This window comes from Capricornis sumatraensis, chromosome 16 (genome assembly GCF_032405125.1).
Source record: "Capricornis sumatraensis isolate serow.1 chromosome 16, serow.2, whole genome shotgun sequence".
Taxonomy (NCBI): Eukaryota; Metazoa; Chordata; class Mammalia; order Artiodactyla; family Bovidae; genus Capricornis; species Capricornis sumatraensis.
This window is the reverse complement of record NC_091084.1, coordinates 50,461,344-50,533,432: the sequence shown is the minus strand read 5'-3', so window position 1 is coordinate 50,533,432 and position 72,089 is coordinate 50,461,344. Positions and strand designations below refer to the sequence as shown.

The 72,089-nt window shown below is 38.3% G+C and overlaps 4 protein-coding genes and 2 pseudogenes across 4 annotated transcripts; 1 reads left to right on the top strand and 5 right to left on the bottom strand.

The window, feature by feature from the left end:
* The window catches only part of LOC138092178 (olfactory receptor 51V1-like), an 11,288-nt pseudogene extending 434 nt beyond the window's left edge, over positions 1–10,854 (bottom strand).
* A 4,378-nt stretch (positions 10,855–15,232) lies between these two features.
* On the bottom strand, positions 15,233–16,192 carry LOC138092176 (olfactory receptor 51G2-like). The gene has a single exon (XM_068988019.1). It carries the CDS (start codon positions 16,190–16,192, stop codon positions 15,233–15,235), a length of 960 nt encoding a protein of 319 aa, XP_068844120.1.
* Positions 16,193–24,359: 8,167 nt separating this feature from the next.
* Positions 24,360–25,307, bottom strand: LOC138093237 (olfactory receptor 51G1-like). The gene has a single exon (XM_068989361.1). It carries the CDS (start codon positions 25,305–25,307, stop codon positions 24,360–24,362), a length of 948 nt encoding a protein of 315 aa, XP_068845462.1.
* A 15,550-nt stretch (positions 25,308–40,857) lies between these two features.
* Positions 40,858–41,805, bottom strand: LOC138092175 (olfactory receptor 51G1-like). The gene has a single exon (XM_068988018.1). The coding sequence runs from the start codon at positions 41,803–41,805 to the stop codon at positions 40,858–40,860; it is 948 nt and encodes a 315-aa protein (XP_068844119.1).
* Positions 41,806–52,931: 11,126 nt separating this feature from the next.
* On the bottom strand, positions 52,932–53,901 carry LOC138092174 (olfactory receptor 51G2-like; annotated as a pseudogene).
* Positions 53,902–69,138: 15,237 nt separating this feature from the next.
* LOC138092335 (olfactory receptor 51H1-like) lies at positions 69,139–70,095 on the top strand. The gene has a single exon (XM_068988113.1). It carries the CDS (start codon positions 69,139–69,141, stop codon positions 70,093–70,095), a length of 957 nt encoding a protein of 318 aa, XP_068844214.1.
* The last annotated feature ends 1,994 nt before the right edge of the window (positions 70,096–72,089 follow it).

The window sequence follows — 72,089 nt, the reverse complement described above, 5'->3', positions numbered from 1 at the left end:
AAGAACTTCAAATGAATGATGATGGGAAGAATGGACAAAGCACTTCTCATCAAAATAGTCAGCATAAAGTGAATGACCCTTCTATTATTCAAGATTGATGTATATCTAAGAGGATTGCAAATTTCTATAAAGCAATCAAAGGCCATGGCAAGAAGGACTCCAGACTCTGTCAGAAAGTCCATGAACAAAATAAGTTTGGGCAATGCAGGCATCCAGGCCAGTCTCCTGGCTGAGCCCCCAAAGGATCCCCAGCACTGTGTGCACTGTGGTTAGCCCCATGCACAGGTCAGTGAGGGCCAGCATGGCCAGGAAGTAGAACATGGACTCATGCAGGCTCCTCTCAGTACAGATCACATGCAGCACCAGGCAGTTTCTGAGGAAAACCACAGCATAGATCAAGGGAAAGGGAACAGAAAACCAGGGACAGTACTGCTCTAGGCCAGGGAGCCCTGCAAGAATGAATATCGAGGAGTTAATAATGAAAGCAAAGAAGCAGACATGAATGTTTGAAGGTTATTTCCAAACTAAGATAAATGTTTGTTTACAGTTTTGTTTAAACTGTCTGTTGCCTTTGAGAACAGTCAGATATAACAGAGCTACTTGGAATGTAGCACAGGTAAAGCTAATTGTAGATCTCCAGAGAAACTGTATACTATAGAAGGAACTCCAGCACAGGATGACTTCACAGGGAACTTCCTTGGTATTAGTCTCAGGAGTTATAGAAAGTGAAGTCAAAGTGAAGTTGCTCAGTTGTGTCCGACTCTTTGCGACCCCATGGACTGTAGCCTACCACACTCCTCTGTCCATGGGATTTTCCAGGCAAGAGTACTGGAGTTGGTTGCCATTTCCTTCTCCAGAGGATCTTCCCAACCCAGGGATCGAACCCAGGTCTCCCACATTGTAGGCAGATGCTTTACTGTCTGAGCCATCAGGAAAGTCAGAGGTTATAGAAGCAAATCAAAGTCCTGACTGTTTAAACAAACTCAATTTATGGAAAAACTTCATTCCCTTTCAGTCTCTCTGAGCCACTGGCAGCACACACACCACACCAGGCTGCAGTGACTACAGTTATTTAGAGCATTGTGTTGTCCTGCTCTGCTGTTCCTCAGAGGCATCTGCACACTCTCATCCCTAGTCCTTGAGCCCAGGCAGTCAGAATGCTCAGGTTTATGAGGAAGGAACGTAGAGGTCTGATTGTGTGAGTGGAGTGAACCCAGGCTCCTGGGAGACCACTGTTCTCTCGGGTGGATGATGCAAGTGAGAGATTCTGTGTGGTCTCTTCCAAGCTAATATTTAATATTTCCCAGGATTGTGAGGGATGGGTGGAATAACAGCATTTTCCCCAGAGTTCACAAGTCTTTTCTAGTCTTAGAGAAAGACTCACTGCACTAAGGAGAAGGCAAGACACGACCATTCAATGGGATAATAGAGTCTCAGAATTCTGAAGAATTTTTACCTTCATTTCAGTCTGAAATCAACACAAATGTTTACAGAGGCTAATTTCTCCTAAATTTTACTTTCAGTTTTCACTGAATTCCTCAGTAAAAATTTCTTTCTTTTCTGAATCCCTGTGAAAGTAAAAGCCACTCAGTCATTTCCGACTCTTTGTGACCCCATGGACTGAATTCTCCAGGCCAGAATACTGGAGTGGGTAGCCTTTCCCTTCTCCAGAGGATCTTCCCAAACCAGAGATCAAACCCAGGTCTCCTGCATTGCAGGCAGATTCTTTACCAGCTGAGCCTCACTGAGAAATGTATTTCCTGTCTGACAGAAATAATATAAAGAGCCTGTATAAAAAATATTTTTTAAAATGCTGTAAAACATGCCATATTTTAAATCATTCACTTATTTATTGGTTCTACATAGTTAATTATGCATTTACATGTAAAATACTTAAATATTTCTCTTCTTTGTATGTGTAATTATTGGCAAATACTAGGTATGAAAACTTTGATAACTATTTTTATTTAAATTTATTTTTTTTCCTCGGAGACATATTCACTTAGCCTTTTTTATGGAAAAAAATTCAAGTATAGCATAAAAAATATTTTTCTCAATATATTTGAGAACAAGTTTGCTATCTGATATTTCATAACTCCCAAATTCTGTAGTGTATTTTTTCTGCAAACAAAGATATCCTCCTAGGTAACTATATAATCATCAAATAATGAAATTGACATTGGCAATTTAGTACCATGGAATTTTAAGAACCCATGCAACTTTTTTCAATTGCACCCTTAGGGTAATTTATAATAAAAACAACAATAACAAAAGAAATTCAGAATCATCTGTGACATTAATAAGCCTGTCTTGAGACTCTTGCCAGTGGCTCTTGTTCAGTTTAGTAGCTCAGATCTGTCTGGATCTTTGTGACCCCATGAACTGCAGCATGCCAGGCCTCCCTGTCCATCACCAACTCCTGGAGCTTGCTCAAACTCATGTCCATCTCTGGACATAGCTGGTCTTTTATTTTCAAATTTCTAAGCAGAGATTTGTATAAGTGTTAAAACATAACTCTTCAAGTGTGAGTTTAAACTCAGACTAAAATATCTTAGAATTAAAATGAAGCTTTTAGACCTTTGACATTCACCAGTATCTTATTAATGAGGTTCGAATAACTGTGAAAAGATAAGAACTTGTCAAGGAATCATGTCATGTGAGCTTCATTGTACACCACAATTTGGGACCAGAACCACTATCCTCCATTCTTCCTTATTTTTTCTCCTCTGGACCTCAAGGCTCTCTTAGCAGCCATTCATATATCTTCTACTCTGGACTTCTTCTTCCCAGAACCCAGTAGAAAATTATGCTGTTTTAAAGTATTTCTCAACCCCTCTTCAACAAAAACCAAGTCAGAAACTTTCTAGAAAACTCAAATGATCAAATAGCTGGTAAGGACAATTGAATTTTGAAGATACACAAAATTCAACATTCAGAATCTGGGGGCTTTTGTTGTTGTTACTCATTAGTTTTGTTTTCTTCAGCCACTGACTTAGAGTTGAAAGTTGTAGTGAAAACTAAAGTGTCTGGTGATACATATTCTTGTATTCAACTGCTTTCCAATAATATTCCCCTGATGTATACTGCTACTCTTCTGAAGATAGCTATATACAGGTGTAATCTTTCAAAGCTGTATTTCACTTTACTGTAAAATCGTACTTTTATCTGTAAGATCCCCTCAACTCTGTAAAACTGGGATATCAAATTTTATTATGCCTGGTTTCCAGATAAATATATGGCATCTTCGAGAAGGGAAGATAATAACTTGCCTGAATCCTCTTATTTATAATGATAAAGAGTGAATGCAGGACTGGCACACAGTTTTTGCTGATTTTGTCAGTCAATTTCTGAGTGTTTTAGCATGTGGTAAATATATAAATAATAAAGGAAAAGGGAAAAACAGGGTAAGTACTATGCTGTGGTAAAGACAACTTTTAGAGTATTTAGAGGCCTGTGTGTGTGCTTAGTCACTCAGTTGTGTCTGACTCTTTGCAACCTAATGGATTGCAGCCCATCAGTCTCCTCTGTCCATGGATATTCTCCAGGCAAGAATACTGGAGTGGGTTGCCATGCCCTCCTCCAGGGGATCCTCCCATCTCTGGGATATAACCCTGGTCTCCCACATTGCAGGCAGATTCTTTATCATCTGAGCCACCAGGGAAGCCCATTTAGAGGTCCAGTATGTCTTCCATCAGTGTAGCTGCAAAAGTTAAAGTCTCCCTTGAAATCTTGATTTTTAAAAAATTTCCAATATGAGGCAGCTTCAGGTGTTCCCTGATCTGCAATCAAACAGTCTTAAAACCAAACTTTTGTTTAAATATATTTTTAAGAAAGTAATAACTGTTAAATACCATTATTTATAGGTGTTCACATTATGGCTGTCTTTAAGATAGATAACATTGTTGCTACAGTGATGTGTCTTGAACAAGATAGATGCAAATAGAGCTAAATATTATGAAGAAAATGTGTCTTGATAGAAGACCTACAACATGATAATGTTTTACATTAAGTGTTCTGGGGATAATTCCCAAGGAAGAAACAGCTGGAATAAGATCAGAATGATAGTAAGAAAGCTGCTATTTGAATGTGTGAGTGTGTGTGTGACTATGAGTAAATTGCCTGTGCTTGTGTGTGTGTCTCTCTGTGTGAATGTGTTTATGTGTTTGTGTGTATAGAATGGGGGTGGGTGAATAGATAAGCATCAAGCAAAGTAAAGGACCTACCCAGTGTAGCTGAGAGATAAAAATCTTCTATAGCTGGTATACGGTTGCCAGCAAGGAAAGTGGTAGATAGAATCCAAATCCTAAGCAATCGCCAAGAAAAATTGATTCATCTTTAATGCCTGAATTCTGCATCAGCACCTACTACTTGGGGCTTCTCACGTGACTCACTGGTAAAGAATCTGTCTACCAACGCAGGAGACACAGGTTTGATCCCTGGGTTGAGAAGATCCTCTAGAGAAGGTAATAGCAACCCACTCCAGTATTCTTGCCTGGAAAATCCCATGAACAGAGGAGTCTGAGAGGCTATAGACCATGGAGTCACAAAGATTCAGACATGACTTAGCAATTAAGTATGCACACATTCTTAATATCTGTGCAGTTTGATCCTTACAGATAATACTCTTTATGTAGTGAAATACATTATTGCTCTCTAAATGACAATTAAATTGAGTCAAGGAGCATAGGGAAAGGCTAAGAGTTGAGACAAGGCTTGTTACCCCAACATAATGTAGAAAAACTCTCTCCACAAAGCTAAGTTTTGAGACAAGATGGTAGAGAATCTGGCTGCAATACAGGAGACCATGGTTCAATTCCTGGGATGGGAAGATTCCCTAGAGAAGGGAAAGGCTACCCACTCCAATATTCTGACCTGGAGAATTCCAAGGACTAAATAGTCCATGGAGTCGCAAAAAGTCGGACATGACTGAGCAACTTTCACTCACTATGGGTGAAATAGATAGCTAGGGGGAAGCAGCTGTATAGCACAGTGAGCTCAGCATGCTGCTCTTTGATGATCTAGAGGAGTTGAATGCAGGGATGGGAGGGAGGTTCAAGAGCGAGGGGATATATGTATACAGCTGATTTGTTGTACAGCAGAAACTAACACGACACTGTAAAGCAATTATACTCCAATAAATTTTTTAAATATATATAATTATATTTTTAATTCCTTTGGCTATATACCTAGAAGTGAGATTACTGGATCATATGATAGTTCTAGTTTTAATTTTTAAGGAATTTCTATATTGTTTTCCATAATGGCTACACTAATTTACATTCCCACCCATAGTGTACACAGTTCCCATTTTCTCTACTCTTTAGCCATTTCTTTCTTTATAATAACCATTTTAATCAGTGTGAGGTGATATCTTATTGTAGTTGTGGTTTGCATTTCCCTGATGATTAGCTGATTTCAGTGGTCCATCCCATTTTCTCATATCATCAGTGGGAAATTTTAAATTTCTATTTTCCTAATTTTTAATGCCTTTCTCAATTTAGAAAAAAAAAAAAAAAAGCCATCTTATAGCCACTGTATATATGGCCAAACCTGGAACAAGTCAGAAAATACAAGTCAGAAATCAAAATTGGGTTTTGATTATCTTGGATAAATTTATTATCCTAAAGTTATATTTAAGATGGTTGGATGGCATCACTGACTTGATGGACATGAGTTTGAACAAGCTCCAGGAGTTGGTGACAGACAGGGAAGGCTGGCATGCTGCAATTCATGGGGTCGTAAAGAGTTGGACGTGACTGAGTGACTGAACTAAGTTATATCACCTTCCTATTGAGAGAATTAAGGAAGGAGAGAATAATCTTAGGCATCAGTACCCCTCATGCCCATGCACAATGTTACTCAATGCATACTTTCCTCAGTGTGAATTAGATCTTCTACCTTAATGGAGTGCCAGTTAATACTCAGGTGTATCAGCAGATCTGAAGATAAGCTACAACAAAATAGTCATGCAAAACTATGCAGAGAAAAGGAATGATATATCATTGAATGTGTATGTGTATGGGAGAGGGGAGGAAGGACCTGGCTTAACTTCCATCCTTTATTTCTTTTCTGGTCAGACATTCTATTACTCAGCTAGTCAGGCTGCATCTCTGCTGTTATCTTTCACAGACTGCCTTTGTGTAATTAAACTAATAGGTTGCTTAATTTTGATTTATCTATATTTTTATTATTTTCAACCAAAATTCTAAAGCAATAGACCTCATTCCCAGGTCATCCACAATATCTGTTTTTACTTCATAAACTTAGACATGTTATAGATATAAAATAAAGATAAACTTGTATCTCTGGGAAAGGGAAGGGAAGGCCAACCATTGTGAAATATACCCATAGGCCTCTCCATAACACATCATTTCAAGGGAAAAGACTGCCAGAAATTTATCACAATTTGGGGAAGAGAATTCTTCTCCTCTCCAGCTCCTGCAATCTTCCTACGTCATCTAAAGGTCATGGTTGAGTAGATTGAGGATGTGCAGTCAGGGAAGGACAAGGGAGCCTGATGAGGGCAAAACCAAAACATAAATCCTTGTGAAGGTCACACCTTGGTTCATGTCCTTGATTGAATTTATTTCTAAGCATTTTATTATTTTCATATGGGATTAAAGTAGAATTACCTTCCTAGGTTCCTCTTCAAACTTTTGTTGCTGGTATATTGAGACACAACTGATTTTTTAGTGTTATCTTATGCTTGCTACTTTGCAGAAAGTATTAGCTCTAGTAGCTTTCTTGTGGATTCTTTTTTCTCTATTTAGAATTATGTTGTCTGTGGATTAATATAGCTTTACTTCTTCCTTTCCAATTAAGATGCTTTACTCCTTTTTATTTTCTAATTTTCCTGGCAAGAATTTCTAGTACAGTGTTGAGAAGCTGTAATGAAAATGGGCATTCTAGTCTTATTCTTGATCTTAGGTGGAAAGCTTTCAGCATTTCATAGAGTATGATGTTAGCTATTCTTGTTTTTCAGTTGCTAAGTTATGTCCAACTCTTTGCAACCCTATCAACTGCAGCACACCAGGCTTCTCCATCACTATCTCCCTGAGTTTTTCCAAACTCATGTCCATTGAGTCAGTGATGCCATCTGACATCTATCCTCTGTTGCCCCATTCTCCTCTTACCCTCAGTTTTTCCCAGCATCAGGGTCTTTTCCAATGAGTCAGTTCTTCGCATCAGGTGGCCAAAGTATTGGAGCTTCAACTTTAGCACCAGTTCTTCCAGTGAATACTCAGGGTTGATTTCTTTAGGATTCACTGGTTTGATCTCCTTGCTGTCCAAGGGACTCTCAAGAATCTTCTCCAGTGCCACAGTTCAAAAGCATCAATTATTCAGCACCCAGCCTTCTTTATGGTCTTACTCTTACATTCATACATGACTGCTGGAAAAACCATAGTTTTGACTATGCAGATCTTTGTCAGAAAAGTGATGTCTCTGCTTTTTAAAATATTGTCTAGGTTTGATATAGCTATTCTTCCAAGGAGCAAGCATCTTTTAATTTGGGGGCTGCAGCTTCCCTCATAGCTCAGTTAGTAAAAAATCTGCCTACTATGCAGGAGACCTGGGTTTCATTCATGGGTTGGGAAGATCCCCTGGAGAAGGAATGGCAACCCATTACAGTATTCTTGCCTGGAGAATCCCATGGACAAAGAAGCCTGGCAGGCTACAGTCCATGGGTTTGCAAGAGTCAGACATGACTTATCAACTAAACCAGTCACTATATGCATTGATTTTGGAGAGTAAGAAAACAAAATCTGACACTATTTCCAAATTTTCCATGGTGGACAGTGACAACTCGATGGTAGATGTGCCCCAGGGTAGCCAGTGACTTCTGGGCAGTGGATCGGTTTGAAGATGGCCAATGGCAGAGGTGAGGCCGGGGTGGCCTCTGTTCCTGGGCATCATCCAGCCTTCTCTGGGCCCCCTTCCCAGCCATTCCAGAAGGGCCTTTACCTTGACCCCTGGTCACACATTGACCAGCTCCTGATGGCAAGTGAAAGTTTAAATGCTCAGTGAGGACCAGCAGTGGGACAGCCAGGGTGCCAGGCATGTCATCCAGCTATGCTGAGCAACTGAAGGGCATGTCCCTGCTAGTTAAGGCCTGAAAAAATGTGGTCCACTGGAGAAGGAAATGGAAAACCACCTCAGTATTCATGCCTTGAGAACCCCATGAGCAGTATGAAAGGGCAAAAAGATATGACAGTGAAAAATGAAGCCCCAGTTCCGTAGGTGCCAAGTATTCTACTAGGGTAGAGTGGAGAAATAGCTGCAGAAAGAATGAATAGACTGAGCTAAAGCAGAAATGACACCCAGTTGTGGTTGTATCTGGTAGTGAAAGTCCAATGCTATAAGAGCAATATTACATAGAAACCTGGAATATAAGGTCCATGAATCAAGGTAAATGGGATGTAGTCAGACAGAAGATGGCAAGAATGAACATTGACATTTTAGGAATCAGTGAACCAAAATGGACAGGAATTGGAGAATTTGATTCAGATGACCATTATATCTACTACTGTGGGGGAAGAGTCCCTTAGAAGGAATGGACTGGCCCTCATACTCAAAAGAGTCTGAAATGCAGTACTTGGGTGTAATCTCAAAAATGGCAGAATGATCTTGGTTTGTTTCTCATGCAATCCATTCAACATGATAGTAATCCAAGTCTGTTCCCAACCTCTAATGCTGAAGAAGCAGAAGCTGAATGACTCTATGAAGACCTACAAGACCTTCTAGAACCAACAGCAAAAAAGGATGTCATTTCATCATAGGGGAATGGAATACAGAAGTAGGAAGTCAAAAGATATAATTGGAATAACAGAGAAGTTTGGCTTTGAAGTATAAAATTAATTAGGGCAAAGGCTAACAGAGTTTTGCCAAGAGAACAAGCTGGTCATAGCAAACACCTTCTTCCAACAACACAAGAGACAACTGTACACATGGATATCACCAGATGGTCAGTACTGAAATCAGATTGATTATATTCTTTGCAGCCGAAGATGGAGAAGCTCTATATAGTCAACAAAAACAAGACCAGGAGCGGACTGTGGCTCAAATCATCAGCTCCTTATTGCAAAATGCAGGCTCAAATTAAAGCATGTAGGGAAATCCCCTAGGCCATTCTGTTATGAACTAAATCAAATCCCTTAATTATACAGTGGTGGTGACAAATAATAGATTCAAAGAACTAGATCTGTTAGACAGAGTGCCTGAAGAACTAAGGACAGAGGTTCATAACGTACAGGAGGTGATGACCAAAATCATCCCCAAGGAAAATAAGTACAAGAAGGAAATGTGATTGTCTGAGAAGGCCTTACAGATAACTGACAAAAGAAGAGAAGTGAAAGGCAAAGGAAAAAGAGAAAGATACACCCAGCTGAATGCAGAGTTCCAGAGAACAGCAAGCCTTCATAAGTAGGTGCACAGTATTCTACTAGGGCAGAGTGGAGAAACAGCTGCATGAAGAATGAAAAGCCTGAGCCAAAGCGGAAACGACATCCAATTGTGGTTGTATTTGGGTGTCTTCTTAGGTGACTAGTGCAAAGAAATAGAGGAAAACAGCAGAACGGGAAAGACTAGATATCTCTTTGAGAAAACTGGAGTTACCTAGGGAATATTTCATATAAAGAGAGGCACAGTAAAGGACAAAAATGGCAAGGACCTAACAGAAGCAGAAGAGATTTAGATTAAGTGGCAACAATGCACAGAAGAACTGTACAAAAAAATCTGTTAATGATGTTGGCTATAGGTTTTTCATAGATAGTGAAGGTCAGAGAAGCCTGCCACGCTGCAGTTCATGGGATCGCAAAGAGCTGAACACTACTTATCGACTGAAAAACAATAATAACACCAACAGGTTTTTCATAGATGACCTTTAGTATGTTGAAAAAAATCCCTCTATCCTTAGTTTTGTGAAAAGTGATAAATGTCACTTTCATAAAAGTTTTGGTTTTGTCAAGGTATTTTTTGGTATCAATTGAGGTGAGCACAGGTGATTTGTTGTTGTTGTTATGTTGTACTTACATAATTATGTTACACTGATTTTCTTATGTTGAGCCACCCTTTTATTCCTCAGATAAATAATATTTAGTCACAGTGTGCAATCTTTTTTAATATACTGTTGGCTTCAGATTGTATTTTGTTAAGGATTCTTGTATCTATGTTCATAAGGTTTCTAATTTTTTTGTAATGTTTTGTCTGGCTTTATTAAATGAGTTAAGACGTGTTTCCTCTTCTAATTTTTGAAAGCATTTGAGAGAATTTGGCAAAATAATTTTTAAAAACATTGAATTCATTCAAATTTACCTCATTACAAATCCCAGTTATGCCATGTTCTAACGATGCATTCAGTAACCAGATATGTCTGAGCTTATATTGCTTACCTAAAATTAAAAAAAAAAAAATTAACATATGACAAATATGAGATATTTATAAAGTATTCAGTACATTTTCTATATTTCTTTAATTGCCTAATAATTGATGATTAGAGTTTTATCGGATAATTCACGTGACAGGCAGTTCTGAGAGATACCAGTCATTCTTTATTTTTTCAACAATTAACTTGTTCATTTTTCATATTCCAATCATGGGGAATATAGCAAAGATGTTATCTCCATTAGATAGTCTGCAGCAGTTCTCTTCCATGTAAGTAACTAAAAACAAGTTTTTTTTTTAAAATTTATGTTAAATGTTTTCTCTGTCCATTTAAGCACAATTGGGGGTAATTAGGACGTAGCTCAGCCAGCCAGGGCTCCACGTCTGGAATCGTGTCTCTCTTAAGGACCTGGCCCTGCAGCTGCTGCACAAGAGGATCCAGGTGGGATCCGTAGAAGACGCCGTGACAGCCATGGAGCTCTACCGGCTGGTGGAGGTGCAGTGGGGGCAGCATGTGGCCAGTAGTCTCCAGGCGCCCCCTGAGGACAGAGAGCCCGACGGCAGCACGGACTTGGAGCAGTACATGCAGGACCAGTACTGGCCGGAGGACCCGGCTCAGGGCACCAGCGGAGACACGGGGGAGGCACTGGGCCAAACGGAGTGAGGGAGGAGAAGCTCCCCTGGGGAGCGGGGACCGGGAGAATGCCTGGGGCAGGACGCTTGGCTGCCCCCAGGGTCTGGAGTCAGGACCGCCTGCCCACAGCACAGCCCTCCCCTCTCCAGGGCTGCTGTCAGCCCCTCCTCCCCAGCTTCTGTGGTTGCTAATGGCACTTTATGGACGCCATGAAAATGACAGGTGGGCTAGAACCCAGCGGAAGTAGGGAATGCGCCAACAGATGACATCAGGCCGCCCCCACCCTCATGCTTTGCTCTCTAAAGGGATCAGGTCTCCCTCCTTGGGGGTGGTGAGTGGGGGTGTCAATATTCTAGAGCTCCCTTATCTCCACCCAGTGACTTGGGGCAAAGTGTTCCTCCTGTTGTCACCAGCTACCTCTTCCTCCAGAGTCACTTTCTAGAGAATAAATATGCCCTGAGGCTATACAGTTAAGGACGGTAAAGTGTCTGTCTACAATGCAGGAGACCCAGGTTCCATCCCTGGTTTGGGAAGATCCCCTGGAGAAAGAAATGGCAGCCCACTCCAGTATTCTTGCCTGGAAAATCCCATGGACAGCAGAGCCTGGTAGGCTATTGTCCATGGGCTCACAGAGTTGGACACAACTGAGCAACTTCACTTTCACAGGACATAGCAAATTCCTAGTTGAGGTTTAAAATATAGCTTCTTAATTTTTCCAACAAACATGTATATTTTACAATCATCTTATATACCTTCTTTCTTCCTTCATATAGTTATTATTCTCAAACTTCTAATAGTTTATGAATAAGAATAACCAATGGATCTTACAAGATGAAATTTCAGACCTGCCCTGTGCCTGTGGCACCTGGAGAAAAGGAAAAGCATAAAAAATTTGCAGAGAAAATATTTTGTATATTGGGAAGATAGAGAGTTTGTCTCATACTGAGGAGAGATAAATGTTACCCTCTGTCGAGGGCTCTCCTACAGCTCCTTCTTACTCTCTTCCTTTATACAATTTCCTACAAAGAGTGCTCTGTGTCACAGCTTCCTAAAGGACAACTCAAAACACATTGGCTAATTCCTTACAGTTTAGCTTGGGCAGCTCTTGTCAATGTGTCTTGAGTTCCCTTTGCTCCTTTGATCTTGCATTTGGAAATCCTGAGAATATATACTACATCTTATTCCACCTGGAGAGAACTGACTAAAATTTTTTTTGCAAAAGTATGTTTGAAGGGAATCTAAATATCTGTACCATATACACCTGCTGTTTTTGTTATATAGATGTGGGTATATAATGAATACTTTGCATACTCTAGTAAATCAGTTGCATGCATGCTGTCATAGCCAACTCTTTGCAACCCCATGGACTGCAGTCCACCAGGTTTTTAAACCCATGGGATTTTCCAGGCAAGAATGCTGGAGTGGATTGCCATTTCCTACTCCAGGAGATCTTCCCAACACAGGGATGGAACCCATGTCTCTTGCACCTCTTGGATTGGCAGGCAGATTCTTTACCACTGTGCCACCTGGGAAGCCTGAGTACATCAATTCAGTTCAGTTTAGCTCAGTTGCTCAGTTGTCTGCAACCCATTGCGACCTCATGGACTGCAGCACACCAGGCTTCCAATCCATCACCAACTCCCAGAGCTTGCTCAAACTTATGTCCATCAAGTTGGGGATACATCTAACCATCTCATCCTCTGTCCTTCCCTTCTTCTCCTGCCTTCAATCTTTCCTAGCATCAGGGTCTTTTCTACTGAGTCAGTTCTTCACATCAGGTGGCCAAAGTATTGGAGCTTCAGCTTCAGCATCAATCCTTTGAAAGAATATTCAGGACTGATTTCCTTTAGGATTGACTGGTTGGATCTCCTTGCAGTCCAAGGGACTCTCAAGAGTCTTCTGTAACACCACAGTTCAAAAACATCAATTCTTAGGTGTTCAGCTTTCTTTATGGTCCAACTCTCACATCCATACATAACTACTGGATAAACCATAGCTTAGGCTATATGGACCTTTGTTGCCAAAGTAATGCTTCTGCTTTTTAATATGCTGTCTATGCTGGTCATAACTTTTCTTCCAAGGAGCAAGTGTCTTTTAATTTCCTGGCTGTAGTCACCATCTGCAGTGATTTTAGAGCCCAAGAAAGTAAAGTCTGTCACTGTTTCCATTGTTTCCCCATCTATTTGCCACGAATTGGGATCAGATGCCATGATCTTCATTTTTTGAATGTTGAGTTTTAACCCAGCGTTTTGCTCTGGTTTTTCACTTTCATTGAAAGGCTCTTTAGTTCCTCTTCACTTTCTGCCATAAGGATGGTATCATCTGCATATCTGAGGTTATTGATATTTCTCCCAGCAATCTTGATTGCAGCTTGTGCTTCATCCAGCCTGGCATTTCACATGATATACTCTGCATATAAGTTAAATAAACAAGGTGACAATATAGAGCTTTGAAGTACTCCTTTCCCAATTTGGAACCAGTCTGTTGTTTCATATCTGGTTCTAATTGTTTCTTCTTGACCTACATACAGGTTTCTCAGGAGGCAGGTAAGGTGGTTTAGTATTCTCATCTCTCTAAGAATTTTCCACAGTTTGCTGTGATCCACACTGCTTTAGTGTAGTCAGTGAAGCTAAAGTAGATATTTTCCTGGAATTCTCTTGCTTTTTCTGCAATCCAATGAATGTTGACAACTTGATATCTGGTTCCTCTGCCCTTTCTAAATCCAGCTTGAACATCTGGGAGTTCTTGGTTCACGTACTGTTGAAGCCTGGGTTGGAGAATTATGAGCATTACTTTGCTAGCATGCGAGATGAGTGCAATGGTGCAATAGTTTGAACATTATTTGTCATTGCCATTCTTTGGGATTGGAATAAAAACTTATCTTTTCCAGTCCTTTGGCAACTGCTGAGTTTTCCAAATTTTCTGGCATATTGAGTGCAGTGAGTGTACAGTGTACATAAATTGCAGAATGACTATTATCATGGTATATCATAAAAAATGGCAAAATAATACCACTTCTCAGGTAAATCTCACTTCTCTGCTTCCCATTTTCAGTTCAAATAGTGACTAATAAGCTGAAATTTCACAGTTCATGACATGAAAATACCTTTATTATTAGAAGATTTGCAGTTATAATTAGCAACAATTTGAACCATGAATGTTCTCCAGGTCTCCCTCATTCCCTAATTTATTGATCATAAAAAACTAGTTTCTGAGAATTTTTTTTTCATGATTAAGAGGATATTTACCTATTAGATCATTAATGAGGTCCTAAAAGTGGCAAAAAACACTTCAGGGTAAAGTGCCCGTAGCAATATTTATCATATAACCATTACTATGAATACTTTTGCTTTAAAAATGTTTGATGAAAGCTTAATTTATAAAAATTATATGTTATGAGCCTTCTGAAGGAATAATCTACTTGCTTTCATTCTCATTATTCAAAAAGTGGTGTTATAACTCTGGCCAAACATATTTGCTGTTTAAAAGCAGAATATTGAAACCATCTTTGAAATTAATATTGAGAAATAGAGGGAAACAGCAAAATCCTGAAATGCCCTAAAAGGGAAACTAAGAAGTACTCCTATGCTTGATTTTTCACGTATCTAGAATTACATTTATTGCCTTATGAATACTTCATTATTGCCAGTCTTCCTCAAAAATATAACTCAGGCATTCATTTATCCTTTAATTCAATAAATACAGCCAAACACCTAATAAATAGAAAGTGCTATGTTAAAGAAAGGGGATGCAATTGTCAACAATAAATGAATTCATTCCCTCATGAAGATTATATTTAATAGAGATTTTCCAAAATACTTCTAATATCACTGAATTCCAAACATACCAATAACCCTATGTGCGCCAAATTCTCCTAAACTCCCAGGAAAGCTTTTTTTAATGTCCTTTTTTTTTTTTTTTGATACATTTGTAAAGTTTGCAAGTAATTCTTTACAGTCCCTTTTCCATTTAGAATGGCAATTCTCCCCTTGAGCCTTAAATTTTATGAACTTTTCTTCTAAAACAGAGGCTGAACTTTGTTTAATGAAAAACAAGTCACTGGTGTGGTTATTTCTTCCCATGACTGAGAACTTTCTGTGGAAGTCGTTGTGTGTCTCATCCTTGTCTTCTCCTCATTATGGGACTTACTTTATGTTCAGTGGCTCATTAGAAAACTATGATGGAGTCTTGCATGCTTTTTCCCTCTCTACCAAAGACTTAACAGTCCTGAGCATCTCTGATGTTGGCCCCATCTGAGCGGAAGAGGTGCAGCATCCTCAGTCGGATCTGCCTGGTCTTAATGGCATAAACCACTGGGTTGAGCACTGGAGGTGTGAGAAAGTGCAGATAAGAGAGCAGCACTTGGCTGGAAGGGGAAGCTCGTCTGCCAAATCTGTGGATCATGGACAGGCCAATCATAGGTGTGTAGAAGAGCAGCACAGCACAGATGTGGGAGACACAAGTGTTGAGGGCTTTGAGGCGCTCGGCCTTGGATGCAGTGGACAACACTGTCTGGAGGATGAGCCCATAGGACAGGACAATGAGCACAGAGTCCACCCCCAGTGTGGACAGCACGACAAAGAGACCGTAGACGCTGTTGATGTGGGTGTCAGCGCAGGCCAGCTTCATGACGTCTGGGTGCAGGCAGTAGGAGTGGGACAGCAGGCGAGTCCTGCAGTAAGGCAGCTGCTTCAGCATGATGGGGGCTGGGATGTGGAGACCGATGCTGCGTACCACAATGGCCAGGCCCAGCCTGGCAATCCTGGGACTCGTGAGCATGGTACCATAGTGCAGAGGCTTGCTGATGGCTACAAAACGGTCAAAAGCCATGGCCAGCAGCACAGAGGACTCCATGATTGAGAAGGTGTGGATGAAGAAGAGCTGGGCCAGACACACATCCAGGGCCACCTCCCTGACTCCCAGCATGTAGATGGAGAGCATGGTGGGCAGGGTGGAGGCAGACAGCCCCAGGTCGGTCATAGCCAACATGGACAGGAAGTAGTACATGGGCTGGTGCAGGGAGGGCTCTGACCTCACCACCCACAGGATCAGGCTGTTTCCTGCCAGAGCAGCCACATACATGGCACACAGAGGAATGGAGAGCCACCTGTGCACAGCTTCAAGGCCTGGCAGACCTGTGAGGAAGAAGGAGGTGCCAGTGTGGTTGGAGTCTGCCATGGTGACCTGAGGGGTGGAACTCCAAAAGCACAATCACATGTCCTAGAATTAAGAGATTACTGGGTCAGAACCGGTTCTATAAATTAATACATTGAAAAGAGTCCCCAAAATGATTCTGTGATAATTGCAGCCTTTTAATTTTTCTAAGTATTCCTCCTAGTTCATAGATCAGAAACCCTTAAAAAAACAAAAGTGAGTTTGAATTATTAGAAGAAATCATGCATATGTAATAAGATTGGCTCTGGAGCCACATAACAAAATTTAACCCTAAATCAGGGTTTGAATCATGGTTCTTAAAAGGGAGTCAGACCATATTGATTCTAACTCTACATTATACATACTGGGAAATTAAATCCAGGATCCAGTGTAGTCAGTGTGTCTGATCTAAAAGCAGAGTTCAGTTTTCCTCACTCCTTGTCAGGATCTCCTTCACATACTTTTCAGGAAGTACTTCTTTAATAAGGTGAACAGGAGAATTTTGCAGAGAGATACTTTCATACATACTAAAACATGGTTTCCTTTAACACATTAACACACCCATGTGAACACACAAATGAAGCCTTTCTACATGCAATCTAAAATGCCAAGTTATGGACATTTATCCAAATATGATTCATTGTCTAATGCCTATGATTCACTGTCTTCTATGCATAAGTATAATATATAAATAGAATGATTCCTAACTCATTGCATATTGAGCAGGCACTTTAAAGATCATCAGTAACTATTCAGCATTATATTCATGAAATTATAGGAACTAGAAAAATACATTTGTTTGCCAAGAAATCAGAATTTAGCTCCACTTAAAAAGTAATTTCTGGAGGAGGACAAAAATCTGAGAGTAGATCTTTTGTTTTCTCTGTGTTCTCTCCCTTGAATTTTGGCCACTGTGTCACTCCATGCCATCTTAACCACCTTTCTATACTTTGCCCATTATGAGTTCCTTTTTGAGAATACAGTGAAAGAGAACTCAATTAGAAAGTTTTTTCACTTTCCTTCCTAATCATAAACAAAGGAAGATTACTGCAGTTTTCCAGAAATACAAAACATTAAAGAATCACAATGAAAAGGGTAATTTAATTTTGAGCAATCTTACTAAATCTTATACTCAGATGCTTTTTTTTCAGATGGTATTGGTATTTTTCCTTTATCACACTTCATTTTATATGCCAGGAGAAATATAATCCAGTATTACTCTCTCTTTGAAAAGGTCTGCATATTTGTGAATTCTTTCACTTTTTCTTCTTCAGGTTAAAAATATGTAGTTCATTACCTTTTTATTTCATTTAAAGTACTTTACAGAACATTTTCATATATACCATTTTAAAGCAATTCAAACTTTAGAATGTAGCAAATCAGTTTTTCCAGACAAAGCAACTTAATCATGAAGAATTCAAATACTTAACTTTCCTAAGTTTACATAGATAATAAAAGGAGGGAGGCTTTCCTCATGGCTCAGGGGTAAAGAGTCCATCTGCCAATGCAGGGGACACGGGTTTGATTCCTGGTCCAGGAAGTTGCCACATGCTGCAGAGCAACTAGGTCCGTGCACCACAACTCCTGAGCCTGTACTCTAGAGACCAGGAGTCACAATTATTGAGCCCACATACTGCAACTACTGAAGCCAGCCTGCTCTAGAGCCCATGCTCTACAGCAAGAGAAGCTGCTGTGGTGAGAAGCCTGCACACTGCAGCTGGAGAGTAGCCCCAGTTTGCTGCAACTAGAGAAAGCCCATGCAGCAACAAAGGCCCAACGCAGCCATAAAGGAATAAATAGAATTATTTTAAAAATAAATAAGTGAAAGGAGGATCCAGGACTGGAAGTGATTCTTTCTGATTCAGTGCTTTTTACCCTGAATATTGTTGCTTGGAAGACAAATGCCAGTCAAACAGACTTGAGGTACTCACAAACCTTATCTTCAAATCAAAGTAAACTAAAAACTCTCATGAATTCCTGTTTTTTTAAAGTTCCTTCATAATGGCCCCTTCAGGTTTGTCTATTGTAATCTACTTTCTTACCACCAGATGAGATGCCTTCATTTTCAGTCAGTAAATAAACTGTCTGAGGCAATGTTCAAGATTCAGGAAATAGAATGATGAAAAAAAATAATAAAATCTCAATAAAAAGAGATGCATGAGTCAATATTATTTCAAATATGTGAAGAAAATAAAACAACGTGGAAAGAGAAGGGGGTGTTACTTTAGACTGCCAGATTAGGTTGTTTTCTGAGGAGGGGACAATTGAAGAAAGCAGAAGGATGAAAAGGAACAAAAAAGTTGGAGATTTTTGTGTATGTGATTAAGTGGTTGGATTGTTGTTGTTGTTGTTCAGTCACTCAGTCATGTCCTACTCTTTGTGACCCCGTGGATTGCAGCATGCCAGTGTTTCCTGTCCTATACAGATGTATCAAGGAATACCTTATGTTACTAGCACACAGTTTAACTAGGAGGTAGATATCTACGATAGATGTAATTGCAACAGAAATAAGAGAGTTAGGTGAATCTTCTAGAACCAATACCATCACTTAAGAAAACTGTATTCCATTTGCTGGGACTTCAGTGATCAGGGTGGTATTATCTTCTGTGCTGAATATATAGCAAATGGCTCTGAAAGTGTGGACCCTGGGTTAGCGGTATCATCTGCATGAGAAACTGTAATAAGTAAAAATTATTAGGTCCCACCCAAGTCTACTGAATGATGGTTTCTCAGGAAGAAGCCCAGAATTAAGGTGCTTTAACCAATTCTCCAGGTAATTCTGATGCAAACTGAAGTCTGAGAGTCACTGTGGGACATTCTTAGAAATAGTATTGCTTAGTAAACAGATGAGTGCAGTGCTCTTGAAGTCCCACTAAAACAAAAAAGTGGGGGAAAATCAAAAGGCATGAGTTAAGAGAAAAGGAACACTCAGACAAAGAAAGAAACCTTGCATCTTAGGGCTAAACTCTGAGATGGGATCAAAAAAGACGGTCACAATCTCAGAGTGTTTTAGTAGGATGTACCAAATGAGTTTACCATAGATCATTATAGATTAAAGAAACATGTAGAGATTATAATAAATAAGGATACTGTTTAAAAAAAAATTTTTTCAGGACTTCCCGGATGGTTCACTAGGTAAAGAATCTGTTTGAAAAGTATCACATTGTTAATAAGGTAATCTGTCCACTAAATTCTGTTGCTGTAGGAACGTGGACATGCTTTTTTATCCTTTTTACATACAGATTTATGAAATTTCTAGTCAGTTACTGAATTCTCATCCTATCTTCACCCCGGGGTTTCTTCAAAGTTAGAGAAGAATCTTTAACATTTCTTTAACAGACTGAAAGACCCTTTGCTTTACTCACAGGTTTTACATGTATAGGTAAAAGTACAATGAGTGCCTCTAAAAGAAGCAGATTCAGGGTGCCTGGCATTATTTCACTTACTTAGTCTTTGCGAAAATGGAGCTCTGAAAGAAGACATTGAGATGCACATATATGTAGTGTGTATTGTTACTTTTTATGTTTTGTACTAAATTGACTGCCTAGAAGAGGGAAAGTTTTGTTTGTGTGTGTGTGTATTTATGTGTATGTGATGGTTTTTCTTGTTTTAATTTTTTAAAAATGTATTTGCTAAGTGAAGGGATTTCATTGTAAGAAGCAGAATAATATGGTTGAAAAGTCTGGATACTTGCCTCTGGTTCAGGCTCCAGCAATAAAACACTAAATAAATAAACAAACAAAGCAACTTCAATAAAACTTGGACTTAACAAGAGCTGTTTCCATAAGAGTTAAGGATGCACTGTGAGCTTCTTCCTTATAGGAATTCCTCCTTTTGTTTTGTCCACAGATTTCCAACTAGGAGAAAACCTGTGGCATCAAGGTACAAAGTGGGAAGCCACACTGGATTTTCTAACACCAATATTTACTTTCTTCTGCAGGCACATTAAAGTGAAAATCTTGCTCAGTCATGTCTGACTCTTTGTAACCCCATGGCCTATACAGTTCATGGAATTCTCCAGGCCAGAATACTGAAGTTGGTAGCCTTTCCCTTCTCCAGGGCACTTTCCCATCCCAGGGACTGGGTCTGCAGCATCATAGGCAGATTCTTTACCAGCTGAGCCACAGGGAATGACCATAGAATCATTAGGCACGTTAGAATTCAGATCAACAGCATTGAGAGAGAATATTCTGTCATGATAGTAATAGGGAATAATCAGAGAATAGACTTCGTGTTCATAAAGGATTCTCCTCTCACACTGTATACACACACTCACATATACTATGCTAATTTCACTTCTCCCATCATCTAAAGAATGGAAACGGGTGAATTGTACTAATTCTCATAGTGTGTCAATCTGATAGTTTTACTTGAAGATAAACTAAGACAGTGGATAGAAGAGTTCCTAGTAGCCTATAAAATATTTAGAAAGTAAATAATAACTGTGAATATTGTCCATCCTTTAACTTAGAAAATTTACTTACCATATTCAAAATCCAAGGCACTTTTTCAACGCTGATTCTTCAGAGACTTAGACAAAATTCCAATTAATCTTGATCACTTTAGGCTTATCAGTTCACACCTTTTGTTCACTTCCATCTTGCAAGGAGAAATAAACCATCTTTTCAAACTCTCTTCACAAACCAGCAATCCCCATACCATTCTGTTCCTTAAACTTTTCCTCACTTTAGCTTATTTCCCTTAAGGAGCATAGAATCCATCTGCCTAGAAATTCAGGTACACACATATCAGGCTGTATTTAAGACAGTGGGGGCTTTTGAAAATAAGTCACCAGCTCCTACTTGCCATTTAATTAGTTCTATCTGTTATGACAACACTTTTGAGAGATTCTTTAGAAAACCTATCCAATAGCTCTTGATAGTATCTGAAGATGAAGAGCCCTTTTCTTCCTCTATATCTTCAACATAATATCCTTTTCCAGGGTCTTAATTCAAAACATATTAACAAGTCCTTAAACTAGCACTAATAAGGAAACTTGGCAAATTGGGTATTTTCCTTCTTTCCACTCCAAATCCCATAGACTGTTTACTTACCCAGAAGGAGATAAGATCTGAGAACATTTCCCACCCCTCTCCTGGGTACATTCCTGAATTTTCTCCCTGGATGAACACTCTAGGCTTTGGGGAAGCAATTGCTTTTAACCATGTCACTGCCAAACAAGTTTTGTACTGGGCCAAAGACTCTGTTGTGATTGGAAGTTCTTTGGACCTGCCAACGCTGAATTTTTCAGTTACTGTGTCCCTGATTATTCCAATTAAAAAGCAATTGGTCTTTTCGAGAGTACAAGCTTCAACATCAGAAAGGCCTGAGTTGAAAAAGTCTTTACTGGTAATTGTCTAAGATGTGCAGGCTCTTTTGGGCCTCATTTCTCATGTCCCTAAAATATAACATTACTATTACTGGGAAGTAACAGATATATGATTAACATCAATGGCCCTAGGGTTAAACTGTCTAGGACTGAATCTCAACTCTGTCGCTTAATAGCTCAAAATATTTGGGTATGTCATTTAATCTCTCATTGACTCAGTTTCCTTATCCATGAAATTGGAATAGTGAAAAGAGCTAATTCACCGTATTTCTGAGGATTAAACCAGGTACTCCATTAAAATATTTAAGACAATGCTTGTTGTTATTCAAATATTTGAATAATTATCTATTTTAATATGATTATTATTTTATAATACTATAGTGAGTTTTTAATATAATAATATATACAAATCACTAGTAAGTTATTTTAAAAGCACATAATAAACATGAAATAAATTATATGATAACGATGGTCATACAAATGCAGCAAAGAAACTTTCTATTGTTGCCACAGAAATTTTAAAGTTCAATAAAATGAAAGACTTTCCAACTTTGAGGACATGTCAATTTAACATGAGTTAAATAGAAATTAGAAATTTAGCCACAGCATTGAAAACCAAGACAATTAATGCTACTATGAAATAATGTTTTATAAAGTTCTTTGTTTCACAGTATAGGCAAAATAAAATGAAAGCTTAATTTTTGTAAACACACTTACTTGTCAAATCCCTGAGTATGAATGCAGAAAAATAGAGAGGCTTGAAAAATTTTCCACTTCAATTTCCACCTTCATGTTATATGTCATAAAGAAATAGTGGATATTAAACATATTCCAACTAATAAATAAATAACTCTAACTCTGGGCAAGATATGTAAAATATATCAAACCTTGAAAAACAAGCAGGAAGATCTTTGATTTCTTGTGATAAAGGAACCAAGATGTGAAATTCATATCCATCTGGGCTTTCTGCCTGACTGTGTTTTACAAGCTCAGACAGGGAAATTGAATGCAAATTTACAGCAGTTCTCTTCCTAGTGGAGGAAAGTATTAGCCTGTGAGTGACAGACTTACTTGACCTAATGTTACCTAGTGTTACCAAATCCAAGCTCCCTCTGCATACCACATATGAAAGTGAAAGTTGTTCAGTCTTGTCCAACTCTTTGGGACCCCATGGACTATACAGTCAGTCCATGGAATTATCTGGGCCAGATTACTAGAGTGAGTAGCCTTTCCCTTCTCCAGAAGATCTTCCCAACCCAGAGATGAACCAACGTCTCCTGCATTGCAGATCGATTCTTTACCAGCTGAGCCACAAGGGAAGCCCAAGAATACTGAAGTGGGTAGCCTGTTCCTTCTCCAGGGGCTCTTTCCAACCCAGGGATCGAACCAGGGTATCCTGCATTGCAGGCGGATTTTTTACCAACTAAGCTATGAGGGAATCTCAGCACATGAGAAATCAATAAATCCGAGAGACTAGGTGTTGAAGCAAGGAATACGACCTTATATAGGAAGCTAGCTGCTGTAGAAGATGGCAGACTACTGTCTAAAAATAACATCTTATTGGGGTCTGGATGCCAGATTCTTTAATATAACACAGATGTGGGGGGAGGGGAAGGTGAGGAAGTAAAAGGAGAAGGTCATTGATCTCACAAATATCTCCTGGAATGGCCAGTCTCAGGGAAGTGATGTGTTAATTTCTTCCTTCCTGTAGATATCTGCATGTGGACAGGGTCCTGAACAAAGGAATTTTGGTTTAACATTCATAGAGGGGCAGGGTTCCCTATGGTAGGCCATTATGTATAGACAATATCATTTTAGTGAACAAAAGCAATGGTAAGCAAAGATTAAAATGAAAGAAACAGATACAATATACAGTCAAAATTTGCTCTTCTCTATGTCACTAGTACAGATTATGTTTGTAATAGAGCAGCTCTATCAAAGAAGTTAACTCAAGATTTACTTTTGAAAGAAAGAAACCGTGACACCAGAGCAAATCAGTTTCTCTAGCTTTGACTTGTCTATGAAGGCCTAGTCAGTTCTCATGAAAATGGCCTTGCAGGATGACAACTTTGCTTACTCCTTAAAATCCTCCTTAAAATTCAGAGAAAATTCAGTTGTACATGGTATTCAACATTCAAAGATAGTTTATGAAGACTCAGAATACCCCATGTCTTTATTAGAAAGTGAGGAGCAGTGCTTTCATTACATTCAGAGGGCTGAAGAATATTGGAGTATGTATTTGCTTTTCATACCTCATGAAGCTTAAAGAAACACTGATCTGCATAATATTCACATTTTAATACATTTCATCTTATTATGATAATTAATGTATTATTTCTTCAAAATGCACTTCAATTTTTTGAAATATTCTACTTGGTTTACATGAACCAGTGTAACTCACATCTCGAGTTAGTATGCAAATCAAAAGAAAAACATATTTTGATTTCACATATTTGTCAAATTTTCAGACAGTACAACAAAGCAAAGCTCTCTAGCTTAATTTTGTATGGTTCTAGGTTTTTAGTTGGAAGGCATCATTAGATGTCATTTTGGAATCCTACTCTTCTAATTTGCTTGCTTTTACATGAAAATGATATTCTCAGGAGGCTGTCGGTTTCCTCTGCAATAATCTGAGTAGTCTGCAGACAGATAATGACTTCAAATAAGAAACATATTTGTTGGTTAGTTTGTTTTTTGTTAAGCAGGCACTGTTAAGCAGGCTGGAAAAAAACCATAATGTATTTTGGTCAGTGTTTCTGACTAATTAATTGAAAGATTGTATGAAAAGTACTCTCTGCCTCCTCTCTGAGAAATCTTCAGTCAGCAGGCTGGTAATCATAACTAGGATTTCAACCCTGAGGCTCAGAGTTTACTGGGTTGGAGCATCTTCAGAATGCGTGCTCGAATCTCTTTGGTTTTGACAGTGTAGACAACTGGGTTGAGCATTGGAGGTACAAGAAAGTGTAAATAGGAAAGAAGCATGTATATCTGAGGTGGCAGCTTCTTTTTCCCAAAGCGATGGATCACAGACAAGCTGACCAGTGGTGTATAAAATAACAGTACAGCACAAATATGGGAAATGCAAGTATTGAGGGCTTTCAGTCGTCCAGCATTGGAAGCAATGTTCAATACTGTCTTCAAAATCATCACATAGGAGAGGAGAATGAGGACCGCATCCACACCCAATGTGGAGAGCATCACAAAGAGCCCAAGGCCACTGTTCACAACTGTGCTGGAACTGGCCAGCCTCAGAACATCAGGGTGAACACAGTAGGAATGTGACAGTGCATTCACAGGTGGGAACTGCAGTCTTCCAAGGAGTACAGGCAGGGGCAGGTGGAGGGCAGCACTACGGGTCACACTGGCCAGCCCAATGGCCCCGATGCGCTTGGCTGTCAGGATGGTGGCATAGCGTAAGGGCGCTCGGATAGCCACGCAGCGGTCAAAAGCCATGGCCAACAGCACAGCTGACTCAATTACTGAGCATGTGTGGATGAAGAAGAGCTGTACAAAGCAGGTTGCAGCTCCCACCTTCCTCTGGCCCAAGAGAAAAACAGCTGCCATGGAAGGCAGTGTGGAAACTGTGAGGCCCAGGTCAGCCACTGAGAGCATGGAGAGGAAGAGGTACATGGGAGTGTGGAGGCTGGGAACAGACTTGACCATGTGCAGTATGGTGGTGTTGCCCAGCAAAGAGAGAACATAGATGAAGCAGACAGGAACAGCTGTCCAGCAGTGAGCAGCCTCCAGTCCCGGGAAATCCATCAGTATGAAGAAGAAACTGCTGGCATTATTGTTGATAGGAATTGCCATAACTCTGAGAGAATTTTTCCCTTTAAAAATTGTGGAAGCAATAAAATATTATTCTTTCATAGCATTTTCTATCATCTTATCCCATATGGTACCCCTGGCCCATGCCTACAGTAATACTGCTCTGGTCACAATACTGAGTCATATTCCTGCAAAAATTTCCCTATGACAGGATTGCCTAGTCTCAGGGTTCTAATGCCTGATCTTCTGAGGTGGAAGTGATGTAATAGTATTGGAAATAAAGTTCTCAATAAATGTAATGCACTTGAGTCATCCCTGAACCACCCACCCACCCTCCTGGTCTGGGAGGCAAAAAATTGTCTTCCGGGCAAACCATCCTTGATGCCATAAAGGTTGTTCACCTCTGCCTGGGGAATAATGCTGTGCTCTCTTCTTTGTGGTTTGTCCTAGTTATCAGGATCAAATTTGGCCCTTCACATATAGAAAATTCCTTCCTCATATGAAGATGTTTCAAGGTATAAAAACTGCAAAGGGGAACTCTGTATTGAGAGCACAGTCCATGTGCCTAAACTAAAACAGTTTTTATAATATAATAGGGTTGTAAGGAAACCAAGATTCAGATAATTGTATCTAATGAATGCAGGGGTTAGGAAATAATGTATATAAAAATGTTAATATGAACTCTGAACTCCTGATATTACCAGATATATATTTTGCTTTGACAGTCAGGACATCAAAAGTAACATCTGTGACAGGAAGACACCAAGAAGGGTTTGAGCTTGATGTGTTTGTTTACTGGACTCAAGTCTCTTCTCAATCCTACTTCTAGCTCTCTAAAAATATCTGAATAGCTGGTACAGACAGGTGAGAAGAAGAAGTTGAAGACTCGATAGTATTTGTTGTTGGAGATACAATATATTCTCAGTGGTCTTACACAATTACTGAGTTCCTGCTATGTACTCAATTTAAGTCATATACTGATATATGATATGTAATTGTGTTTTTGAAGGTCCTGTAACCCAGGGGTCACCAGAGAACACGTTCACAAATTAGTTCACAAACTAGGGCACTGACTATGAGACAGATAAAGAATCCCAACTGTGAATCTGCATCCTGCTTTCCATGACTCACCTTCTTAATGATTCTGGGTCCCTTGAGGACAATGATTAAAGAAAGGACCAAAGTGAAAAATCTGAATGTATGGAGTTCTAAAGAAACTTTGTTGACATTGAATGGTGAGTCTCTTTGTTGGCATCCTCTTGGGCAGTCATGAATGTGGCAGTTATGACCAGTTTTTGTGACCCCATGGACTGTAGCCCACATAGCTCCTCTGTCCAGGCAAGAATAGCCATTCCTTTCTCCAGGGAATCTTCCCCACCCAGGAATTGAACCCAAGTCTCCTTCATTGCCAGCAGATTCTTCACTGTCTGAGCTGCCAGGGAAGCCCTAACTAATCTTCATGATATTCTAATTCTTTTTCATAAACTGACTGTAATGTTGCCAGATAAAGTAATAAAAGACACCTACAATCCCCATTCCACATGTTATCTGTTAGTCTAAAGAGAAACTCAAGAAGAATTTCCGTAGAGGGTGAGCAAGAATTTCTGTGGAGGGTGAGCAACAATGGTCAGAACCAAAACAAGTTGGGTAATTTAATAGTAAATATCGGCAGCAATTATAGCACAAGTAGTGAAGGAGGCAGTGACAGCTTTTCACTTTCATGCATTGGAGAAGGAAATGGCAACCCACTCCAGTGTTCTTACCTGAAGAATCCCAGGGACAGGGGAGCCTGGTGGGCTGCTGTCTATGGGGTCGCACGGAGTCAGTCACGACTGAAGTGACTTAGTAGCAGCAGTAGCAGCAGTGAAGAAGGATGAAGAATATGAAGAAGAAGAAGAAGAAAAAGAAGGAAAAGGAGAAGAGCCATCTGTAAAGACAGCAAAAAGCAGAAGCAGGACTATCATATTTGAGATGGATCTCTGATCCAAAGAAGAATACTGGAATTTTATGTGAGAACACTAATTTGAGATGTGAGGGCAGATGAGTCCTAGGAATCATCTATATTGTTCCAAAAAAAAACTCTCTGAGTTGTAGTTCCAGAGGGAGAGGTGGGCAATGAGTATTCTTTGTATCCATCAAACTGCCCCTAACAAATTACATTTATACACTGTTAATCACAGTATATTTTCAACAGAGAGGAAAAACACCCCCCTCAAAATGTAATAAAATGAAATTCCTGTAAGTATATATAATAAAAGTTAAAAAAAAACACCCTGAAATTCATCGTTATTATTTGTGGAGAATATTTTATTCAGGCTTCCATAACCTCTTATAAATATTAAAAACTGTTCAACAAAATGTCGTAACCAGTTTATAATGATGAGACAGATAAGGATGAAACTGTAGTGTGAATACAATATAGGTTTCCCAGGTGGCTCAGTGCTAAAGAAACTGCCTGCAAAACAGGAGATGTGGGTTTGATCCTTGAATCAGAAGATCCCTTGGAGAAGGAAATGCCAATCCGCTCCAGTACTTTTGTCTGGGAATTCCCATGGACAGAGGAGCCTGGCAGGCTACAGAACAGGGGGTCACAAAAAGTCAGACACGATTTAGAGACTACAATAACAACAATATCAAATGAATAAAATAGATTTTGTAACATTGCTAAAAGGAATGGAAAATTATATGTCTCAGAAAGCAAATTCATTTTATTGTGATACTTAAGTAATTATGGAAATGTACCTTCCTGTATTGGTTCTGATGCATGAAGGAGAAGGGGTCCAAGCCCTCACTAAATAACTGACTCTAGATTTTCCCTGTGTTGAAATATTCCAGTCTGTATTATTGTCCGATAAAATGAGACAGCTGGATATTTCCTTCTCTCCCATAGCCTTAAAGGATTTTTGAATATTAACATTTAGTAAGGACCAACTATACATTTCTGACACATGTATACATAGAGAAGAGACACACATTACAAAATGTCTGGATTTGTTCACAAAGAAATGCTAAAATGACAGGAGATAACACAGAATGGAAGAGAACACCTCTGGACAATGGCCAGAGCTTCCAGCGTAAGGCAATACTTGCTTCTCTCTGGATAATGTTTCCCTCAATAGTTTCACCTTTAACTGTCTCATTGTTATAAAGTGGTTATGACATTTTGTTGAACATTTTCTAATATTTATAGGAGATTATGGAAATATGAATTTTAAAATTCTTTTTTCAAAAATGTACAACTTTCTGAGAAACATTTCTATGTTGTCCAGATGCTAGGGGGCTCTGTGGCCATACAGATCTTTAAAGGTGTTAATGCTGCTTTAGAACACTAAGTTGCACAGAGTCCTGGAGTTACTTGCACTGACTTGAGGAATGCTATATAAACTAAATCATTTCAGTTCTTCAAAGTATAAATACACAACTATTATGCTTTTAAAAAATCTTATAGATTTAATATTATCAGTCCCTTCTACCATTCGTTTTCAGACTGTTTCTTCATTGTAAGAGCTTCACTGGTAAATACTTGCTATCACCTCTGTTACAATGCAGTGTGAGAAACTGTATTTCCAGTTTTTATTCTCTCCCTTTCTTCCTTCCCTGCTTCCCAGCCTTCTTGCCTTTCTTTCTGTTTTCATTATTTCTTTCTTTTCTTTCTTACATTAATTATTATCAATTATCTAATGTATGTTTTACATAAATGAAATTTATCTTGCAGTTAATCTTTAAAAAATTGACTGATTTTTGGATGGGAAAGAGGAGTCAGAGATGGTTTCCCAAAACTATACAATGTATCATATAAGAGGATAAGAGATACTAGATACCTCCAACAAATGTCCACCCTGCCTCAGGAATTCTCACAGTCAAGTTTGCAACCAGATCTAGCATAGCTCATGACTTCTCTTGACTTCCATCCCAAGTATACAAACAGCGTGCTTTGCATTAAACTCGCCCAAGGTGTTTCTATCACTCACCAGACTGCGAGGCAGGGACACAACCTCTGCGGATCATGGTGCAGCTGGAGCCTCCTGAGGCTCCCTGTCTTGATCATAATACCAAGTGAGCAGGTTTATAAAGCACTGGTTCTGGCTCTCCCTGGAGGCTTATATCCAGTCCCTAAGGTATAGGGTCTCAGAGAAGCATCAGGTGTGCATATACCAGACAGAGCTGCCCATTGCTAATTTTTGCGGATCTTTGCCAGATCTCCAAATGATCTATGGTATAAGCTTAGAACACACAACCAGTTCTGCTTCAGGCTTCCTTTCTTCTGTTTCCAGCCTAAGCTCTTCTTAAGTCCATAGAGATCAAAATCATCACACTGATCATAGCTATTCTGTCCCCAGAAACATCTTGCATTGTATTTAGATACCAGGGCATACAATCCTTTATATCCTCCAGTTCAGTTCAGTCACTTAGTCGTGTCTGATTCTTCGCGACCCTGTGAATAGACCAGGCAGCACACCAGGCTTCCCTGTCCATCACCAACACCCAGAATTTAATTTACCCAAACTCATTTCCACCAAGTCAGTGATGCCATCCAGCCATCTCATCCTCTGTCGTCCCCTTCTCCTCCCCAATCCCTCCCAGCATCAGGGCCTTTTCCAATGAGTCAGTTCTTGGCATCAGGTGGCCAAAGTATTGGAGTTTCAGCTTCAGCATCAGTCCTTTTAATTAACATGCAGGACTGATCTCCTTTAGGATGGACTGGTTAGACCTCCATGCAGTCCAAGGGACTCTCAAGAGTCTTCTCCAACACCACAGTTCAAAAGCATCAATTCTTTGGCACTCAGCTTTCTTCACAGTCCAACTCTCACATCCATACATGACCACTGGAAAAACCATAGCCTTGACTAGCCAGACCTTGTAGGCAATGTAACGTCTCTGCTTTTGAATATGTTCTATAGATTGGTCATAACTTTCCTTCCAAGGAGTAAGCGTCTTTTAATTTCATGGCTGCAGTCACCATCTGCAGTGATTTTGGAGCCCAAAAATATAAAGTCAGCCACTGCTTCCACTGTTTCCCCATCTATTTCCCATGAAGTGATGGGACCGGAATGCCATGATCTTCATTTTCTGAATGTTGAGCTTTAGGCCAACTTTTTCACTCTCTGCTTCCACTTTCATCAAGAGGCTTTTTAGTTCCTCTTCACTTTCTGCCATAAGGGTGGTGTCATCTGCATATCTGAGGTTATTGATATTTCTCCCAGCAATCTTGATTCCAGCTTGTGCTTCTTCCAGTCCAGCGTTTCTCAGGATGTACTCTTTATAGAAGTTAAATAAGCAGGGTGACAATATACAGTACTCCTTTTCCTATTTGGAACCAGTCTGTTATTCCATGTCCAGTTCTAACTGTTGCTTCCTGACATACCTATAGGTTTCTCAAGAGGCAGGTTAGGTGGTCTGGTATTCTCATCTCTTTCAGAATTTTCCACAGTTAATTGTGATCCACACAGTCAAAGGCTTTGGCATAGTCAATAAAGCAGAAATAGATATATCCTCCAACTCTTCTCCAAATCCAGAGGATGGTCTCCTTAAGTTGTAAATATCTTGGTTGTAAATATATTGAGAGTTGAATCTCTAGAGCGTTATTTCCACGAGTGATAATGTTAATAGATTCCCTCCAAGATAAATTGGTTTTGCACAGATTGATCTTTGTTACAATAATTTCTTTGTATTGTCTCTTCACCCCCTTCCTGTCCCTGGGATGAATTTGGGATTGAGGAGGGCAACATTTGTACTCAGTGACTGGCCAGAAAATGCAGTGAGCAGAATTTTCCAGAGAGACCAGTGAATAACCCAAATAGAGAGGTGCTGGAAGAGCTGAGAAAGCACAGATATCTAAGAAGTCAGCAGTTGATAGTATCAAATATTGACCAGAGGTCCAGGAATGAGGAGACAGGATTTGAACTAGGTTATTTGATTTGGTATTAATAATTTAGAATTCATTGGGGACCTTTGCCCAAGCAGTTTCAATGTAGAAATAAAGACAAAATTTGATTGCAAATGGAGTTGATAAAATGATTTTTACTTCAGTTTAAATACAAATAAACTATGCTGTTTCGGGATGCACACTTATATAATCACAATAAAAAGAAAAATAATGAACTGAACACTATAAAAGTCAGAATAGCGATTTAATGTGGTGACAGTTGTAAGGTTATGTTCAGGAAAGACTGAAGAGGAAATTTGGGTTTTATTTCTTTATTTAGGTGATATTTATGTGGATGTCCAATTTGACAAAATTTTGTTAAATTGTTCATTTATTTCCATGAAGGTTTTAAACTCCAACAAAATGTATTTTAAAATAATTTGAGAAGAATAAGACTATTAAGACCTTTTATGCATTTCTTTTCAAGTAGCTTAATTTTGAGCCAGAGCGAAAATTTAGGTTAAGTACTGAGTGATAGCCATATCTGATGGAGAGTCTTAATAATGTATTTTAAAACTGTTGCTGAGCAGCTAGTGGAAAAGCAGTCACCGGAGATAATTATTTCTAGTTAAAGAAGCACAGGATACTCATGCTTGGTAAGGTAGATGTGTTCATTTCCTATTGTTGCTAAATCAAATCACCACAAACTCATGGCTTAAAATAGCACAACGTTTCTCTCTGGAAATTAAAACATCCAAAATGAATCTTCCTGGGCTAAAACCAAGGTATCTGCTGGACAAGTTCTTTCTGAAGGATATGGAGAGGAATCTGTTGTCTTGCCTTTCTCAGAACCAAGCAGATGTTTGCATTCCTTGGCATTAGAGGAATGAGATGGCCTCATTCCTCTACCTTCAAAGCCATCAATACAGTGTCTTCTCTTCTGACAGCCTGCCTCCCCTTTACAAAAATCTTGTGGTTGCCTCAGGTCCACTCAGAAAGTTCATGTTGATGTCCTCATCTCAAAATCCTTAGTTTAATTACATCTGCAAAGTTCCTTTTTGCCACATAAGGTAATATATTCATTCACAGGTTAAATGTAGGGATATTTGATGAGCCAGAATTCAGCCTACTGTTTGAGGAGAAAAAACATAGAGTGAAAGTAAAAATTTGGTTGAAACACCAGAATATAGGTTAAAAAGAATTTTATGCACTGGATGCAGTAAATCAGACAGAGAAGGAGAAATATCATATTTGTTCAGTCATTCAATCATGCTTGACTCTTTGTGATCCCATGAACTGTAGCATTTCAGGTTTCCTTGTCCTTCACTATCTCCCAGAGCTTGCTCAAACTCATGTCCATCAAATTGGTGATGTCATCCAACCATCTTGTCCTCCGTCATCACCTTCTCCTCCTGCCTTCAATCTTTCCCAACATCAGGGTCTTTTCCAATGAGTAGACTCTTCCCATCAGGTGGCCAAAGTATTGAAGCTTCAGCTTCAGCATCAGTATTTCCAGTGAATATTCAGGATCGATTTCCTTTAGGATTGACTGGTTTGATTCACTTACAGTTCAAGGGTCTGTCAAGAGTTTTCTCCAACAGAACAGTTGAAAAGCATCCTATTCTTTGGTGCTCATCTTTCTTTTTGGTCCAAATCTCAACTCTCATCATATGACATCCTTTATATGTGGAATCTAAAAGGAATTGATGCAATTGAACTTACAAAAGAGAAAGGGACTCAAAGACTTAGAGAATGAATTTATGGTTGCCAGGGGGAAGGATGAGAGGAAGGGATAATCAGGGAGTTTGGGATGGACAGGTACACAGTACTGTATTTAAAATGGATAACCAACAAGGACCTACTGTATAGCGCAGGGAGCTCTGCTCAATGTTATGTAGCAGCTTGGATGAGACGGGAGTCTAGGGGAGAATGGATACATGTATATATACGGCTGAGTCCCTTTGCTGCTCACCTGAAACTGTCACAACATTATTTGTAATTGGCTATACCCCAATACAAAACAAAAAGGTAAAAATAATTTAAAAAGGAATTTTATGCTGCCATATGAGAATTAAAGTCAAGAGATGATATGAGAGTCTGATATATATAAGGGTAGCTGCTGCTGCTGCTGCTAAGTCACTTCAGTCATGTCCGACTCTGTGTGACCCCATAGATGGCAGCCCACCAGGCTCCCCCATCCCTGGGATTCTCCAGGCAAGAACACTGGAGTGGGTTGCCATTTCCTTCTCCAATATAGGAAAGTGAGAATTGAAAGTGAAGTCGCTCAGTTGTGTCCGACTCTTTGCGACACCATGGACTGTAGCCTACCAGGCTCCTCTGTCCATGGGATTTTCCAGGCAAGTGTACTGGAGTGGGGTGCCATTGCCTGCTCCCATAAGGGTAGCAGGTATAATTAAATTTCTCCATAAGTTTCCATGCAGATATTGTGTTTGAGTCTGAGGATATTAAGGAAATGAAAGAATATGTAGAGTTCTAGAAGCTATTCTATCCTACTAAATGTAATATTTGGAGTAAAAAAAGGCAAGAGTAACTGGAAGAGCTAAATCTCTGGAGCTCTTTCTTATATTCTGAACAACAAACAAAAGCTCACAACTATGAAAATGAATATATTCAAGTTTCATATAATAATATTGGCAAATCTCAAAGACAATAATGTTAAAAAATTTGGTGACTTTTATGAAAAACATTTTAAACATGTTATGATGCTTTTGAACTGTGGTGTTGGAGAAGACTCTTGAGAGTCCCTTGGGCTGCAAGGAGATCCAACCAGTCCATTCTGAAGGAGATTAGCCCTGGGATTTCTTTGGAAGGAATGATGCTAAAGCTGAAACTCCAGTACTTTGGCCACCTCATGCGAAGAGTTGACTCATTGGAAAAGACTCTGATGCTGGGAGGGATTGGGGGCAAGAGAAGAAGGGGACGACAGAGGATGAGATGGCTGGATGGCATCACCGACTCGATGGACATGAGTCTGAGTGAACTCCGGGAGTTGGTGATGGACAGGGAGGCCTGGCGTGCTGCCATTCATGGGGTTGCAAAGAGTCAGACATGACTGAGCGATTGAACTGAACTGATATACCATGTGTATGCTTATTATATATACAATGCATATGCTTATTATATACACATACATATTAATTAAATATAGTCTTTCTAGGTGACTCAGACATTGAAGAACTTGCCTTTTTATACAAGAGACCTGGATTCAATCCCCACGTTGGGAAGATCCCCTAGAGAAGGAAATGGCAACCCACTCCAGTATTCTTGCCAGGAGAATCCCATGAATAGAGGATTCTGGCAGGATATAGTCCATGGGGTCACAAAGAGTCAGTTGGAGATGACTGAATGATTAATACTTTCACTTTCACTGAGAAAGGGAAAAATAATCAGCAAACTGAAATTTGTATGGTTACTTTTGGGAACTGAGTTGGAGGTTTGATTCAGCAAGGAATCTTTCCCTTTATTGTAACTCTTTTTATTTTAAAAGTTTGCATTCAATTGTGGCAAAAAATTATAATTCAGAAGAATCAAATCGAAAAATATATGTAGGTTTGTTGCATCATTTTCTGCATTTTTCCATGCTTGAAATATTTTCTAATAATAATATGTAAACAAGAGAAAAAGAGGATTGGATTGAGGGCAAAATTGAACATCTCAGATAATATTAAAATAAATACATTTCAAAGTAATGATAGTTTGATATTCTTTGAATACAGGAGATTACAATTTTTCTTTGATATTGGAAAGAAGAATTTGATGGCATATCTAGATACAGACTTTTTAATGCAAGTGAAAGTGAAGAGTTGCTAACATTTGATATTAAACTGTGGATTATGAAAAAAGTCATCAAGAGTTTCAAATATATACATTTAAGGCACCAAATGGCCAAATAAATTTAATATTATTAATTTGTAGCTATTACAATATGAAAGAATCTAGTGTTACTCTTAATTAGAATTAAAACATACAGGTGTTAAGAGTAGAAAATATAAAGATATTTAAAATGGTTCCAAAGTTGAGAAATGCAAAATATAAAAAAACAAGAAAGAAAGGATACTGATGGAGCTTTTTTAGGAGTATGTGTGATCCAGAGTGAATATGAAAGATGAAAAAAACTGGGACCAGAGAAAAGGGTAAAGTCCAGATGCTATGAAGTCAAGGAGTGAACGCGCTTGAAAGATAGAATATAATAACAAAAATTGATATACTGGATTTGAGGATTATACTCATTTTTAATGATGATGATATTTTACTTGTAATCAAAATACTGAGAATAATGAGTTTTGTAATACATTGGTGACATTGCAAATTTTAAGCAAAGTGGAAAAATAAAAAAATTAGGGATTGCATAAGTTATTTAAATTGGAAAGTATAATTACTTATGAAATTATATATTAATTCAAAAATTTGGGAGGATTTCTTTGGATTACATTTTAAGATGGACTCGTGACCAAACCCAAATCCCAAGTGTTGCATTATAAATGTAGACTTTGAGTCAGTTTTTTACAAAAATGTGAAAGAAGATAGTCAAATGGTGTGAGTAACTAACAAGGGAATTTTATCTACCTTTTAACTAAGACCTAAATTATTTTGGAAGATTATTTGAATTTAATTTATTTTCTCACTATAAGTCAGATATAGTCTCTCTATCTTCATATTCAAAACATTTCAACTTAGAATTTCACATTTTTAAGTGCTTTAAGTATACAGTTCAGTGATAATAAGTATATTCCCAATGTGAACTAATAAATTTCCATATTCTAAATTTAATATAAATTGGATCATATTGTTGAAACTAAGTTTGTGTGCCTGATGCACAGTGAGACCAAGAAAACTGCAGCACCAGAGCCTGGAGCAAAGTCATTAGCCAAGTAGGCACCAACTTTGAAGTTGGGAAACACACAGACCAGGGTCTCCTGCATTGCATGTGGATTCTTTACCAACTGAGCCCATGGGAAACACAGGCTTATCTCAAATCCATTTTGCTGGCTGGCCCAGGACCAAAATTTTTAAAGGCAAAAAGAGTAGGGGAGAGGGTCTTAAGATACGTGTTCAGCTTATGGACCTTCTGGTTGGTTGGTGGTGTTGCAACACCATGCTCTTTCTGGAATATCAATCATTAACTTCTGGTTCCAATCATGCTCCCAGAGGTCAACATGTAGTCACATCTTCCACCTGCAGGGGGAGCAGGTCTGGGTCAAGAATAATCAAGTGGGTTGCCATTTCCTTCTCCAGGGGATCTTCCAGACCCAGGGATGGAACCTGTGTCTCCTGCATTGGCAGGCAGATTCTTTACTGCTGAGCCACTAAGGAAGCCTTGGTTTCTATAGAACTGCTCAAATGTGTGCATCAGATTGTTATCTGTATCCCTTCAGAAGGAACTAGGAGTCCTGTGACTATTGTCCTAATCAGTAACTGCTTGAGTCTTCTAATCCAAGAAGGCCTAAGAGACTGAAATCTTTTATTTTTCTTTCTTTCTTTTTTCTTTCTGTAAACAGGAAATGGAGCCATTTTGTTTTGTTTTTATCCAAGAGGGCTCCCTCAGGGTCTTGCTCAGTTTCAATCACACAGTGTTTCTTCTCCTATATCTGGCTTATTTCTTGCAGCATAAAGTTTTCAAGGTTCATCTATGTTACAGAATGTAACAGAATTTTATTCTGTTTCTTAATTGGATAACATCCCATTTCTTATGTATACCACAGTTTGTTTAACATTCATCAGTTGATGAACATTTGTGATGTTTCTACCATTTGGCCTTTGAGAATGATACTGCAATGAACATTCACATATGAGTGTCATTTGAATACTTGTTTTTTAAGTTCTTTCAAGTACCTGAATGGAATGGTTGGATCTCATGGAAATTCTGTTTAACTTTTGAGGAACCATTGACCTCTTTTCCACAGTAGCTGCACTATTTTATATTCCCTCTGGCAAGATTCTAGGATTTCAATATTTCCATATTCTGGAAATGTATCTTTCAGAGACATACTACAAAATATAATGAAACACAAGTTAGTCAGAATTATAGTTCAGTTTGGTTAAATATAGATTTTGATGAGTTTTTTTCTTTATGTTCATTACCTAATCTGTAGTATAAAGGTTCATACTTTTAACATATATGATCTCCCTATATAGGAAAGATTCTTTTTATTGACAGAATAACCTTCTATGGTGATGTTGACTTTACTATGTTTTTGATTATTAAAAAGATTCCTCATTTAGAAAACAGCTAAGGTTATTTATAGTCAGTTACATTCTATTTTTAAAAATTTTATTGGCATTTACAAATAAATAAACAAGTATTCTCAAGCACCTAGGATCCTATGTTAAATGTACAGATATTTTACAACTTTTGGCTTTTGCCTTCCCAAAATTGAATCCTAAAAGTAAAATAAAATTAAAGCAGTCAAAAAAAAAAAAAAATTTCAGAGTATCTTTCTTCTTAAAACAATCTTTCAGATTTCCCATTGGCCACTGGAAAATCACAAAGATTTGTTATTTCACCTTATAAAAAGAGAGGTGCTATAAGTATTTAAGTTTATTTGGTATGTTATGATGGATGGATTCAATAGGAAGAATTGTCAGATTAGAAGAGATGCTCTGTTTTCCCTAGGTTAAACTGGTACAATTAAAATGTTGTTGGTATAAATATCTCACAAGTTATATTCTCTTTGTATGGTATTTCCTAAAGATTTGTTAATGTCTTGCTCTTCATAATCCATATCTATTTGTCAGAAACCTAAAGGAGCTTTGCCTGATAGAAGGAAACTACAGTGTATTAATAGTAACTTAATTTATTTTTTAAAAAAATATTTACTTGGTCATGACCTACTTCTTTAATTTGAATGTAGCAATAGTTTTCTGTTCTCAGTTTAATGAAAATGCAGGCATTTAGTACCTATAAAACTATTCTGAAACTCTGAACTTCTATGTCTTGGATATGTATTTAATAAATTTTTGTAAATTATACATATTTATGTCTCAGTATAATATTGTTACAGCTCAAGATTTCTTTCTCAATGAAGATTGCATTCATTCATTTTTATAAATTAAATATTATACTTTCTTTGAAAATAGGTAAAATTATTATCCATATAGACATTTTGTCTAGTATTTTATTGTTGTTCAATCTCTAAGTCATGTCCATCTCTGTGACCCCATGGACAGCAGCGTGCCAGGCTTCCCTGTTCTTCACTGTCTCCTGGAGTTTGCTCAAATTCATACCCATTGTTTCTTTGTTTTTTCTTAACTTGACTTTATTATATTTGTTTTGAATGCCACAGGAACTAACAAACTCCTTTTCTTATCATGACCTCTTATCTGATCTTTCTCTTTAGAAAAATGTCAGTAATAAAACAAACATAGACATTTTAAGTATTTCATTATTTGCAAATGGTTTTGTTGTTTTGGTTGTTGTTTTATTCTGGCACTTCCCTGGAGAGCTCTTGAAATAAGCCACAGGACAGATGGCTTCTTCTTCAACTAAAAAAGACTGTCTCAGAGCTCCTATGAATAACTGTGAGTGCACACTTAGCCACTCAGTGTATCTGACTTTTTGTGACCCCATGGACTGTAGTCCACCAGGTTTTTTTGTCCATATGATTCCCCAGGCAAGAACACTGGAGTGGGTTGCCATTTCTTTCTCCAGGGGATCTTCCAGACCCAAAAATCAAACCCCTATCTCCTATGTTGGCAGGCAAATACTTTACAACTGAGCCAACTGGGAAGCCCATGAATAACTGTACCAATTACTAATTCTTGGGTAGAGAGTTCTGATGACATTACTTAAACAATTTTGAGATTTTACTGATGGACTGAATAACAATCTCCAGAACATTAGTAGTGCAGATGGAGCCATGAGTTTGCCAAGCCAAGTTCCAGCAGAATGAGAATTAATTACATGGGACTAATTATACTGGTGAGGGATGATTTTAGATTTTTCTTCAAATATTGTTGATGTTTCATAATTTGGTATTCTGGATATATACTAAAATCTTTTCTTTCTTCTCAAGCTATCTGAAAGTCATACTAATTTAGTAGATTCAATTTTTGTAAGCTGAAATTCAATATTTATAAATGATATCTTATTCTCCATGCCTAACTCCTCCAGATTTTGGGAAATCTTAGTAAGTGTTCAAAGGTGTGTCTCTTGATATCCCAATAAGGACATGGACCTATCTTTCCATGTGTCCTCATTCTAACTTGTACTGTCTGCCACCAAACCTCCTTAAATTACTGGAGAATTATTTGTTTACAATATTATTTCCCCTGATGAATTAAACTTTCACACTGAGAAAGAGATATTCCAATTTGGTTTCATTATACTTTGACTAGGGATTAGCTCAGCATAGGTAAATAAATATGATTTAAATGAATGACTCTGTAAGGGAGAAATAAAATATGGGTAATTTGCATTTACCCATTACCCATTTACCCATCTCCTTTCCATCCTAACATCATAAGAAACTGTTAATATGGTACAGAGTAGTGAAGTGAAAGTCGCTCAGTCGTGTCCGACTCTTTATAACTTCATGGACTGTAGAATGCCAGGCTTCTCTGTCCATAGAATTCTCTAGGTCAGAATACTGAAGTCAGTAGCCATTCCCTTCTCCAGGAGATCTTCCCAACCCAGGGACTGAACCCAGTTCTCCCGCATTGCAGGCAGATTCTTTACCATCTGAGCCATCAGGGAATCCCCAATGTGGTACAACTTGATGGAAAATATTAGCATATGAGGGACAGACTTACTTGACCTGATAATGTTTATTTTGGCAAAGATCAGTTCCATCAGAGAAGTTAGCTAATGATTTAGTCCAGAAAGAAAGAGACTCTGACAAAGTAAATCAATTTCTCTAGCTTTGATTTGTTTATAAAATCCAGTCAGTTCTCATAAAAATGGTCTTACAGGATGACAACTTTGCTTATTTTTTTAAATCTTCCTTAAATTTCAGAGACAATCCACTTATATATTGTATTCATCATCCAAAGTTTATAACATGATAGTTTCTGAGGGCAGAGAATATCCTATGTCTCCATAAGGAAGTGAGGAGCAGTGCTTTAACTACATTCAAAGGGCTGGAAAATATTAGAGGCTGTGCCTGCTTTTCAGATGTACTGGAGTTTAAAGAAATTCTGAGCTGCATAATATTCACATTGTGATACACTTCACTTTATTATGATAATGAACACATTTATTTCTTAAGTACACTTCAATTTTTGAAGAATTCCACTGAGTTTACATTTTCCAGTGTAACTCATCTCTCTATTTAGTATGCAGATCATAAGAAAAACATTTTGATTTCACTTTTTTTACAGATTTTTAGATAGTAAACCAAGTGAGGTCCTCTTGAGTTTAATTTTATGATTCTAGATTTTTAGTTGGGAGAAATCTTAGATGCAATTTTTGAATCCTATCTAATTTGCTTGCTTTTACATGAAAATGATACTCTCAGGAGGCTGTCAGTTTCCTCTATAACAATCTTGAGTTTTTTAACAGACTGGTAATGACTTTCTCAAACAAGAAGCATATTCTTTTTTTCATTAAGCAGGCACTGTTTTGATGGCTAGAAAAATATTACGATGTATTTCAGTGAGTGTTTTTCAAAAATTAATTGATAGGCCAGATGGAAGGAATTCTCTGCCTCCTCTCTGAGAAATTTTCAGTCAGCAGGCTGGCTGTCATAACCAGTGTTTTATCCCTGAGGCTCAGAACTTTCTGCATTGAAACATCTTCAGAATGCATACTCGAATCTCTTTGGCTCTGACAGTGTAGACAATTGGGTTGAGCATTGGAGGTACAAGAAAGTGCAAATAGGAGAGAAGGATGAATATCTGAGCTGGCAGCTTCTTTTTCCCAAAGCGATGGATCATGGACAGACTGATCTGTGGGGTATAAAATAAAAATACAACACAAATGTGGGAAATGCAAGTGTTGAAAGCTTTGAGTCTCTCAGCATTGGAAGCAATGCTCAATACTGCCTTCAAAATCATCACATAGGAGAGGAGAATGAGGACCGCATCCACACCCAATGTGGAGAGCATCACAAAGAGCCCAAGGCCACTGTTCACAACTGTGCTGGAACTGGCCAGCCTCAGAACATCAGGGTGAACACAGTAGGAATGTGACAGTGCATTCACAGGTGGGAACTGCAGTCTTCCAAGGAGTACAGGCAGGGGCAGGTGGAGGGCAGCACTACGGGTCACACTGGCCAGCCCAATGGCCCTGATGCGCTTGGCTGTCAGGATGGTGGCATAGCGTAAGGGCGCTCGGATAGCCACGCAGCGGTCAAAAGCCATGGCCAACAGCACAGCTGACTCAATTACTGAGCATGTGTGGATGAAGAAGAGCTGTACAAAGCAGGTTGCAGCTCCCACCTTCCTCTGGCCCAGGAGAAAAACAGCTGCCATGGAAGGCAGTGTGGAAACTGTGAGGCCCAGGTCAGCCACTGAGAGCATGGAGAGGAAGAGGTACATGGGAGTGTGGAGGCTGGGAACAGACTTGACCATGTGCAGTATGGTGGTGTTGCCCAGCAAAGAGAGAACATAGATGAAGCAGACAGGAACAGCTGTCCAGCAGTGAGCAGCCTCCAGTCCCGGGAAATCCATCAGTATGAAGAAGAAACTGCTGGCATTATTGTTGGTAGGAATTGCCATATCTCTGAGAGATTTTTGCTCTTTAGAAGTTATGGAGACAGCAAAAAGTTACTCTTTTATAGCATTTCCTATCATCTCATCCCATATGGCACCCCTGGCCCATGCCTTCAGATAAATATTGCTCTTTTTTTCTCCTCACAATACTGAATCCTATTCCTTTAGACATTACCCTAGGGTATAATGCTACACTCTCTTTTGGGTGGTTTGTCCTAGTTTACAGAAGCAAATTAGGCCTTTTGTTTCTAGAAAATTTCTTTCTCATAGGCAGATATTTTTATGAATAAAAAAGGCAAAGCGAAACTCTGTATTGAAAATGCAGTGTCCTTGTACATAATCTAAATCAGTTTTTGTACCATAATAATAGGGTTCTAAAGAAACCGAGATTTGGATAATTGTATTCAATGACTTCTTGGTAGTTAGAAAACAAAGTGTATAAGAATGTTAACAGTAAGTCTGAACTCCTGATATAACCAGATCTATCTTTTGCTCTGGCAGTTGGGACATCAGAACTAATATCTGTGACAAATACTAGGAAGAGTTTGAGTTTTATCTGTATTTTTCCTGGATTTGTGTCCCTTCTTAATCCTAGTTACAGAAGTTTAAAAAATATTTGAATATCTGGTACAGATCTGTGAAAGAAGGAAGGTCAAAACTAGATAATATTTGTCATTAGAAATACAGTATAATCTCAATGCCATGCACAATTACTGAGTTCCTGCTATGTACTCAGTTTAAATAATATACTTACAGATGATGTATAGCTTATTGAAGGTCCACTAACCCATTGGTCAACAGAGAACACATCCATAAACTAATTCATGAGGGCACTGACTATGGGACACATAAAGGATTCCAACTCTTTATCTGCATCCTGCTCTCCATGACTCACCTTTTTAATGATCCTGATTCCCTCATGGACAATTATTAATGAAAGGAATAAAGTGTGGAATCTCAGTTCATCGAGTTCAAATGAGACTTTGTTCACATTGAATGATGCTTCTGTTTGTCAACATCTCCTTGGGCAGTCTTATGTATGTGGCAGTTATGAACAGTTAATCTTCATTTTAGTCTAATTCTTTTTCATAAACCAACTATAATGCTGCTGTATAGACTCATGAAGAATGCCTGCAGTCCCCATTCACATGTTAACTCTTAGTCTAAGGAAAATCCAGACAAAATATTCTACGAAAAGTGAGCGATGTTGTCAAACCCAAAATAAGGCATGGTAATTGAATAGCAAAAACATATTGGCACTGATGGTAGGACAAATAGTGGATGAAGAAGAAGAAAAAGAAGGAGAAGAAGAAGGAGAAACACCTATAAGAAAAGCAAAGCTGGCAGGTGTCATGCTATTATATTTGCGAAAAGAGGATCTGTAATAGTAAAAGGAAAGCTGTTTTTTAAATCTTTTTTAATAGATAAACTACTGAAATGTGAGGGGGGTGAGTGCTATGATTTATGTATATTGTCCTAATAAAATTTTTCTGAGTTGTGGTTACAGAGGGAGAGATGGGCAATGAGTGGACTTAGTATCCATCCACCTGTTTTAACAAAATTTTACTTATTTTTTTATTAGTTAATTTATATTTCATTATAGTTGCTTTACAATGTTATGTTAGCTTCTACTGGATAGCAAAATGAAAAACCCTTACATATGAATATACATATATCTCCCTGCCTTTTGGATTTGCTTCCCATTGAGAACACCACAGTGCATTGAGTAGAATTCCCTGCGCTACACACGCTTTTAATTACAGTGTGTTTAAAATCACAGGTACACTAGGACTGCAGAGAATTACCAGGGAAGGAAATGTATGAAAGAAAAACAGCAGTGGGTACTGCCTTTGGTTAGTGGTGTGAACTAGTTCTTCCAGCATAATTCAGTGATTATTATGGGTCTGCCACATAGCTGGGCTTTTCAGAGAGTATATATGGTACATATGAAGCCAAATTCTGAGGAAGTATAGTTATACAAGGGCTTCCCTGGTAGCTCAGCTGGAAAAGAATCTGCCTGTAATGCAGGAGACCCCAGTTCAATTCCTGGGTCGGAAAGATCCCCTGGAGGAGGGATAGTCTACTCATTCCAATATTCTTGTCTGGAGAATTCCATGGACAGAGGAGGCTGGCGGTCTACAGTCCGTGGGGTCCCAAAGAGCCAGACACGACTGAACAACTGAGCACACACACACACACACACACACACACACACACACACAAGAAACAGTCATACAGTTTTAGAATTCATTTACACGTGGAGAAGAGAGATACACTAAAAATGTCTGGACTTTCTCACAAAGAAATGCTAAAATGATAGGAGTTACCAGACAATGGAAGATAGAGCATATCTGGACAAAGGTCAGAGCTTGCAAAACAAACCAATGCATGCTTCTCTCTGAATAACCCATAGTTTCTTCTTTAAGTATCTCATCATTATAAACCAAAGGGTTATAACATTTTATTGATCTGTGTCTAATAGTTATGGAAAATAGTGTAAGTAGAATTCCAAAAGTCTTTTTTTTTTTTTTTTAATGTACAACTTTCTGAGAAATGTTGCTACATTGCCAATATACTAAGTGGCTTTCTGGCCATACAGATCTTTAAAGGTGTTAGTGCTGCTTCAGAGCACTAAAGCTGCACAGAGTCCTGGAGTTCCTTGCACTGCCCTGAGAAATGCTACATAAACTAAATCATATCAGTTCTTCAGAGCATAAATGCAGAGCTACTGTGCTTTTTAAATATCTTACCATATAGATTTAATATTATCAGTTCTTTAAACTATTTCTTTTAAGACAAGACCTCTACATAGCTCTTCATCATGAGGGCTTCATTGATAAATACTTTGTGTAGCCTCTATTACAATGTAGTGTGAGAATTACAAACCATATTTCCAGTTTTTCTTCTTTGCCTCCTTCCTTCTTCCTCATGCATGCTCAGTAGCTTCAGTCATGTCTGACTTTTTGCGACCCTGTGGACTGTAGCCCACCAGGCTCCTCTGTCCATGAGGATTCTCCAGGCAAGAATGCTGGAATGGTTGCCATGCCCTCTGCCAGGAGATCTTCCCAATTCAGGATCAAACCCGCGTGTCCTGTGTCTCCTGTATCACAGGCAGATTCTTCACCCACTGAACCACCTGGAAAGCCCCCTTCCCTGCCTCCTTGCCTTCCTTTTCTTTTCTTTTAGGTATTACTTCTTCCTTACATTAATTATGGACTTGCAGTTGATCTTAAACTAAATGGCAAGAATTGAGTGATTATTGGGTGAGGAAAAAGGGGCCAGGGATGGTTTCCCAAAGATAAAGAATGTATCATACATGAGAAAAAGAGATGTTGTATACCTCCAACAAATGTCCATCCTGCCTCAGAAATCTTCACAATCGAGTTTGCAGCCATATTTAGGATAGCCCATGACTTCTCTTGACTGCCATTCCCAATATACGTACAGTGTGATTTGAGCTAAATTAGCTCAAGGTTTTTTGCTCACTCACCTGACCCCAGTGCAGGGGCACAACTTCTGCAAATCAAGTGCAGCTGGGACCTTGTATGGCTCCTGCCTTGAGCATAGTTTCAGGCGAGCAGGTTTATAAAGCACTGATTCTGGCTCTCCCTGGAGGCTTACATTCAGTCCCTGTGGTAGAGGTTCTCAGAGAAGCAACATGTGTGCATGTGGCAGACAGAACTGTCCATTGCTAATTTTTGTGAATCTTTGCCAGCTCTCCAAAGGATGTATGGTATAAGATTAGCACACCTAGTCACCTCTGCTTCAGACTTACTTTCTTAACTCCATATGGATGAAAGTCATCATACAGATCATAGCTTTCTGGCCCCAGAAATATCTGACATCATATTTAGATCCAGGTGGCACAAGTGGTAAAGATCCTACCTGGCAATACAGGAGACATAAGCAATGCGGGTTTGATACCTGGGTCAGGAAGATCCCCTTGAGGAGGAGGGTATGGCAACCCACTCTGTCCAGGATTTGTGCCTGGAGAATCACATGGACAGAGGAGCCTGGCAAGCTATAGTCTGTGCAAGAGTCAGATACTCTGGAAGCAACTTAGCATATACATTTTAGATCTGCAGCATATACAATCCTTTATATTCTCCAACCCTCCTCCTCCAAATCCAGATAATATTTTCTCAAGTTATAAGTATCTAGAAAGGTGAGAGTTGAATATCTAGAGCATTACTTCCATAAGTGATAATCTTAACATATATCCTGCAAGATAAATTCATTTAGTACTGCTTGATCTTTGATAAAATAATATACAGTTTACTTTTCCACTGTGAGTTCCCTATCCTCTTCCCTTCTTCCTAAAAGTGAGTTCTTTATTTTTCCTGAGAAATGATTATGATGGTGGAGGAGATTAAAAGGATTCACCAGGAGCATGTGAAATGGGGTCTGGGTTTTGTTTTAAAGGAGAGAGATATAATATACAGATCCTGGTCACAGAATGTGTGGAGCTATACAGAAGTGGTCTGGGAAGTAATATAGGGACCAAATTGGACATGATATAGTGATATAGAGGGGCCATCTCAAGAGTCCTACACCCACTCCCTAGTTCAGTGATTCACTAAAACACTTGTGCAACTCACCATAAAGCTGGTCTTGTGGCTGAGATTTAATGCAGCAAGGGACACACTGTAGGACAGCAAGAAAAGGATATACTTTGGTGAAGGCTGGAAAGGTCTCATGCATGAGTGCTCAGTTGCTTCAGTCCTGTCTGACTCTTTGCAACCCTATGGATTGTAACCTCCCAGGCTCCCCTGTCCATGGGATTCTCCAGGCAAGAATACTGGAATGGATTTCCATGCTCTCCTCCAGGGGATGTTTCTGACCCAGGGATTGAACCCGTATCTCTTATGTATCCTGCATTGGCAGGCGGGTTCTTGATCACTACCACCACCAGGAAAGCCTAGAGAGGTCACATAAGAGTCTTCTCAGTGTTCCTATTTCTTGAAGGATCAGTCTAGCAGCAAATATCAGAGACATATGAGAAATGTCTCTATCCAGGTAAGCCTGGAGTGAGAGAGCTCTTAAAAGTTTCTGGTTATATGACCCCAAAGCAACAAGTACACATAATAAATTTTATGTTAATCTTAAACATGCTGCCAATCTGGTTCATCCTGGGTTACTACTTTGGGCATAGATAATGATCTATTACTCAATAACTATAGGAACATTTCAGAGGGTTAGTTCTCAGAGTTTGGTCAAGGGCCATGAATTAACATGGCTTTTCAATTCAAAGCTAGATGGGTACTATTATGGGCCCCTAAATAAAGAGGAACATATTTAAAGAAGAGAGTATAGCAGAAACAATTATAGTAACTTGCTAGATATCATCAGAAGGGTAAATAGGAAGGTTATTTATTTCAGAGCATAGAATATATAATCAGAAATGAGCATTTTGATCTAGAAAATTATCAATAAATAATAGTGGTAGTTGTGAGCAAAGAGAAACCTGCAAGGGAAGAGGAATGATGGAATAGCTTAAATGCATGTGCAGTATAATCATGCTTAGATTTTTCAGTTCTGTTTGGAGTGATTTGAGCATGCAGACAAGGAAACCAACCAGTGGAATGGTTCTAAATTGAGGCAACTTTTTCCTATCAAAATTGAGGCATGAGCAATGGAAATGTAGAAGTGAAGATTTATGGAAAAATATTAAGAAAGTAAATCTACAATATTAGTAAGTGATTGGAAATTATGGGAAAATGAGGATCATCTAGGGCCAATAGTTCATATAGTTTGACTGGAGTGAAGAAGAGAAGAGACATGCCATTCACCTAAATGGAAGACTCTAAAGCTGGAGCAGGAGGAAGTAGCAGTTGAGGATGGAGCAGCAGAGAATAAATTCTATCTTGGGCTTGTGGAATTTAAGATTTCTGTATAGCAGATGCATATAATTATCCCCAAGTCAAGTGTCAATTTGTGTGTAGCCTAGTAGAGAGAGGTGCTTAGAATTGAAAAAAGCAACATTTGTATTTGTAGACTGACCAGAAAATGCAGTGAGTAGATTTATCCAGAGAGACGAGAGAATAACCAGCATAGAGAAGTGTTGGAGTTGCTGAGAAAGCACAGATATCTAAAAACAAGTCAACAGTCAATCTTGTCAAATACTGATGAGGGAATATTCTTATTTTCAGGGCAGTGATTATTTGTACAGGTTCAGGAGGTGTCTGTCTTCTTTGTGTTGTTGTTGATGTTGAGTTGCTAAGTCACATCTGACTCTTTGTGACCCTGTGGACTGCAGCACACCAGGCTTCCCTGTCCTTCACTATCCCCCAGATTTGCTCAAACTCATGTCCATTGAGTCAGTGATGCCATCCAACCATCTCATTCTCTGTTGCCCCCTTCTCCTCCTGCCCTCAATATTTTTCAGCCTCAAGGTCTTTTTCAATGAGTCGGCTCTTTGTACCAGGTGGCTAAAGTATTGGAACCTCAACTTTAGCATCAGTTCTTCCAATGAATATTCATGGTTGATTTCCTTAGGATTGACTGGTTTGATCTCCCTGTAGTCCAAGGGATTTCAAGAGTCTTCTCCAACACCACAGTTCAAAAGTATCAATTCTTTGGTGCTCAGCCTTCTTTAGTCCTACTCTCACATCTGTACATGACTACTGGAAAAACCATAGCTTTGACTGTATGCACCTTTGTCTGAGAAGTGATGTCTCTGCTTTTTAATATGCTGTCTAGGTTTGTCATAGCTTTTCTTCCACAATGCAAGTGTTTATTTTAATTTTATGGCTGCAGTTACTGTTTGCAGTGATTTTGGAGCCCAAGAAAGTAAAATCTATCACAGTTTCCACTTTTTCCCCATCTGTTTGCCATGAAGTGAGGGGACCAGATGCCATGATCTTCATTTTTTGAATATTGAGGTGTGTGTGTGTGTGTGTGTGTGTAATAAAGTTTTATTAAAGTATAAAGAAGATAGAGAAAGCTTCTGACATAGGCATCAGAAGGGGGCAGAAAGAGTACCCGCTTTTTAGTGTTCAGTCCAGTTCAGTTCAGTCGCTCAGTTGTGTCCGACTCTTTGCGACCCCATGAATCACAGCACGCCAGGCCTCCCTGTCCATCACTAACTCCCAGAGTTCACTCAGACTCACTTCCATCGAGTCCGTGATGCCATCCAGCCATCTCATCCTCGGTCATCCCCTTCTCCTCCTGCCCCCAATCCCTCCCAGCATCACAGTCTTTTGCAATGAGTCAACTCTTCGCATGAGGTGGCCAAAGTACTGGAGTTTCAGCTTTAGCATCATTCCTTGCAAAGAAATCCCAAGGCTGATCTCCTTCAGAATGGACTGGTTGGATCTTAGCAATGAGTTTATATACTCTCCAATGAATCCAAAGAATGTCTGCAGGTTGTAAAGACCTCACCAGACCTACTCCCACAATTTACATTTTAAGATAACAGAATTAGCCAGAAGGTTTAATCCAGAGACTGTCCTCAGGCAGAATACATTATTGTTATATAATCCTAAGGAATGTAGAGAAGGAAAAAAAGTTTGTCCTTCCTTCCTCCTTGAGAATTCCAGACCCTTCTCTCCTTGGGGACCCCTGGACTTCTTATCAACCTGCCTAGGAAATGACTCTCTCATTCCTCCCTTTTCTTTTAGGAGAATTATGTTGCCTAGGGAAAAGGGACATCGTTCTCGTTCCATAACTGCTTCCGAGCTGAGAAGGGGCATTGTCCCTAAATTGGTGAGGCAACATATTCTCCTAATGTTGAGTTTTAAACAAGTTTTTTCACTCTCCTCTTTCACCCTCATCAAGAGGCTCTTTATTTCCTCTTCACTTTCTGCCATTAAAGTGGTATCATCTGCCTATCTGAGGTTATTGATGTCTTTCTTGGCAATCTGGATTCTAGCCTGTGCTTCATCCAGTCCAACATTTCATATTATGTACTCTGCATAGAAATTAAATAAGCAGGGTGACAATATATAGTTTTGATGTACTCCTTTTCCAATTTGGAACCAATCTGTTGTTCCATGTCCTGTTCTAACTGTTGTTTCTTGTCCTGTATATAGGTTTCTCAGGGGACAAGTAAGGTAGTCTGGAATTCCCATCTCTTTCAAAACTTTCCAGTTTGTTGTGATCTCACATGCTAGTAAAGTAATGCTCAAAATTCTCCAAGCCAGGCTGCAGCAAAACATGAACCATGAACTTTCAGATGTTCAAGCTGGTTTTAGAAAAGGCAGAGGAACAAGAGATCAAATTGCCAACATCCGTTGGATCATGGAAAGAGCAAGACAGTTTCAGAAAAAACATATATTTCTGCTTTATTGACTATGCCAAAGCCTTTGACTGTGTGGATCACAATAAACTGTGGAAAATTCTGAAAGAGATGGGAATACCAGACCAACTGACCCGCCTCTTGAGAAACCTATATGCAGGTCAGGAAGCAACAGTTAGAATTGGACATGGAACAATAGACTGGTTCCAAATAGGAAAATGAGTACATCAAGGCTGTAAATTGTCATCCTGCTTATTTAACTTATATGCAGAGTACATCATGGAAAACACTGGGCTGGAGGAAGCACAAGCTGGAGGAAATCAAGACTGCTGGTAGAAATATCAATAACCTTAGATATGCAGATGACACCACCCTATGGAAGAAAGTGAGGAACTAAAGAGCCTCTTGATAAAAGTGAAAAAGAAGAGTGAATACATTGGCTTAAAGCTCAACATTCAGAAAACGAAGATCATGGCATCTGGTCCCATCACTCCATGGCAAATAGATGGGGAAACAGTGGAAAACAGTGGCTGACTTTATTTTTCTGGGCTCCAAAATCACTGCAGATGGTGATTGCAGGCATGAAATTAAAAGATGCTTACTCCTTGGAAGGAAAGTTATGACCAACCTAGACAGCATGTTAAAAAGCAGAGACATTACTTTGTCAACAAAGGTCTGTCCAGTCAAAGGTATGGTTTTTCCAGTGGTCACATATGGATGTGAGAGTTGGACTATAAAGAAAGCTGAGTGCTGAAGAATTGATGCTTTTGAACTGTGGTGTTGGAAAAGACTCTAGAGAGGCCCTTGGACTGCAGCCAGTTCATCCTAAAGGAGATCAGTCCTGGATGTTCATTGATAGGACTGATCTTGAAGCTGAAACTCCAATACTTTGGCCACTTGATGAGAAGAGCTGACTCACAGGAAAAGACTTTGATGCTGGGAAAGATTGAGGGCAGGAGGAGAAGGGGATGACAGAGGATGAGATGGTTGGATGACATCACCAACTCACAGGACATGGGTTTGAGTGGACTCCGGGAGTTGGTGATGGCCAGGGAGGCCTGGTGTGCTGTGGTTCATGGGGTCACAAAGAGTCAGACACGACTGAGCAACTGAACTGAACTGAACTGAACACCGTCAAGGCTTTTGCGTAGTCAATGAAACAATAGTAGATTTTTTTTTTTTCTGGAATTCCCTTTTTTTCCTATGATCCAACAGATGTTAGCAATTTGATCTCTAGTTCCTCTGCTTTTTCTAAATCCAGCTTGTATATCTAGAAGTTCTCGGTTCATGTACTGTTGAAGCCTAGCTTGAGAATTTTGAAAATGACCTTGCTAGCATGAGAAATGAGTTTGAAAATTCTTTGGCATTGCCTTTCTTTAGAATTGGATTGAAAACTGACCTTCTCCAGTCCTGTACCCACTGCTGAGTTTTTCAAATTTGCTAACATATACAGTATAGGACTTTAACAACATCATCTTTTAGAATTTGAAATAGCTCAGCTGGAATTCCATCACCTCCATCAGCTTCTTCTTTTTTATTTACTATGATATAAGATTGAGGGCAGGAGGAGAAGGAGACAACAGAGGATGAGATAGTTGGATGGCATCACCGACTCAATGGACATGAGTTTGGGTGAATTCTGGGAGTTGGCGATGGACAGGAAGGCCTGTCATGCTGCAGTTCATGGGGTTACAAAGAGTCAGACACGAGTGAGTGACTGACCTGAACTGAACTGAATTGGAAATATTGGTAATGAAATCACCCCCTTGCTAAAATATCGTATTTGAAATAATTCTCATTTAATCAGATATGAAAAGAAGCTTTTAAGAAACTTTAGGTAGCCAATGCTTGCAAAGGTATCTTACATTAGTTGGCAGGTGTCTCAACATACAGAGTTCCTAGCCTAACCTGTGAGTTAAGGAATTTTACTGTCTCTCAAACATTGAAATCTTAAGGTATTTGGGGGATTGAAAGAAAAGAGTAATTTTCCCAATTTTACTTATACTGTAGGTAGAACCTGATGACAAATTCTTATCTTGGTTATCTATCTAGCATCAGTATAGCAGATAAAGAGAATTTCAAAAGTCCAACCTGAAATTACTTCTGATAACTTCCATTAAAGCAGTTTTAAAAGATACATATAATTAATTAATACTCGATGCAATTTTGAAAATAATCAGGCCACATCTAATGTGACAAATCTTACTGTACAATCAATAATTTTTTTTGTTTTTGATCAAAAAGAAAGAGACTAAAATTTTTGTATAATTGACTTTATTATCATTTTGAAACAATTTTCTGTTATTTGAGTTCTTGTGTTAATTTTACCTTGTCATTTTGTCCCCACCAGAGTTAACCCTCCCAATTTCACTTCACATAACTACACTACATCCTAAACTTCTACTTACCTGATCTAATCAATCAATGCTGCTTTATGAGATGTCTTAAACTTAATTATCATGAATAGTGAAAATTCAAGAAAGAGAGAATTTTACATGTGTAGAAAATCTGGATTGAAATACTGAAGTATTTAATGGAACTGTTATATGATAATGATAAAGAAACATGGGACAAGGGATAATGAAAAAAAAAGTGTCTTTTATAGAACTGAAGAAAAACACAAAAAATTGTAAACAACTTCCAAAATTTGAAATGAAAGTAATCATCAATTCATAAAGTAATTGGGCACAGAAAACTATCATGATAAATTAAACCAAAGGCTGGTGCTGAAAGGGAGAATCATGGCCAGTGTAAGTTGTGAAAATAAAACACATTCAGCCCTTTTAGTTGCCTCCTTATGTATATAGCAATGAAGAAAAGTCACTTCAGCTGGAAGAGTTGGGATAGTGACTATTGACTTGTATCTGTTTTCCAAAATTCATGTTATAAATTTGGCTCAGGATTCTTCAGGTCTTTTTTTGATGAAGAGTTTTAAGATTTTATCTTGGATCTGCTTGATTTTCTCCTCATAGATGATGCGGTTCATCACAGGAGGAATGAGAAAATGCATGTTGGCCATGAGTACAAAGATGTTTGAGAAAGTCTTGGGCCAAATTGGTAAAGTATAGACAAGCAGATCATAGGTGTGAAGAAGAGGGCTACAGTAGAGAGGTGGGAAATACAGGTGTTGAGAGTTTTGAGGTAGCAATCATGGGATAAAACACTCATCTTGGTTTTCAGAATCAACAGGTAAGAAAGGAGAAAATCAATGCCCATGTTGGAAAGCACCATAAAGAGTCCAACAATGCTATTGACCCTAGTGCTGGAGCAAGAAAGCTTTAGAATATCAGAATGCAGGCAGTAGGAATGAGAAAGTACATTAAAATGACCCAAGTACAGCCTCCTCAAGAGGGTAGGAAGGGGTACTTGGGCATCGTGGCTCGCCCTACAATGGCCAAACCTATCCTCGCAATTACACTGCTGGTGAGGATGGAAGAATAGTGCAGTGGATGAGAAATGGCCACATAGTGGTCAAAGGCCATTGCCAGTATGATTACTGACTCAAAATCTGGCAAAGTGTGAGTAAAAGACATTTGGGTGAAGCAAGCATATAAGGTGAGTTCTCTAGCATCCAGCCAGAAGATCTTCAGCATTGTGGAGAAGGTGAAGAGGGACAGACCCAAATCAGAGGCAGCTAGCATGACCAGGAAGAGGTACATAGGCACATGGAGGGCATGTTCCTTCCAGATAGCTGTCATGATGGTCACATTGCCCACCAGGGTTACCAAGAACACGGCACAGAAAGGTAAGGAGATCCAGATGTGAACAGCTTCCAGCCCAGGTATGCCTGTCACCTGGAAGGTGGAGAATGTGGAGGTGGTGCTGTTGATGCCAGAACTGCATGTCTTTCCTAAAATGAAATGCATTGCCTCCACAGATGTTAAAATTTTATTTAAGCATTTGACTACTTATAATACTGCTTCTTTTAAGCTGGCCCTGATATGTGTCTAATATGAGAGTAAATGATGTTTCCCAATAGAGAGCATTTGAGTCTTTGGACTAGAAAGCGAGACTTTGTTTTCATCAATTTCCACAGATACTGTACTTTATTGAATAAAAATGAGAAAAATACACTTGATACTTATTGTACCTAAGCCATTTAATTGATATAATGGCATTTTAAAGTAATATGCCAAAATAATGCCCTTTAAATAACTTTTTTTATTTTATGCAAATTCATACCTGTAATTTAAATTACCATAGTATATCATTCTAGGGTATTTCTTACTGCCTTTGTCAGCCATGATACATATTAGATGCTGCTGCTGCTGCTAAGTCACTTCAATCATGTCTGACTCTGTGCGACCTCATAGATGGCAGCCCACCAGGCTCCTCCATCCCTGAGATTCTCCAGACAAGAATACTGGAGTGGGTTGCCATTTCCTTCTCCAATGCATGCATGCATATTAAGTTGCCTCAGTCATGTCTGACTCTGTGCAACCCCATAGACAGCAACCCACCAGTCTCCTCTTTCCATAGGACTCTCTAGGAAAGAATACTGGAGTGGGTTGCCATTTCCTTCTCCAACATATTAGATAGTGCTACTCAAGCTAAGGGGGCTTCTCTGGTGGCTCACTGGTAAATAATCCACCTGCCAATGGAGGACACGTGGGTTCGATCCCTGGGTTAGGAAGAGCTCTTGAAGAAGGAAATGAAAACCCACTCCAGTATTCTTGCCTGGCAAATCCCATGGCCAGAGAAGCCTCGTGGGCTAGAGTTCATGGGATTACAAAGAGCTGGACAGGAGTTAGCAACTAAGCAACAGCTGCTGCTGCTATGTCACTTCAGTCGTGTCCGACTCTGTGTGACCAGATAGATGGCAGCCCACCAGGCTCCTCCGTTCCTGGGGTTCTCAAGGCAAGAACACTGGAGTGGGTTGCCATTTCCTTCTCCAGTGCATGAAAGTGAAAAGTGAAAAGTGAAAATGAAGTCACTCAGTCATGTCCGACTCTTCGAGACCCCGTGGACTGCAGCCCACCAGGCTCCTCCGTCCATGGGATTTTCTAGGCAAGAGTACTGGAGTGGGGTGCCATTGCCTTCTCTTAAGCAACAGCAACAAGTCAAATCGAAGTTCATGGATGCATTTTATATCCTATTTCTTCTGCAATGAGAACAGTGTTGAGATTTAAGCTGAACGTTTGGAAACTTTTGCATTAATCTGACAAAATTTGCTTCTTGAATTTAATAATAACATTATTTTAGTATCCAATAATAACAATTGTCCTTTCCCCAATAATGTAACAAGTAAAGAATCTGCGTGCAATTCAGTAGATACAGGAGATGCAGTTTCTATCGCTGAGTCGTGAAGATTACCTGGAAGAGAAAAATGGCATCCCACTCCAGTATTCTTGCCTGAAAAATCCCATGGACAGAGGAGCCTGGTGGGCTACAGTAAAAAGCACACCACATATTTTTGAATTCATATTATATGTTTTAAGATATGAAACCAAATTGAATATATATAGAAATTGCCTTAGACTTATGAAATGATAAACTATATATACTTTCCTGTCATTATTCCACACCCTATCCATATACACACAACTCATTTTTCACAAGCGCAAACACACAACTGAATGTTAAGGGAGTTTCGTTATGTTGTTTAAAAATAACCTTTTAGGCTAGCAAAACCCACAGTTCAGCAACATTGGTGTTTAAATTTTCATGGATTCAGCTAGGAATATTGTAATTATAGCAGTAGACGCTCCTTATGATGAGTCACACCAGGGATTTAAAAGCTATTTTCATGTGTTTTTTTATCATTTACTTTTTTACATACAAAGTCACCCTTTCTCCTCACATCAACCAAATTATTGCTATATTTGAAGAAATAAAAATTAAAATAAATTATTTACCTTATATCAGACAGTAAATATGTAGGTGGTCTGTGTTTCAAAGGTCATTTATGATGCAGAGCATTTTTTCCCTTCTATCAAAATATACTTTAAAATACATCAGTGTTATCATTGGTGTAGATCTGAATGTTATTTGTAAACATGTATTCCTCCCTGATTGCAGAGTATTTATTTTTCTCTTTTGTGGAGAAGAAATAATTATAAGGAAATCAGTGAAAATGTAGGCTGATTAGCTGTCTCCATTGCTTCTTCTCAAGCTGAGGCTTTTTATGGCCATCCTGACACTGTGGAATTGAAGCCACTAACATATGTAAAATAAAGTATCAAAACCGCTGAGAAACGTGTATCATCCAAAAAGAAGGAACAGCTTGCCATTTTTAAAGGTACTTTTGTTGCTGTTTGTCTAAGTAAAGGTAGCCATATTGAAATTTACATTATATTCATAAACTCTTAACTCATTAAATTTTCTTCATCTCTTAGAGTAATATAAATAAGTAATTTCCTTTCCACTCAAAGTTGTTAAAGACCCATGACCTTTGAAAAAAGTGTAAGTTAAAGAAAAAAACTGGGTACAAGGCAGAGATTTCCCATATAAGTTCTTCCTAAAATGCAAGGACAAATTCTTTGATGAGATGTTCAAATTTATAGAGTGTGATCACTTCCAAAAAAAGAAGTATTTATTATTCCTATATTTTATTATTTTGCTTATTTATCAGATATATCAAGGCCTAGCACAGAGAAGATATTACATTTTATATTGATACTTACAAATTCAGGAATATATTGTTCACCATACGTATTGAACACTTGTGTGTCTTAGTGTCTTAATAATATGACTGTTTTTGAGACATTGCAGTGAACAATGACTGTATGAAATAGCATTACAGAATTCATGAATAAATTTAACCTCTTGGGAGCTGTTGAGAACTAAAAATATACAAAATCTTGGAATTGGACTAGACAACATATACCATCCAATTCCGTCTCTACTAAATGTAAAAACTTTTTTTCCTACCAGTGAAATAATAAACAGAACTGAGTACACCCACACCCACATAGATTGTATCCAGATTACGAACTTAGAATACTTGTGTCAACTTTGTTATTTGTTCAAGAAAATTCTTGCTCCCAAAGCTAAAGATGTAAAGCAATAAATAACATCACCATTCATTTCATTGAATTCCTGAATATAAATTTATTCAAATACTTAATATGCTTTTCTAGATGAGTGAAAATTAGTTGAAAATGATAAATTTCTCACATAGAAGAACAGCTTTAAAAAAAAAAGAAAGAAAAACAGCTTAGATCACTTAGACAACAGCTAATTAATTTATCAAGATGAACTTTAACGTCCAGAGCACATCCTATTCACCAAGTCTAAGCTGTTATGCCATAAACTTTATCCACTGCCTTTCAGTTCCCACTTTAAAAGGAATATCTCAGATCTTGACCTCGATTCCCAACCCCTACAAATATCTGAACCTGACCACCTTCTTCTAAAACACTCATGAAACTGTGTTTAAAAAACTGTTCCCTTACTCAAACTGGGGCTCAGTAACCAGCTAGAGGGGTGTAATGAGGAGGGAGGGAGAGGGATATTTAGGTGGGAGGGGGACATGGGTTAACCTATGTCTGATACATATTGATGTTTGGTAGAAACCAACACAATACTGTAAAGCAATTATCCTTCAATTAAAAATATTTTTTTTTAAAGTGTTCCCTCTTAGTGCAGTTACCAAATTATGGATCTAATTTATATTTGCCTTCCTACTGTGGTAAAGCCATAACTCTTGAGTCACTTGTTTAGGTATCTCTGTGATGTAATAAATAGTAGGTTAAATCTCATGTGTGCAAGGTCCAGTTTCTTTGCATTTAGTTCCTAGTAATGAAAATATTTGTTTTATTATAAATGAGGAACACTTGTTTTTAAGTAAACTTTTCATACTTTAATGAATTAGAATGCTTTCCCTTGTTGCAAAGTTGCTTTATTAAGAATACAGAAAATGGGGACTTCCCTGGTGGTCCAGTGGTTAAGAATCCACCTTGCAATGCAGGAGACGTGGATTCGATTGCTAGTTGGAGAAGTAAGACCCCACATATTGCAGAGCAACTAAATCCAAGAGCCACAACCACTGAACCCACTCACTCTGGAGCCCACACAACACAGCTAGGGAATCTGTGCAACACAAGGAAGATCCCATATGTTACAACTAAGACCCAACCCAGCCAAATAAATAAATTAATATTTTAAAAAAGAAAAAAGAAAATTATTTGCTCTACCTTGGTTATGTTCATCACTTTGATGTTTGGGTTCCACATAGGTGGAGAAAACTTTCTTGCCCATATTTCTGCATCTGATTCTCTACTTAAACATAAGAAAGTTCCATTTTTAAAACAATTTGTGATGGGTGATGAAAAGCGGATATTGTACAATAATGTAGAAGAGAAGATATCATGGAACAAGCAAAATGAACCACCATCTACCACACCAAAGGCCAGTCTTCATCCAAAGAAGGTAAAGTTGTGTATGTGGCAGAATTGGAAGGGGAGTCCTCTATTATGAGCTCCTTCCAGAAAATCAAACAGTGGTAGTTATGATTCATTCATATTCACCAGACATTGCAACTTTGGATTTCCATTTATTTTGGTCTTTACAAAATTCTCATTGTGGAAAAAAAAAAAAATTTCAAATCCTGGGAAACTAGAAAAGGCACCTGGAACAGCTCTTTACTCAAAAAGATAAAACATTTTGGGAACATAGAATTATCGAGTTGCCTGAAAAATGGCAGAAGGTAGTAGAACAAAACAGGAAATACGTTGTTCAATAAAGTTCTTGGTGAAAATGAAAAAAAATGTGTCTTTTTACTTAAAATCTGAAGGAACGTTTTGACCAACCCAATGTAATAAAATGTCACAAATCAATAATTAAAAATAAATACCATAAAATGGCAAAAACAAACTAACAGAAAAACAAAACTTTACCAAAGAAAAGGTGTAACTGCAGAACAAGCCCCAAGCTGGCCGTATCCTGTTTCTAACAAGATGATGATTTGTTTTTCTGACTCAACAGAGTAAAACCTTACGTCATGCAGCCATAGGATGAGCAAGAGGAGAAAATTTTGACCTTAAACACGTAGAACCAAAGTTTCTTCTGCAAGGAGTCAAAGAACTGGGACATGGCCTGAATATGAACACGGAAACACTTCCAGCAGCAAAGGGTCCATTGTCCAGGAAGATTCTGGGCCAGAGCCCCTTTACCACCCTTACCATAAATGCAAGGTCCCAGAGCCCTTCAATCAGAATTTGCTCAGCCAATACTTCTGCATACCTGTCCTCCTCCCCTAAATCTGAAAGTTTGACTTCTGATGGAGCCTTGTCTCATGTCTCCTTTGGGGTTGACCACTCAATAAAGCATTCTCTTTCCTCAACAGATGGTACTGTAGTATTGGCTTCTATTAGCCCTTTGCTCAGTAGCAAAGGTACCAAGAGAAAATAAGATATGAAAAGATACTCAATGTTGTTAGTCATTAAGGAGATACAAATTAAAACTGATACCTCTTTGCAGTGCTCAGATGTACTTTTTAAGTAAAATCTCAAAAGAATTTGGAGCACCTCTCACTCTTACATATCTATGATAAGAATGCAACATGGTATGTCAGAAATAGTATCCTTACTCACTGGTATTTAACCAAATCAAATCAAATCATATTCACTGATACACCTGTTACTCAAATATTCATAACTGCCCCAACTCAAAGCAATGCAAATGTCTATCAAATGGTGAATGAATCAACAAATCATTTTGTAGCTAATATTGTAATGTTATTGGGTATGAGAAAAAAATCAGTGAATTTCCTAAATGTGCAACAACATGGATGAATTTTAAGAGCATAATGCTAAGTGAAGAAAGAAAAATAGAATAGCTATATACTGTAGAATTCCATTGTATGGTATTCTGAAAACACTAAAGCTGTAGAGACAGAAATGAAAGAAGTGGTTTCCAAAGCCAAGAGTCTGTGGGGGAATGGGTTCCTCAAAGCAGCACATGGGGCATTTTTGGTGTGATTAAAATATATATTTGAACTTACTGATGTTTATGTGAAAGTATACATATTTGTTAAGGGTCAGAATTGTGTACCTACAAATACTGAGATTTAATATATTTAATTTATATCTCAATAAACTGTTCTTAAAAGAGATAATAACTTTGAGTTTTATCATACAGTGTTCCCCAGATAATCTTAAATGCAAATATTTTGTCACAATTGAGGCAGAATCAAGACAAGGATATGAAGATGTAAAATGATTGCGGGGGCTATTATGAAGGGGGTTCTGGTTAAGCATGCCCCCTAATCAAATATGTACATGGACTCATATTTTGAAAAATAATTGACATGCCTCTATTTTATAATATAAAAGAAGACCTAGACTTCCCTGGTGGTACAGTGGAGAGGAAGCTCTGCCAATGCAGGGACACAGACAGGTTCAATCCCTGTTCTGGGAAGATTCCGCATGCCTCAGAGCATCTAAGCCAGTATACCACCACGATCTAGAGAGCCCGCGATCTGCAACTGCTGAAGCCCTCATGCTGCAATGACTGAAGGCCATGTGCTTAGAGCCCATGCTCTGCAGCAAGAGAAGGCATCTCTGAGAAACTCATGCACCACAACGAAGAGGGTGACCACCGCTCGCTGCAACTAAAGAAAACCTGCAAGCAGCCACGAAGGCCCAGCACAGCCAAAAATTAATTAATCAGTTTTTTAAAAAAGTGTACCTGAGCTAAGGTGAAACATCCATTTTAATCTTTTGAAATACCTGGTCAGACAATTCACAAAAGAAAATGCACAAATGTCCCCTAATATATACAAAACATTCCTACCTTCACTAATAATCAATATAACAATATAAATTAAGGGGATAACACTGTAGTTTTTTCATGATAGAAAATTTAAGGGTTTGACAAATATGAAAGAAAGTAGACAGATATTTATACTTCTGTACATACTATATTTTAATGTTTTTTAAAATTAGCTAACATTTTTTAAAGGAAAGTTGACAAGAATTGAATTTATAAAATAGATATATTTTGGCCTAGCAATTTAATGTGAACATTTTATCCCATAGAAACATACGAAAAGTGCACACAAATTATATGTACCAAGATGGCATAATTATTCATATTGGTGAACTAGAAACAATTTAAAATTCAGGAAAGTAGTTAATGGGTTATATTACTTTCCTGTTATTCAATATTTAGTATCTTTCAAAAACTCACAGGGACTTTTTATAGTCAGGAAATACATCTATAATAAGTTCTTGAGAAAAGAGAAAAACAAGTTTTAGTAGAATACAAACTGATGTCCTGTACTAAATTACTTTAATATATTTTATTATCTACTCAGGAAAATAAATTTAGAGAGTTTTATTTTATTACTTCTGGGGAAAATAATTGATGTTTTTGCCCCAAACTTACATGAAGCAACTCTGCATATTTTAAATTTTGACAATGTACAAGTGCATATTTGTATGGAATACTTTTAGACAGTTATTATTTTTTATATTATCAAAGTATAGGTGATTTACAATGCTGTGTTAATTTCTGCTGAACAGCCAACTGATTTAATTATATATATATATATATACTAACATATATATATGTATACTAATATTGTTTCCATTATGATTTACCACAGGATATTGATTATAGCTCCTGTGCTTTACAGTAGGATGTTATTGTTTATCCATCCTATATATAATAATTTGCATCTACAAATCCCAAACTCCCCATCCTTCCCTCCCCCATGCCACCCCATTGGCAACCACAGGTCTGTTCTCTGTGTCTGTGAGTCTGTTCCATTTCTTAGATATTTTATTTGTGTCATGTTTTAGATTCCATATATAAGTGATATCATGTGGTGTTTGTATTTCTTTTTCTGACTTACTTTGCTTAGTATGATAATCTTTAGGTCTATCCATGTTGCTGCAAATGGCATTATTTTATTCTTTCTTAAGGTTGAGTAATATTCTGTGTGTGGGTGGGTATCACATCTTTATCCATTCATCAATCAATGTACATTTAGGTAAATGGTGATGCTATAAACAGGGATACATGTTTCTTTTCAAATTATAGTTTTGTGTGGGTATATATATATACTCAAGGGTAGAATTGCTGGATCTTATGGCTAAAGCTGAAACTCCAGTACTTTGGCCACCTCAGGCGAAGAGTTGACTCATTGGAAAAGACTCTGATGCTGGGAGGGATTGGGGGCGGGAGGAGAAAGGGACAACCGAGGATGAGATGGCTGGATGGCATCACTGACTCGATGGACGTGAGTCTGAGTGAACTCCAGGAGTTGGTGATGGACAGGGAGGCCTGGCGTGCTGCGATTCATGGGGTCGCAAAGAGTTGGACATGACTGAGCGACTGAACTGAACTGAACTGAACTGATGGCAACTCTATTTTCAGTTTTTTGAGGAACCTCCATATTGTTTTCCATAATGACTGCACCAGTTTACATTCTCATCCACAGTGTAAGAGGGTTCCCTTTATACTCCCCTGCATTTATTATTTGTAGGCTTTTTAATGTTGGCCATTCTGACTGGGGTGTGGTGGTACTTCATTTTAGTTTTGATTTGCACTTTAACAAATTATGTTGATGAGCATATTTTCATGCGCGTACTGACCACCTGTATGTCTTCTTTGGAGAGATGTCTGTTTAGGTCTTATGCTCATTTTTTGATTGGGTTGTTTGTTTTTTTGTTATTGAATTGTATGAGCCATTTCTATATTTGGGGATTGAAGCCCTTGTTTGTCACATCATTCGCAAGTATTTTCTCCCAGTCCATAGGTTGTCTTTTCACTTTGTCTATGGTTTCCTTGCTGTGCAAAAGCTTGTAAGTTTGATTAGGTTCTATTTGTTTATTTTTACTTGTGTATCTATTGCCATGGGAAACTGATCTAAGAAAATATTGGGACAATTTACAGCACAGAATGCTTTGCCTATGTTCTTTTCTAGGAGCTTTATGGTGTCATGGTCTTATATTTAAGTCTCTAATCCATTTTGAATTTATTTTTGTGTATGATATGGCAATGCGTTCTAATTTCATTGCTTTGTATGCAACTGTGCAACTTCCCCAACACGACTTGTTGAAGAGACTGCCTTTTTCTCATTGCATATTCTTTAGGCATTTATTATTTTATTTACTAAAGAGCTTACTGTTTCAGAAACAGTAAATATCATACAGTTCTATTTGTATGCTGTCATTCCAATTTGTTCTTTATACAATATAGAAAGAAATGGCTCAGACCCAGTGGGTTCCAATAAAATGAGAGCTTTTGGTTTCTTCAGGACAGAAGGTGCTCTATGATGCATAATATTTAAGACATGGTCTCTTGTGTCTCAAAGATCCCTTGGGGTGAAAATAAATTTAAGCCCTTGGCTCAGAAAGTTGGGAATCCCCAGGGCTTTTTAAATTTTAGCAGAGGTTTAGGCACCTAGGAGACCCTCTCTTGGTTTGTAAAGTGCCGTTCAACAACCCAGTACTAGACGTAAGGCCCTCCTTCTTCATACAGAACATCCTCTGGGGTTCCATGCCTTACAGGGAGTCCTGCCACCAGGTACATCCAAAAGTGAAAAAGTCATTCATTGCACAGTAAGTAAAGTACTTCAGACATAAATAATACGAGCTACAATTGTAAACTTGAGGATATCCATTCAAGTAAATTAGTACAACAATAACCAGCTTTCCAGGATAAAGGGACCAACAGGAATGGCTAGTGTTGATGAGTTAGGATGTGTCGGATTAAATTGTTTGGAGAATCCTTCATTTGATAATCAGTAAATTTTAAAGTTAAATAATTGGTTTAATTTTGTTTTCTCCTAATTAATAATTACTATACTCATGACCAATTTAAAGAATATTTGTTAATGCTATGTGTGCATATGTGTTTACATAAACTACACTTTTAGATTTCCAAATTTTAAGAACTGTGTTTCTTGTTTTGATAGCTTTCCCTGAGTCCTGAGACCAGAGTCTCATAAATATAATTTGCAGACATGCATTAAATTTAACTAAATCAGCATGATTTATTTTTAGGTGCTGAACCATGAAGAACATAAGTTCTTTTGCAAATTTTGGACGTTTTTCTTTGTCCTCTCCACCTGACCCCATTAAACAAAACAGTTTTGTTATTTTTTTTTTTCCACTCTAAATTGAGCTTGTGCTCACTAGAAGTATTTGTCATCTTTTTTTTTTTTACAAGTTCCAAGATATTTGAATGAGAATTTGTGCTTTAGAAAAACAGTCATTCAAAATCACACTTAATTTTCCAGATTAAAAAAATTAAGAATTGATCCAGGTGAAGAACTGTTCTGCTAGTATTTTGAAGCAGTAATAAAATTTGACAGCCACAATATTTTTTATCCAAGTTCTCTTTAAAATCTCTGTAATTTTAATGATGTCATTCTTTCACATAGACAGTATATCTGGCTTTATCCCAACTGATGCTTCTTCAGACTTCCTATATCCCAACTTATCAGAAAAGCCTTCCTCTAGATTCCCAAGTTAAAATGTATATAGTGATCTAGATATAGACGTAAACTTGGTGTGTAACCAGACCTCGGCACATTATAATAACTTCTATGTAAACTTTGGTTTCCAATTGTGTTGGTGTTATTATAAGCTCTCTTCTGTTTTATGTTTAATCTTTCTAAGTACCCATTAAAATAGGTATAAGTGCACATATTTTGACAAGTAATATTAGTTCTCAGAAAGATTGAATTACCCTTGGGATGATATGAGGGAAAATATGATAAAGCTAATTTTTAAATCATAATGGTGAAGTTTCTTCCATGATACTGGTTTATTTCTCACACATGTTTGACTCTCTAATGTTTAGAACAGTACCTGACACAAGCAGGGCTTCTCATTAAAAACTGCATGATTGGTACAAGGAGGTATAACATAACAAAACAACATGACATAACAAAATATAAATGGGAAAGCTGGCAAAATAGAATTTTCCTTTCTGAAGCTGTTATAAGGATGGGTTTAGAACCAAGTTTTTTCTTTGACCAAAATAAATAAAGAAACAAATTTAAAAAATAGACAAAACATGACTAAAAGCTGAAATCAAAAGGACTGTATTCTATTAGCTGTTTGAAGCTCAGGTTATGATAAAGCAAGAAGATTTTATGCTAATAACAAAGATATATGCATGGCATATGTATTTGAATGAGTGTGTTTATAAATGTAGGATATTTTTATAACAAAAGGCATTATGTGATTTTGACCTGCTTCTACCTGGGCATTAGTCATTTTTACTTGTATAAGGTAGAATGTTTAAAATCAAAGTGCCACTTTTTAAAACTTTGTGTAAGAACTTGGCTTCTAGTTGGGCTTTGAAGAGGAAAATGAACGCACACACATAAAACACTCAACATTCATATATTATTTTGATGTACAATCTTTTATATATAGTAAGTACTTTGCTTATAGAAATTCAAGTACTAGGATCTAGGAAATATGTTCTGGTTTCAGCACTGCAGTGAGCATCAGAAGTTCCTTAATTATTTTTTCTAAAAATTTCCCACCTTTCTTCCCTCCACCTCCCTTCCTTCTTTCCACCCTCTCTCCATTCTTTTCTTCTGTTTTTCTTTCCACCTGTATCACTGTCTTATTCTGCCATTCTTGCTGCTTCTGCTCCTTTTTTACTTTATCCAACACATGTTTAAGCTGCTATGTATTGAGCTGGAACATTGGCTTGTTAAACTACAATTTCTTCCCAATTAGTATTTTCTTGTCAAATCACCATGGGATTTTATTTTATAATGTCTACAATTTACTTATGTATATATTTGTTTTGAACTGAATACTATAAAAGCTCAAAAACAAATGCTGACTTTTAGGCAATATGCAGTGTGCTTTTGCTTTGCCTTATATAATTAATCCTCATTGTAACATTTAATATAGCATCTTTATTACAAATTTATTAAAATGAAAGCTGAGAATTATTGAAATTGAACAACTTGGCTGAGTCATTTTGTTAAGCCACTCATTTAGAAAAAAAGAATTTATCATAATAAGTAAAATATTTTCAGAAAAAAAATCTCACTAGAGAAAGAGGCATGTGATCTCAAATACTTGCAGATTAGTTAATAGGGCAGAAATACAAGAAATACTTTCTAGAAGACACAGTATCTGAGATTAATTTTTCAGGACTAAATAGAAATTCACTGGGTATGTAAGAGAGAGGGAGGAGCGAGTGATCCAGCCAGAGGGCTTGTCTTGAGCAAAGGTTTAAAGACACAGAATGATAATGCATAAGGCTAGGGCTCCCAGCACCTTCAGAATTATTGCAACAAAATACAGAGCATAGGGATGTCATTTATATTAGTGATGAACTTAGAGAACCATGCACGTCTGTTTTGTAAATGTATTGTGCCTCATAATAAAGAAGCAAAGGAAATCAAGTTTATTTTGTTGCTTATGAGAAAATATTTAAAAGGGTACAATGTAGTCTTGTTGACATTTTAGAAACTATGAAAAGTGTAGGAACAATGTTTTAAAGGAGAAATACTAGGGGGAGAGCTTTCAGATAAGAAATTACTAGTTTGTTTAAGGTAAAGAGCAATGTTATGAGTTAATAACAGTAGCCTTGAGTTGAGACCTGGGTTCGATTCCTAGGTTGGGAAGATCCCCTGGAGAAGGAAATGGCAACCCACTCCAATACTCTTGCCTGGAAAATCCCATGGATGGAGGAGCCTGGCAGGCTACAGTCTGTGGGGTCACAAAAGTCAGACACGACTAAGCAACTTCACTATCACTTTTTAAACAGCATTTATATCTGTCTTGTGCATGCTCAGTCATGTCCGACTCTCTGTGACCTCATGGATTGTAGCCCACAAGATCCCTTGTCCAGCAGATTCTTCAGGCAAGAATACTGGAGTAGGTTGCCCTGCCCTTATCCAGGAGATCTTCCCAACCCAGGGATTGAACCAGCTCCCTTGAGTCTCCTGTATTTTCAAGCAGGTTCTTTACCATCTGTGCCAGCTGGGAAGCCTATGTATAGACATATCTGTATGTATACATACAGATGTATATAGATCTATATATATGAAGTGAAAAAACTGAAAGTGTTACTTGCTCAGTCATGTCCAACTGTTTGTGACCCCATGGACTGGAGCTTGCCAGGCTCCTCTGTCTGTGGAATTTTCCAGGCAATAATACTGAAGTAGGCTGCCGTTTCCCCCTCCAGGGGATCTTCCTGACCCAGGAATGGAACCTGGGTGTCCTACATTGCAAGTGGCTTCTTTTATATAGGGAGGCATTTTTTTTTAGTGATTTCCCATTAGAACCTTACAGACAGTAGATACTGATATCCTCATTACACAAAGAGGGAAGTAAGCACAGAAAGGCAACAGCCAAAGGCAAATGACCAATTCGAATGGCGCCATCTATTGAACTCGACAGTCTGGCTCCCGACTTTTCTTTTCACAGCGACATTACCAACAGTAAAATAAACTGGCATTACGTTTACAATAGTCTCAACACTAGGGCTTACCAGGTGGCACCGTGGTAAAGAATCCACCTGTAATACAGGAGTCACAAGAGAGGTGGGTTTGATCCCTCTATTAAGAAGATCCCCTGGAGGAGGAAATGGCAACTCACTCCAGTATTCTTGCCTGGAAAATTCCATGGATAGAAGAGCTTGACAGGCTACAGTCCATGAGGTCACAAAAATGTCAGACATGACTGAGCACATAGTCCATCAATAATATTTTTGAATAAAATAATGAAAAAGCTGTATGGGTTGGAAAGGGTTAAACTAACTCTTATGCTTAGGGCATATATTTGAATTTCCTGTGGAGCAACTGGCTACATATGTCTTTGTATCAGTTGAATACATGGTCAGAAAAGGTATCTGGATTGAGTATGAAAATTTGAAAGTTAATTGGAGACTTTAGAATATTCAAATTGCTCAGAAATTTTACATAAACCATAACATAAGGGAAAAAGCATAAATGTAAGCTGAAGAGTAACATAGAAATACTCTAAGTTTCTAAGGAAGAAAATAATATAGAGATTTAGAGCCCTCTGAAATGGAGAAAAAATGAAAGTCACTGCTCACAACAATGGATAGAGTTAATTTGTTTTTCTATGTAGTTTGTGGACCACTTAGAGGGAATCAAATAGGTGAATGTATAAAACAAACTAGCCTGATACCCATCCCAGATATTAATCAATTTCTAGTAATGGAGATCAAATTATTTCACAAACTACAGTGACATTTCCTTTTTGAATTGACTGAAAGGAAAGAATTAGGGAAGATATCCCTAAAGAGATACATTTTAATGAATTACAATTTGATGAGTTTTAAATAACATGTAAAATCATGTGGTTAGTACATCAGCCATGATATGGAACATTTTGCTCTTCCAAAAAGTCATTTCCTGCCTATTTGTACTCAGTCTTTTTATACTTCCTTTTCGTCTCTAAAATCTCTGATCAACTATCACTGATTTTGGCTTTTCTAAAATTTCATACAAATGAGATCATACAATATGTGGTGGTTTGTATTTGCTTTCTTTCACAGAGCACAAATGACCCATTCAGCTATTGCCTCTATCAGGAATTATTTTCTTTTCAAATTAAATCTTATGGATCTTTGCAATATGTGCATCCATTCAACACTGGGTGTATGTTTGGTTTCTTTCCTTTTTTTTTTCTTGCTATTATGAATAAGCTTATTTGATTATGTACAAATCTTTGTATGAATATGTGTTTTATTTCTCTTGGGCAAATTCTTAGAAGTGAAATTGCTGGGTTCTGTTAAATGTTTGATAAGCATGCATGTGGCTTTATGTGAAACTGCCAAGCTGATATCCAAAGAGGCTCTGTACCATTTGTAGCCCATCAGAATTTCAGTTGTTCCATATGCTCACCAACACAGTATTTTCAGATATTTTTAATTCTACCCATTCTAATGGTATCTTATTGTACTTCTCATTTACATTTTCTGAATAAATAAAGATGTTGAACGTTTTTTCATGTGCTTAGTTCCCATTCGTAATATCAAGAGGAATAATTATGAAGTTATAAACTCAATTTTGAGTTCTTCATGTCTTAATTTTATAACTCTATGTGTAGGCAATGTTTGCTTTTAATCAGATTTCCTGACACATAATCTCTCTTTTATAGGGTGAGAAGCAGAAGCATCTTGGACTTCAGTCTGACCTACACCTTTCCATGTGGTCTTTTAATCACACTGTTTCTAATTGGCCCACCTTCTCCTTCATTGGTATACCTGGTCTGGAGGCTGCCCAAATATGGATTTCCATTCCCTTCTGTCTCCTGTACGTCCTAGCCCTTATGGGAAATGCTCTTCTGCTTATCCTAGTTAAAACAGAACGTAATCTTCACGAACCTCAGTTCTATTTTTCAGCCGTGCTGGCCCTTACTGACCTAGGCCTTTCATTGTCTACAATGCCTAGTGTCTTGGCTATCTTCTGGTTCAATGTCCACTACATCAGCCTGGATGCCTGCTTAACACAGATGTTCTTCATCCACACCCTCTCCTCAGTAGAATCAGGTGTCCTGGTAGCCATGGCTTTTGACCGCTTGGTAGCTATCTGTGCTCCACTGCACTACGCCAGGATCCTGACCCACTCTACTGTCGCCTGTCTTAGTGGAGCTGCTGTCATACGCGGTGCCACCCTGGTGGCCCCTCTGCCTTTCCTCCTCAGGACCTTTCCTTTTTGTGGGGCCAATATCCTCTCACATTCTTATTGCTACTACCCTGATATGCTGAACTTGGCCTGTGGAGACGTCACTTTTAGCGGTGTCTATGGATTGGTGTTTGTACTCTTCACATTTGCAGTAGACGTTGTCTTCATCTTAGTTTCATACATGAAGATCTTGGCCACTGTTCTAAAGCTGGAGAATCGAGGCAGAAACTGGAAATCACTGCATACCTGTGCCTGTCACCTATGTGCAGTATTTGTGTTTTACCTGCCCCTCATCAGCATGGCTGTGCTGCATCGCTACACTCAGAACACCTCCCCAGTTCTGTTTACCAGCATAAGTAACGCCTACCTCCTCATGACACCAGTGCTCAACCCCCTTGTCTACAGTTTCAAATCCAGGCAGATCCAGGCTGCTCTGCGCAAGCGATTTGGGGTGCAACGTATCATTGCTGGAGAATGACATTTTTCTCTATATCAGAAGAGTGCTGTTCAGGATCTGCTATGTGCCAAATAGTATGATAGGCACCATGAATTCAAAAATAAAAAGACTCAGGCCTTTCCCTCAAGCTAATCTAACTATAGAGGGAAAGAGAAGCAGAGGGCTTAAATAAATGAGCACAATTGCTCATGAGTGATGACGGTTTGGTAGTGGTAAGGGGAAATGGCATTAAAAACTCAAGTTCAGTGTTTTTAGTGTATGCGTTGGATGAAATCATTATTCACAACTGCTAAACTGAAGTGTATGATGCTGGATTTTAAAAGATCAAAGAGGGGCTGATTTTACTGAGAAAACAAGATTTCACCTGATTCAATTTCACCTAATTTCCCATGTTGTTTAAGTTGAAGTATTATAAAATTTTAAATTGGTGATAAATTTATGACTATATGCTTGCTATTTTTGACCATTTCTTGGAGCTGGAGTACTAGTTGATATCTCAATCTGATGGTTTTTAACAAAAAAATTAAGGAACTGTATGAAAAGAAATAATATATAAGAATGTGAGAAGTGGTTATTCTTGCTCATCCTGCTACTTCATTCAGAATTCATACTTTATTGGATTTTGTTTGGTTTCCCACTCCATACTGAGAGTATATAGGGTTACATTTTGGCTTCTGAAACAAGGATTCAACTCCTTTCTCTAACTTTCTAAGAGGAAAAATGAATTATTCTCTTGGGATCAAGTCTTGAGATGAGTCATAAACAAATGAAGACTTGTCCTGCTTTCTGTCTTGTCAGTTCAGTGGCTCAGTCATGTCCGACTCTTTGCGACCCCATGAATTGTGGCACACCAGACCTCTCTGTCCATCACCAACTCCTGGAGTTCACTCAGACTCACGTCCATTGAGTCCATGATGCCATCCAGCCATCTCATCCTCTGTCGTCCCCGTCTCGTCCTGCCCACAATCCTTCCCAGCATCAGAGTCTTTTCCAATGAGTCAACTCTTCTCATGAGGTGGCCAAAGTACTGGAGTTTCAGCTTTAGCATCATTCCTTCCAAAGAAATCCCAGGGCTGATCTTCAGAATGGACTGGCTGGATCTCCTTGCAGTCCAAGGCACTCTCAAGAGTCTTCTCCAACACCACAGTTCAAAAGCATCAGTTCTTCAGCGCTCAGCTTTTTTCACACTCCAACTCTCACATCCATACATGACCACTGGAAAAACCATAGCCTTGACTAAATGGACCTTTGTTAGCAAAGTAATGTCTCTGCTTTTGAATATGCTATCTAGGTTGGTCATAACTTTCCTTCCAAGGAGTAAGCGTCTTTTAATTTCATGGCTGCAGTCACCATCTGCAGTGATTTTGGAGCCCCAAAAAATAAAGTCTGACACTGTTTCCCCATCTATTACCCATGAAATCATGGGATCAGATGCCATGATCTTCATTTTCTGAATGTTGAGCTTTAGGCCAACTTTTTCACTCTCCTCTTTCACTTTCCTCAAGAGGCTTTTTAGTTCCTCTTCACTTTCTAGCTTAGGAAACAAATAAAATACTTAATTGTCAATGGCAATGAATAAATATACAATAGCTTTAGCAAGAATTTCAAACTAATTTACGGAAGTTCTAAGTAAATTTCAAAATGATCTCTAAAGTAATAAAAATATTTTTCAGATTTGTCTAGCATATTTAGTAAGGCATCAGAGTCATACAGAAGGCAAAACTACAATATTCATATAGCTTCCATTCTATTAATGAAAATCATGGAACAGCAGCAGGTCATGCACCTAAATATAATTAATGAATTGGAGACTTGGTTTAAATTATGTAAATTAGAAGGAAAGTAAGCCAGTGAAAACTGGGTTTATTAGAAACTTCTGCCTGCAAGACTGAAAAGATCACAAAAAGAAAGACCATGGAATCTTAATATCTATCTCAATTTCAAAAACATTCATCTACCTGAAATCTGTTATATATTAACAGAACAGAGGGAGTAAAATATATATAAATGTATAA

Excerpts from the sequence above, each read along its gene's own strand:
- LOC138092176 (XM_068988019.1), bottom strand. The coding sequence starts at position 16,192 with ATGGCAGACTCCAACCACACTGGCACCTCCTTCTTCCTCACAGGTCTG.
- LOC138093237 (XM_068989361.1), bottom strand. The coding sequence starts at position 25,307 with ATGGCAATTCCTATCAACAATAATGCCAGCAGTTTCTTCTTCATACTG.
- LOC138092175 (XM_068988018.1), bottom strand. The coding sequence starts at position 41,805 with ATGGCAATTCCTACCAACAATAATGCCAGCAGTTTCTTCTTCATACTG.
- LOC138092335 (XM_068988113.1), top strand. The coding sequence starts at position 69,139 with ATGTGGTCTTTTAATCACACTGTTTCTAATTGGCCCACCTTCTCCTTC.